The sequence below is a fragment of the Panthera uncia genome, chromosome C2 (assembly GCF_023721935.1).
Source record: "Panthera uncia isolate 11264 chromosome C2, Puncia_PCG_1.0, whole genome shotgun sequence".
Classification (NCBI taxonomy): Eukaryota; Metazoa; Chordata; class Mammalia; order Carnivora; family Felidae; genus Panthera; species Panthera uncia.
In genome coordinates this window covers 68,083,274-68,150,145 of record NC_064810.1, presented here as the reverse complement: position 1 = coordinate 68,150,145, position 66,872 = coordinate 68,083,274, and the positions used below count along the sequence as shown (strand labels likewise).

Genomic DNA, 66,872 nt, shown 5'->3' with positions numbered 1-66,872 from the left:
CTGGGAGTGGGGAATGAAGGGGAGCAGAGGGAATAGCCCCAATTTAAAAGGACCTAAGACAAGTTAAGGTCGTAGACGAAAGCAGAAGGGGCCATTGTATGTCTGAGAAAACGGACTGAAATTAGAAACTAAACGTCAGGAGCCCTGAGCATAATCCCTCAAGAGTGAGGCAATGTGACCCCAGCCATCAAAGTGAATACTGGACCCATATATGAAGTCACTGATGGTGCTGTAGCCATCCACTGAAACTGAGCACAGTCGGCAGTGCCACTAGTTCATCTTCTAAACTTGATGTCTGCCATTTTCCTCCTCTCCTGCCCTGGCTCACTGCGGCGATGCTTCCTCTAAGCCACTGATACCGCTAAGCCACAGATGCTCATTAGAGACAGCCTTTATAGCACGTCAGCCAAATCAACCTACTTCAGCAGTCACCCCAAAGGTGAAAAACAGCTGGCCTCGGCCTGTGCTGTGCTGTAGTAACAATATTATAAATACTATATCAGTGATAATTGCCAACATGTATTAAGCACTTACTATGGGTAGCCACTATGCACAACACTTTATATAAATTTTCTTTACAGCCTGACCTTGTAAAGTCAGTACTATTCTCCCCATTCTATAGATGAAGAAACAGCCTTAGAGAAATTAAATTGTTCACTGCCACTGGTGAGAAGGAATTTGCATCCAGGCCTGTCTGACTCCAACCTTGTGCTGTCTTGTTTGCTCAATGCTTTTGGTAGTATCTCCCCAGAAACAGCCTCTGAGATAAGAATTTAAGTGCAAAAAAAAAAATAATAATAATAATAAATAAATAAAAATAAATAAATAAAAAGAATTTAAGTGCAAATAGCTTATTTGGGAGGCGATTTCAGGAACAGTGGAAAGGGAGTAGGAAAAGTAATATAGTGAAGGAAAGAAAGCCAATAGACAGTGTGTTACCAGGCAGTTATCCCTAAAGTCCAGTTGTGCTGGAGGACTCTGGGAGACAGGGTGGAACACATGTAAGGATTATCCCAATCTGAGGGACGAGGAAGCTCTTTCTTCATCGTCGGCTACAGGCTGCTTCCTCACCCAGTTCTCCTCTGTCATTGAGGGCTGTTTCCAGGGGCATTAACTTACTTGCCTGGCTTAAGGCCTGAGCTCATTCCTTTTGCTGCAGAAAAAAAAAAATGCTCTCAGGTGGGAAGTCCTAGGTGTTTACAATAAGCAGCTTTTGAAGGCATTTGCATAGGGTACCACCAACAACTGCTGCAATACCTTACAGAGATTTCAGTAAAAAAAAAATTTTAGCATTTTAATCGCTATTGTTTCTCTCCTTGGGTTAGGCACAAGTCCGTAGGGGCAGCAGGGCAGTAAGTGACTGACAGTGTGTGTTAAAATCACACTTGACCCTCAAACCTGGCACATGGTCCCAAACCAATGGTTTCTTCCTTGTGATGAGATCATTCTAAGGGGGTTTTCTTGGTCCTTGATGCCAACAGACCCTTGTCAGATCCTTTCCATTAACCTTCCTATTATAACCAGAAATAACTGAATCCTAGCATGACCTCAGCCAAGCTGTCAAACTGAGACCCCTGTAACATATGGTTTATATTTCTCCTTAAAAAGAAAAACATTCAGGAAGCAATAAAATCAGGATTTTATAAAGAAAAAGAAGTGGGCTCTTTCCTTCCTAAATTAAGCTATTTTGATTAAAGTGAAGACTGCAGATACATTTAAAGCTTCAGTGGAAAATGCAAAGATTATGGCTCAATTCCATTTTCTCTGTGCTTCATGCCCTCTTTCCCCTTGACACTGTTTAATCAGACACCTCACCATCCCTAGTTAACCAACATCCAAGATCACCGGGGTCCTACAATAGAAAGAGCTGGACACTCACATGTGGAAAGTTGATTTTGAATTAGGTATGAATAGGATTCTTAACCTAAAATCCTTGGAGAGGCTCCTGAATGTTTCTGATAACTATATATATATATATATATATATATATATATACACACACATATATATATATGAAATGTGCACATTATATATATATGAGTACTATAAATATATATATATATATATATATGAAATGTGCACATTAGCATTTTTCTGGGGAAAAAATACAAAGCTTTTAGCAAATTTTCAAAATTGTATATGATCAAAAAAGGTTAAGAACCTTTGGGTAACAAATAATTCCACAAGGCACTAAATGGCTTGAGGAAAAGCAACAGGGTAGTCTCAGATTTTTCTAAGCAGAACCAAGCCATACTTCCAACATGTAATTTATAATCCAGTCCACAGCTTCTTACTTTTTGATTCTTATATCCTGGCTAGAAATCATAACTGTGTTTTTAGATTTTCATATATTTTGCAACTTTGCTTGTTTTCTATAAACTGAAATTGGGTTGACATGAACAGACACTTTCACACTTCAAAAGTGAGCCAGTTGGAAAAGCCATTGATCCAATGTTGTAAATTATAACACTGCCTAGACTAAGCAGAGTCACTAACCATGACACTAGAGGGACCTAAAGTTCCATAACAGGCTCAAAGGGCTGAGTCCTGAATAATCCTAATAACAGACCATCAAAATAGATAAAGCAAAACTGACAGAATGAAAGGAGAAATAAACAGCCATATAATAATAGTTGGAGACATGAATACCACCCTTTCAATAATGGATACAACAGCTAGACAGAAGATAAGGAAATACAGGACTTAAGTAACACAATAAACCAAGTAAATCTAACAGACATATATTGAACATTCCATCCAACAACGGCATACACATTCTTTTCAAATGCACATGGGACATTTTCTGAATAGACCAGATGTTAGACCCCAAATTAGGTCTCAATAGATTTAAAAAGATAGATTATCATACAAAGTCTCTTCTCCAATTATAACAGGATGAAGTTAGATATCAAAAATAAAACTGAGAAGGTCACAAATTTGTGGAAATTAAACAACATACTCTTAACCAATGGATCAAAAAAGAAATCACAAGAGAAATTAGAAAGTACTTTGAGCTCAATGAAAAAAACAGAACATGGCAAAACTTACAGGATACAGTAAAAGTAGTGCTAAGGGAAAAATTTACAAATGCTTACATTAAAAAGAAAGATCACAAATCAACTGCCTAACTTTACAACTTAAGGAGCCAAAAAAGAAAAACAAAAAAAACCCTGAACCTGAAGCTAGCTGAAGGTAAGAATAATGATTAAAGCAGAGATAGAGAACAGAAAAACATTAGAAAAAATCCATGAAACCAAAAGTTGATTTTTCAAAAGATCAACAAAATCGACAAAACTTTAGCTAGATGGACTAAGAAAAAAAGAGAAAAGACTGAAATTACTAAAATCAGAAATGAAGTAGTGACATTACTACTGATTCTACAGAAATAAATATAAGAGAGTACTTTGAACATATTGGATAACCTACACGAAATGGGACAAATTCCAGAAATCAAACCTACGAAGACTACCAATAGTGAAGAAATTGAAAATCTGAATAGACCTGTAATAAAGAGATTGAAGCTGCAATCAAAAATCTCCTGACAGGGGCGCCTGAGTGGCTCAGTTGGTCAAGCGGCCAACTTCAGCTCAGGTCATGATCTTGTGGTCTGTGAGTTCAAGCCCTGTGTTCAGCTCTGTGCTGACAGCTTGGAACATGGTGCCTGCTTCGGATTCTGTGTCTCCCTCTCTCTCTGCTCCTCCCCTGCTTGCTCTCTGTCTGTCTCTCTCTCAAAAATAATAAACATTAAAAATTATTTTTTTAATCTCCTAATAATGAAAAGTCCTGGACCTGAGGGCTTCCCTAGTGAATATTACCAAACACTTAAATAGGAATTAATATTAATCATTCTTAAGCTTTTCGAAAAACTGAAGAGGAGGGAACCCTTCAAAACACATTTCATAAAACCAGCATTATTCTCATATGAAAGCCAAAGACACTATAAGAAAACTACAGACCAATATCCCTTATGAATACTGATGTAAAAATCCTCAACAAAATACTTGCAAACTGATTTCATCACCATATTAAAAAAAGTATTATACACCATGATCAAGTGGGATTTATTCCTGGGATGCAAGGATGGCTCAACACATGAAAAATGATCAATATAATTTATCACATTAATAGAATGGAGGGGGAAAAACACATGATCATCTCAACTGATGCTGAAAAGCATTTGACAAAACTCAACATCCTTTTATGATAAATACATTCAACAAAATACAAGGAAACTACTTCAACATAATAAAAACCATATATGAAAACCTCACAGTGAACATCATATTTAATGGTAAGACTGAAAGATTTTCCTCTAAGATCAGGAACATGACAAGAATGCCCATTTTCACCACTTCTATTCAACATAGTACTGGAAGTTCAAGCCAGAGCAATTGAGCAAGAAAAAGAAATAAAACACATTCAAATTGGAAAGGAAGAAGTAAAATAATCTTTGTCCACAGAGTATGTGATCTTATATGTAGAACACCCTAAAGTTTCTACCAAAAAACTGTTAGAACTAATAAATGAATTCAATAAAGTAACAGAATACAAAGTCAACACACAAAAATTGGTTGCACTTATATACAACTAATGAACAATCTGAAAAGGAAGTTAAGAACACAATTACATTTACAATAGTCTTCAAAAAAGAATAAAATATCCAGGAATTAACTTAATCAAGGAGGTAAAAGACTTGTACAATAAAAACTTTAAAATTATGCTCAAAGAAATTTAAAAAATGCAAACACATCCTATGTTCATGGATTGAAATACCTAATATCGTTAAGATGTCAGTATTACCCAAAGAGATTTACAGCTTAATCCCTATCATACTCCCAGTGACAGTTTTAGCAGAAATAAAAAAACTCTTTCTAAAACTCATATGGAATCTCAAGAGACCCTGAATAACCAATACAATTTTGAAGCAGAACAAAAAGCTGGAGGATTCACACTTCCTGATTTCAAACTTGTTACAAAAACTGTAATAAAAACAGTGTGGTACAGGGGTAATGGCAGATATACAGACCAATGAGTAGATAGTCCGGAAATAACCCCTTACATACATTGTCAAAAGACCATTCAATGAAAAACGCATAATTTTCTAAACAAAGGATGCCAGGAAAAGTGGATAGCTACGTGTAAGAATGAAGTTGGACCCTTAGCTGATACTGTACACAAAAATTAACTAAAACTAGATCAAAGACCTACAAATAAGACTTTAAACTATAGAAATCTTAGAAAAAACATAAGGCAAATTTCATGATATTGGCTTTGCCATGGATATCTTGGATATGACACTAAAGACACAGGCAACAAAAGAAAAATGGATGAATTGAAAACTTCATGAAAATAAAGTTTGCACATCAAAAGACAATATCAAGAGAGTAAAAAGGCAACCCACAGAATAAGAGAAAATGGGCAAAGGACTTGAGCAGATATTTGTCCAAAGAAGATACATAAATAACCAATAATCACAAGAAAAGATGTTCAACATTACTAACCATTATGGAAATGCAAATCAAAATTACAATGAAATACCTCCTCACCCTCATTAGGGTGGCTACTACCAAAACCAAAAAATAAACAACAAAATAAATGGAAAACAAGTGGTGGGGAGAATGTGGAGAAATTAGAACCCTTATCACTGTTGGCGGGGATATAAAATGGTACAGCCATATAGAAAACAGTATAGCAGTTCCTCAAAAAGTTAAAAATAGAATTACCATATGATCCAGCAATTCTGAATATATACCCCCCCAAAATTGAAATCAGGGTCCAGCAGAGATATTGGTACACACATGTTCAGAGCAACAATATTTATGATAGCTAAAATATGGAAGCAACCCAAGTGTCCATCAACAGATAACTAAACAAAATGCGTTATATACGCACAATGAAATATTATTTAGCCTTAAAAAGGAACGGAATTTTGATATATGCTATAACATGGACAAACTTTTAAAGATAAGTGAAATAGGGGCGCCTGGGTTGCTCAGTCGGTTAAGCGTCGGACTTCGGCTCAGGTCATGATCTCGCGGTTCGTGAGTTCAAGCCCCATGTCGGGCCCTGTGCTGACAGCTCAGAACCTGGGGCCTGTTTCCGATTCTGTGTCTCCCTCTCTCTCTCTGACCCTCCCCCGTTCATGCTCTGTCTCTCTCTGTCTCAAAAATAAATAAACGTTAAAAAAAAAAATTAAAAAAAAAAAAAGATAAGTGAAATAAGCCAGTTACAAAAGGATCAATACTGTATAATCTTGTTCGTATGAGGTACTTAGTCAAAATCATAGAGACAGAAAGTACAATGGTGGTTTCCAGGGGCTTTTGGGGAGAGTAGAATGGGGTGTTGTTTAATGCATATAGAATTTCACTTTCACAAGATGAAAAAAGTTCTGGAGATGATGGTGGTGATGGTTGTACAATATTATAAATGTATTTAGTACCACTGAATTGTGCGCTTAAAGATGGTTAAGATGGTATATTTTATTATTTGTGTATTTTGCCACAATAAAAAAACATTTGAGAAAATAAAAACAAAAGACCCTGGAAGCGATTACCTCAAAAATTTAAAAAGGGAGAAAAAAAGAAAAACTCAAAAAAACACAAACAAAAAGGAGGGGAGAAGCATAAAATTCCAAACAGTAGAAAAATGGTACACCAGGCAGCCATTTTGTAATTGTAAATTACTGAGAAGCGATGTTGATGAGATATTAAAACACTCACAGTAATATGCATCATATCCTATTGTTGTAATATATTTATACATACATACACAGTTGGGAAAAGTCTAGAAGGGAATGTACCAAACTGCTAAGAGTGGTACTCTTTGGGATTATGGGTGATTTTGTATTTCTTATCTATATTTTCTAAAATAAGCATGTATTAAGAAAAATCCATGTAAGCTTCTAAAAAAAATCAAGTCAGCTTAAGGAAAAAACCCTGTAATCTCAAGTAAATATGTTAAACACTTATAGAACGATGAAGACGGGAGAGGTTTTCAAGTCTAATTCAATACAAAGCTAAATTTATTAAATACCCAGTTTCCCCAAATCAGTATGATTTTAGTTTCTGAGTTTTTATTTTAATTGTAATTAGGATTTTCAAAATCTAGCCCTTCTTATTAAAAAATGTAATTAGTTGGCTTATTTAATTTCTTCTCATATGATTTAAAACATTAACCCCAAACTCAGTGTCTTAAACACCAAAAACTAATTTCCATTAAAAATCGTGAAGCATGCTAATGTAAGAATACGGAGTCATTCTTCATTAACAGTAATTACCTCGACTGAAGAGCAAACAACTATGCATGGAAGTAAAACAAAATCCCAACTAATGAGCACCATTCTGAGATCAAGGGCCACAGTGAATAATTCTGAAATTGCAATCAGAATTACACAAAGCTAACCAGACCAAGGATTGACTTTTATTGACTATCAAAACCAAAATCATTCAAAATGGCACACAAAACACCGAGCCGAGCCAATTCTTTTTGAAACCTGTTGGTCCTCTCCCTCAGTCCCTTCCTCTGGCCCTTGAGAGTCCTTGTCGCCTCTTCCCTCAGCTCATTCAGGGTAGCGGTTCTTCAGAAGTTCTTTCAAGTGTTCAGGAGCCCGGCTCCTTTCGGCCCCGCCCCTCCCGGCTGACCCCGCCCCCTCCTGCCAACCTCGCCCCCCCCACCCCGGACCCCCCCCCCCCCGCCCCCCCCCGCCCCCCCCCCCCCCCCAACCCCGGCCTGCGGCGTTCTGTGGACTTCTCCCACTTTCTCTGCCAGTGTGTGACGAGCAAGGCGCCGGGAGGGGTCTATTGCGCAAGCTCAGGGTGCTGCGCTGGGAGTACTGGAGACGACCCGGCAGCACTCACGAGACTATGCGGCGCGACATTCGGCGGGCTCCTTCCCGGAAGCGGAAGCTCGGGGGGCGGGCCAAGGGGATCCGGGAGTCCACGGCGGTTAATTTCTTTTATCGTTTGGCTTTGCTTCCCTCCGTCTGGGCTTTTCTGAGGCTGCGAGAGATGGTCAGGTCCGGATCTCGATCGGGCCAGGTGAGGGCTGCGGACCTGAGGCGTCCACTATGGGGTTTAGAGGGACTGAGGGGGCAAGGGCCAGGAGAAGTGCAAAACTCTGAAAAAAATAAAAGCAAAGACAATGTGGCGGCGTTAAAAATGCTGGGAGAGGGGAGTTGGGGGGACACCCAATGTTAACATCCTAACACAGCCGCACTGTCCATAGATGTATGTTCTGTTTTAATTGTAGTCTTCCAGAGCGTTGGCTTTGGTGTAGGGCGCCGGTTCGAGGCCAGCCTCCGTCCTGGGTAGGGTGACTTAACCTCTCCAACGCTCAGTATATTGTTGCATCAAATACAGTTCCTTGGCTTTTCCACCAAGTGTTGCTATTAGCTGGTGTTCCGTCACAATTACTGGTATTTTACAACTACTTGTAAAAACTAAAGTCTCCCAGTTAGTGCCCCCACCGACAGCCTTACCCTTTCCAAAAGCACCCCCTCGTTGTCACTAAATGATTTATTTTCTGCTTTAAAATCTACACGAATCCTCTTTCAGGGTAAAATCTCAGTTCTTTGGCCTGTCAACACAGCTATTTTTTGATTCCCCTAGTGCATTCCTTACCAGACCCGCCCCCACTCCAAGTGTATCCAGCACTGTTCACTGATATGTTCTTCAGTGTCCTGGATGCCCCATGCCCTCTCATGCTTCCATGTCTTTGCACTTTCCTTTCTGTACTGCCTGGAATGCACCTCTGTTCCTGGTACCTCCACTTTCTATCTTTTCCCTCAGCTCAGGAGCCACTCAAGAGCCTTCCCTACCCCTCTCACTTTCCCATTGTTTGGGTGCTCCTTGCTTCCCCCTTTTGTGCTTTGTGCTGACCATTATTAAACTGCTTTTCATACTAGGGACCTTCCTAATCTATATACCTCCCTTACTGCACAATTTATCTCTATATCCTCAAGGCCTGGGATAGCACATAGCATATAGTAGATTTCTAGGTAATGAATCAACTATTTCTCACACAGACTCACTACCTGGAGTGATCTTATCCTCTTTAATATATCCCCGTCTCTCATTCTCTCACTTGATATCAACTCACCTATGATACTGTCTTCCCCATTAATATTAATCTTAATGCTTTTTAAAAAAATACCTGGCTCAGACTTTCTTCATGAGTACTTCCTGAGCATCCTCACCCTTATAGATCTTTCTCTTACATTGAATGAACTCAGAATATGTGCAGTCAGCAAGGGGAAAACGTGGTTTTTGTAATCATGGTCACCTTCAAGATTCACATTCCAATTCTGCCATTACTATGGTAGTGATATTAAGCAAAGTGCTTTCTACTTCTCTGAGCCTCCTTTCCCTTAGCCATAAAGTAGTTGTAAATAGGTATAAAATCCTGCCTCAAAGAATTGGGGAGAATTACATGAGAGAACCTGGTAAAACATCTATCTCACTCTTGGCATAAATGTGCAACAAAATTTGGTCCCCTTAAAAACAGTTTACGACCATCTTAATGGTAAGAATAGCTAACACTGGGGTGCCTGGGTGGCTCAGTCGTTAAGTGCCCGACTTTGGCTCAGGTCATGAACTCGTGGTCTGTGAGTTCAAGCCCCACATCGGCTCTGTGCTGACAGCTGAGTCTGGAGACTGCTTCGAATTCTGTGTGTGTCTCTCTCTCTGCCCCTCCCCTGCTCATGCTGTATCTCTCTCTGTCTCTCAAAAGTAAATAAACGTAAAAAAAAAAAAAAGAAAAATGGGGCACCTGGGTGGCTCAGTCGGTTGGGCCTCTGACTTCAGCTTAGGTCATGATCTCTCAGTCTGTGGGTTCAAGCCCCGCATCGGGCCCTATGCTGACCACTCAGAGCCTGGAGCCTGCTTCAGATTCTGTGTCTCCCTCTCTCTGTCCCTCCCATGCTCACACCTCTGTCTCTCTCATTCTTTCTCTCAAAAGTAAATAAACATTTTAAAAAATTAAAAAAAAAAAAAGAATAGCTAACACTGAGGTAGCACTTGTGTGGTAGATGTTACTCTTAAGTGTTTTTCCACAGTACTTCTAATTCATTTAATATTCATAATAGCCTTATGAAGTAGATACTATTATCATCTCCATATAGATGAGGAAATTGAGGGATGAAGACTTCGAATAATTTTCCTACAGTTACAAAACTGGTTAGCAGTGGAGCAGGATTCAGACCCACATAGTTGGTCCCAGAGTCCCTTCTTTTAAACATTATACTATAATTAGATGTATGACTTTGAACAAGCCTCCTTTCTGTAATTTAGGTTCCTAGCTCACAGAAATGATAAATCATAGGGTGTGGATTAAATTATTCTACAAATGTAATCTTACTTTGCACCTGTTAGTAGGAGATACAACTTGTAAGAAATGCATATATTTTTCTCAAATAGCAAAGAAAAAAAGTTTAATGATAATACCCAGTAGAAGTAAATGTGAGATAAAGAAAAATTATGGTCTCATGCATTGTGGTTTGGGGCACTCCTTTTTGAGAGTGTTTTTGTAAATTGTATCAAGAGTTATTAAATGAATTATAGCCTTTCACCAAATAAATAAGCTTTTAATCCTGAGTATGAAAATGCTTTTTTCTGTACATGGAAATGTTTACTTCAGGCTTGTTTTTCAATTGTGAAAAATAGAAGCAAACCAAGGATGTGTTACATTACTTCCACTCAAGAAAATATTATACAACCATTAAAAAATTTTGTGAAGTTATGTTAATATGGAAAAATATTTAAAAATAAAATCATAAGATTTACTTTTTTGCAACTAGCTAGTCATTATGACTAAGAAAATCCATATGGGAAAAGATTGGAAGACCCAGTAGCAAAATCTAGTGTCTAGATCTGGTTTCTAAATATCATTTGCTAAAAGGAACCATGACTTCTAGGAGGAATGGTCAACTCCACAGCTGGAACAGGAAAATTATAAGATGAGCCTGGATACATCAAAATAAAAAGCATCTGCAGAGTAAAGGAAACGACAGAGTGAAAAGGCAACTTATGGAATGGGAAAAAAGATTTGTAAACCCTCTGCCTACTAAAGGGTTAACACCTAAAATATATAAGGAACTCCTACAACCTAATAGCAAAAAACCAAAGGGCCTGAATAGACATTTCTCCAAAGAAGATACATAAAAGGCACATGAAAAAGCACATGAAAAGGTGCTCAACGTTACTAGTCATTAGGGAAATGCAAATCAAAACCACGGTGAGATAACACCTTACACCTCTTTAGATGGCTAGTCTCATGGGTGAGAATGTGGAGAAATTGGAATACTTGTACACTTTTTGCAGAAATGAAAAATGGTGCAGCTGCTATGGAAAACAGTATGACGGTTCCTCAAAAAATAAAAAATAGAGCTCTTGTATGGTCCAGAAGTTCTACTCCAGATTTTTTTCCCAAGAGAATTGAAAACATGATCTCAAAGAGATATTTGCACTTCTCTGTTCATTGCAGCATTATTCACATTATTAGTCAAGATGTGGAAACAATCTAAATGTCTATTGATAGTTAAATGGGTAAAGAAAATATGCTATATACACACAATAGAATATTTTTCAGCCTTAAAAAAAAAATCCTGCCATGTGCAACATGGATGAACCTTGAGGATATTATGCTAAGTGAAATAAGCCAGTCAAAAGGACAGACAGTGCATTATTCCACTTCCATAAGGGACCTAAGATAGTCACACTCAGAAGCAGAGAGCGGAATGGTAGATGCCAGGGGCTGGTCTGGAGGGAGGGGGAATCGGGGAGTTGCTATCCACTAGGTATAAAGTTTCAGTTATACAAGATAAATAAGTTCTAGAGATCTGCTGTACAATATCATACAAGTAATCACCTGTATAGTATTGTGCACTTAAAAATTTAAGAAAGTAGATTTTGTGTTATGTATTCTTACTACAATGAAAACAACAACAAAAGATGAGCCCAGAGCACCTTGTTGCAGAAAGTAAGGAATTGCTCAAAAAATAATGGGGCCATGTTAAAATGATACAGGAGCTAGTTTTAAGAGACTACCACTGATAGAATCTGGGACAATTGGAGCATCAAAGTATTTTAAATAATGATGATGATGGATCATAACCCATGGCATAACAGGAATCACTGATCCATACTAACAAACAACAAAGGAAAAGTGCTTACCTACAGTTGAATGCCAACTGATAACTATAGAAGGAAGATGGAAGTTACACAAATCACCATTTCACAAACAGTTGGGATTAAGGCAATCATCAAGGGATGCTACAACTACTGGGTGAATCTGATGAATAGAAGTCTGCATAATCTCAAAGTATCTCCCCATTAATTACTTAATACAATGTTGAAAATACTAACCTTAATACTAACAGTGAAAAACCTGGCAGATGCCATCTTAAATGATCAAAGTTTACATTACCAGTAATGGGACAAACTGGTACCATATGCCTACTTACATTAAGAAGGACAAAATTTCCCTTTTGTGGTATTCCTGCCAAAAATGCACAACCTGAATCTAATCATGGGGGAACATCAGACAAGTCTAAATGTCAAGAGGGACATTCTACAATGTAAGTGGCTTGTACTCTTTAAATATATGAAGGTTATGGAAGACAATGAGCGATAATCCAAGGAACTGTTCCAGATTAAAGGAGACTAATGAGGTATGACAATTAAATGCAACATATGATCCTGCATTGGGTATGGACCAGAATATTTTTTTTAATAAAGGACATTATTGGAATAATTGGCAAAATGTGAATAAAATCTGTAGTTTATAATACAGTGTCAATATTAATTTCCTGATTTTGATAATTATATCATAGTTATATAAGTGACCTCGTTCTTAGAAAATATTTAGGAGTAAATATTTACTATAAAGGGGTATCATATCTGTATCTTAGCCTGAAATAGTTCAGGAAAACCACTAATACTTAGTATTTTTCTATGTTTTTATTGTATATATTTTGTTTTTGCATATATTTTGAGAGAACATGGCAGATGTAGTAAAATGTCAACAGTTGGGGAATCTGGGTAAAGTGTATATAGAAATTCTTTGTACTGTTATTTCAGAATGAAAATTACAAAAGAGAGTTTTGATGAAAATGTGCCAATATGATAGTTACTTTTTTAGGGTGCTTTTATCCTGGGTAATTTTCATTACCTGACTTTCTGTTATATAAGCTCATGCATGTTTTTTGGAGAAAGATCACGTGTAATCTTACAATTATGCCATACATTTACCTCTGTATACTTTTTGTTTTTAATTTTGAAAGATAATAATTGCAGTAGCTGTTTTTGGACTTGGTCCAGTGTATTGAAATACCATGGTTTGGAATTTTATTACGGTTTTGGCCAGGACACCAACATATGTATATATAAAAGGGAAGGACCCTGAAGGTGTCATGCAGGGACCAGTGGAGCAGTACTACGTAGGATCTTATTTCCTATAAGGTTGGTTCTCTTTACTGGCTTCATGACTCTATCATATCCCAAGTTATCTCAAGAAGAAATATAACTCCATTAACCCAATTTTTAAAATGTATTCTCAGTAGCATATAACTCCAGATTAGTTTAATAATTACTGCTCAAAGCTATCTTGGGATGAAATATGTCAACATGTAAAGAAAAACCATAAATGTTAACTGCCAACAGTGACTACTTGTGAAGGGTGAAATGAGGGAGTGAGTAGGGAATTTAACTCATGTCTTTAAAAAATTTTTTTTTAACATTTATTCGATTTTGAGAAATAGAGCGTGAGTGGGGGAGGAGCAGAGAGAGGGGGAGAGACAGAATCTGAAGCAGCCTCCAGGCTCTGAGCTGTCAGTACAGAGCCCAATGCAGGGTTTGAATCCACTGACCATGAGATTATGACCTGAGCTGAAGTTGGACGCTCAACCGACTGAGCCACCCAGGCACCCCATTATGTCTTTTAAAAATTGTATTTTAATTAAAAAATTTTTGAATGTTTATTTTTGAGAGAGAGAGCGCGCGTGCAAGCTAGGGAAGGGCAGAGAGAGGGAGACACAAAATTCGAAGCAGTCTCCGGGCTCTGAGCTATCAGCACAGAGCCCAACTTGTGGCTCAGATTCATGACTGTGAAATCATGACCTGAACTGAAGTCAGATGCTTAACCGGCTGAGCCACCTAGGCACCCCTAAAAATTACATTTTAAATAGAGATTATATTTATTGATATAAGTTATTAAGATATAAAGAGGCATACCTTGGAAAATCTCCCTTGCTCTGTCCTCTAGATTCTCAGTTTCCCTCCCCAGAGGCAAACACAACGAACTGTTTGTTGCCTAACTTTCAAGATAACATGGATGCATGTAAAAGCAAGTGCGTTTTTTTTCTTCTACACAAAAATTAGCCCACTTATTTTACTTTTAAAATAAAATTGTTTTTTCAAAAACAATATTGTTATATGAGTTTGAAAAGAAAAAGTGAGGGAATGAGCTGTAGGTAAAGAAGAATGGTAGAGTTTCCATGGGCTGGTCTTGTCAGGCATTCTAAATAATGTGGATAACTATTGTTTAACACTGTTGGAAGTTCTAGCCTCAGTAGTCAAACAACAAAATGAAATAAAAGGCATCCACATTGGCAAAGAAGAAGTTAAACTTTCACTTTTCACAGATGACATGATACTTTACATGGAAAACCTGAAAGACCACCAAAAAGCTGCTAGAGCTGATACATGAATTCAGCAAAGTTGCAGGATACAAAATCAATGTACAGAAATTGGTTGCACTTCTGTACACCAATAAAGAAGGAACAGAAAGAGAAATCAAGAAATGGATCCCATTTACAATTGCCCCAAGAACCATAAAATACGTAGGAATAAGCCTAATCAAATATGTAAAAGATATGTATGCTGAAAACTATAGAAAACTTATGAAGGAAATTGAAGAAGACACAAAGAAATGGAAAAACATTCCATGCTCATGGGTTGGAAGAATAATTATTGTTAAAATGTCAATACTACCCAAAGCAAATCTACACATTTAATGCAATCCCAATCAAAATTGTGCCAGCATTTTTCTCAAAGCTAGAACAAACAATCCTAAAATTTGTATGGAACCACAAAAGACCCTGAATAGCCAAAATAATGTTGAGAAAGAAAACCAAAGTGGAAGGCATCACAATCCCAGACTTTAGCCTCTACTACAAAGCTGTAATCATCAAGACTGTATGGTATTGGCACCATACACCAATGGACACATACACCAATGGAATAGAATAGAGAACCCAGGGTTGGACCCACAAATGTATGGCCAACTAATTTTTGACAAAGCAGGAAAGAGTATTCAATGGAAAAAAGTCTTTTTAGCAAATGGTGCTGGGAGAACTGGACAGCAACATACAGAAGAATGAAACTAGACCACTTTCTTACACCATACACAAAAATGAACTCAAAATGCATGAAAAACCTAGGTCCCTTGTTGGGACCTCATCAAGATAAAAAGCTTCTGCGCTGCAGAGGAAACAACAAAACTAAAAGGTAACCAACAGAATGAGAAAAGATATTTGCGAATGACAAATCGGATAAAGGGTTAGTATCCAAAATCTATATGGAACTTACCAAACTCAACACCCAAAAAACAAATAACCCAATGAAGAAATGGGCAGAAGACATGAATAGACACTTTTCTGAAGAAGACATCCAGATGACCAATAGACACATGAAAAGATGCTCAGTGTCACTCATCATCAGGGAAATACAAATCAACACCACACTGAGATACCAGCTCACACTGGTCAGAGTGGCTAAAATGAACAACTCAGGAGACTACAGATGCTGGCGGGAATGTGGAGAAATGGAAACCCTCTTGCACTGTTGGTGGGAATGCAAACTGGTGCAGCCGCTCTGGAAAACAGTGTGGAGGCTCTTCAAAAAATTAAAAATAGAACTACCCTACAACCCAGCAATAGCACTACTAGGAATTTATCCAAAGATACAGGAATGCTGATGCATAGGGACACATGTACCCCAATGTTTATAGCAGTGCTTTTCAATAATAGCCAAATTATGGAAAGAGCCTAAATGTCCATCAACTGATGAATGGATAAAGAAGATGTGGTTTATGTATACAATGGGATACTACCTGGCAATGAGAAAGAATGAAATCCTGCCATTTGTAGCAATGTGGATGGAACTGGAGGGTATTATGCTAAGTGAAATAAGTCAGAGAGAGACAGATATAATGTTTTCACTCATAGGTGCAACTTGAGAAACTTAACTGAAGACCATGGGGGAAGGGAAGGGGAAAAAATAGTTATAAACAGGGAGGGAGGCAAACATAAGAGACTCTTAAATACAGAGAACAAACTGAAGGTTGATGCGGGGGTGGGGGTGGGAGAGAGGGGAAAATGGGTGATGGGCATTGAGGAGGGCACTTGTTGGGATGAGCACTGGGTATTGTATATAAGCAATGAATCACGGGAATCTACCCCCAAAACCAAGAGCACACTGTATACTCTGTATGGTAGCCAACTTGACAATAAATTTTATAAATTAAATAAATAAATAAATAAATAAATAAATAAATAAATGTAGATAAGTAGAATCAGAGTTATGAACTCTGTGCTCTCTTTAACTTACATGTTTTGAAGACTGGGGAATATAGAACATGTTCAGAGATTGAGTTTAGTCCAAATTTACTGTAGTAGATACTTCTGGTTAAAATAATATCTCTACCTTATTTTCAGCTTAAACTTAAGGAACAAATATGTCTTGTATGTCTTGTTTGCTTGACATTTTACTTAGAACAAATAATTTATTGATTTCAATTGTAATTGTGGATTTGTATGATATATCACCTTTAAAAAAATTAATAACATGATATATACATCAAATGGAATATTATTCAGCCTTAAAAAGGAAGGGAATTTTGACACTTACTACAAGACATTAGATTAAGTGAAATAAGTCAGTCACAAAAGGAGAAACACTGTATGATTCCACTTATATGAGCTTCCTAGAGTAGTCAAATTCATAGAGACTCTAAGTAGAAGCGTGTTGCCAGGGGCTGAGGGAAGGAGTGGATGGGAAGTTAATGTGTAATGGATACAGAATTTCATTTTGGCAAGATGAGAAGGTTCTGGAGATGGATGTTAGGTACAGCAGTGTGAATATATTTAATGTCACTGAATATATTTAATGCCACAGAACTGTGCAATAAAAAGTGGCCACACTGGCAAATTTCATGTTATATTTTTATCACAAAAAGAAAGGAAACAACATTTCAGGTTTTGTCAAGACAACCTACTGAGAATATAATAGAAAAATATGTGTATATTTACTATAATTTAATGCATTATACCATAGGTGATATCTTCAGTGAAACACACTGGGCCTGCTAAATTAACAAATGGAAAGAAAGGGTAAGTACTTAAAGAAGTTTACCACTTGAGAAAATGTCAAGAGAGTTTTTCATGAGTTTTTGGGCTGGACTAAATTTTGCCTATCCCAGAAAACTAGATAGGTATCTACCTTCACAGACTCGGGGGAGGAACCTTCCATATCTACCCATGTTGGTCATCTTAGTGTTTAATAATCTTTATAATCATTATAAAATCTTATATAAATCCCATCTTATGGACAAGCTTCCTTATTCATCCTTTACTGGGAAGAAAATGACTACTACTTATATTTTAGAAACAAATTTTGTAGTATGTGAAAACATTAATGAACTTGTTTTCTAGGACACATTTAAGAAAGATATCACGTTTTAATGCAGATTCTGGCTATCCTATCCATTCTGACTCAGAAAGTCAGGTAAGATTAAACTGAATAGATAAAATATATACTATCTTTTTAAAAATGTTTATTTATTTTTGAGGGAGGAAGAGAAAGAGCAAGAGTGGGAGAGGGACAGAGAGATAGGGAAAGAGAGAATCTCAAGGAGACTCCGTGCTATCAGTGTAGAGCCTGATGTGGGGCTCCATCTCACCAACTATGAGTTCATGACCTGAGCCAAAATCAAGAGTCAGAGGATTGACTGACTGAGCCACTCAGATGCCCCTACAATACGCAGTATCTTAATTAGTCTTCAGGTAAAAGCTAAAAAGTAGGAATAAAAGTGCAGAGGTTAAGTATTAATTGCCTTAAGGACATATGAAGGCTTTTTGCTTTAAAACATGTTTTCTACCAATAATAAATTGCTTCTAAAAATTTTTTTAAAACTATATAATTTGTTGTTGTTTTCTGTGCCAAAATTTTATATATGAATTTCTAAATGAGTTTCTCCTTACAGACTGAAACTGTGCAAGGGCTTGATGGTTGTGCTTCTTTGCTGCGGGACATTTTAAGAAATGAAGATTCAGGTATTTTAATTTTTTAAACGCCCTTTGCTAACCACCTTTTCTAAATTAATAATTCTCTTAATACAAATGAAGTTTTGTTTTAATTATTAATAGGTTCAGAAATAGCATATTCAGAAAATAGATATAATCCCAGATCTTTAGAAGGCAAAAGATTTGGATCCAAAAAGAAAGGACATGAAAAACATGTTTCTTCAGGAGTCCGGAAAGAAATTTGTAAGTATTTTCTCTGTTTTGTTTTTTGGGTTTTTTTTTTTTTTGATGTTTATTTATTTGTTTTGAGACAGAGAACGTGCACATGAGCACGCACAAGTCGGGGAGGGGCAGAAGGAGAGAATCCCAGCAGGCTCCACACTTTCAGTGCAGAGCCCAACTCAGGACTTGATCCCACAAACTATGAGATTATGACCCAAGCCCAAATCAAGAATCAGATACTTAACTGACTGAGCCACCCAGGCGCCCCTTTTTTTGTTTAAATATAAGCTTTGGGGTACCTGGCTGGCTCAGTCAGTGGAATATGAGATCGTGGGGTTGGATCTTGATCGTGGGGTTGAGTGACCCCCATGTTGGATACAGAGATTACTTAAAGAATAAATAAAATCTTTAATATATATATATATAATCTTTAATTATGAGGGTTTTGATAAACTATTGGGATTATGCAGTTGGTCTTTCATTTTAATAATATGTGGTTATTAAGGTGTATGTGTGTGCTTATGCTTCTCTTTCTCTATTCAGCTTCTAATTACTGGGTAGTTACTTTGTTTACTATCACTTTCCCAAGAAGAAAAGTAGAAAAAGTGACTGACTGGGTTTTGTAGAAGAAAAGGTTCAAACTCAGAATGACATTTGGGAGGTATATAGAGTTATCTTTGTTCTCCTTACCACTTCTTTCTATAGATAACCACAAATTGGTTTTGTTTCATGTGCATACTTACAGATACTAATTGATTTAAAATCATTTTATGTGTATATATCCTACATAGGTTTAGCAACTCAACTTGTTGAGCTGCACAGTTAGAATACATGGTACCTAAGAAGGTAAAATTCCAAGTTGGGTAGGTAAGTAAGGAAAGACAGCTTTCCACTGCTTAATGGTGAATGTAGCCAAGAATATTTTACATCCTCCCTGTTAACTTTGCTAACTTTATAAAGTGTAATAATTCAGCAAACAATAATTCAGTTTAGAACAAACAAGTTTTGATTATGTTGCCCCCTGGAGGCCTGTAGAACAAGATAGCCCAAAAAGGAGATGAAAATATCCACAATGGGAATTCAGATAGACAAGAATGAGACTAGCTAGTTCTGTGGTTCAGGCAGGCCAAAAATATCAGCGCAGCAGTGCATGATTAGAATCAGCTTAGGCAAGAGGTAAAGTCTAGAAAGTTATCCACAGCAACAGCCCTGAATATTAAGAGATCTGGATCCAGGCAAACAGGCTGAGAAAATGAGAGTAGAGCATTTATAGGAGTAGAGGTTGATGTTCAGAATGTCATGAGTTGGAGAATAAGGCAGAGAACTGAACAACTTACTAATCCATCTTGGAGGGTAGTCATTTTTAGCTTCATATTACCTTGACTTGCACTGTTCAAGAAGGTATTTAGGTGCATGTGGCCATTGAGCACTTGAAGTATGGCTAGTACAACCAAGGAGCTGAATTGCAAATGTTATTTACTTTAATTAACTTAAATTTGAAAACAGATACTTGACCCAGTTATTAGAAAACTTTTAAGCATGTTTGGAATAACTTGGATATATGAATCTACTTTTTCAACTATCAATTTTATTAAATCTAAATTCAGATCAGATATTTCTGATGAAAATTTTGCATCCAAGTTGAGATGTGCTTTGTGCTAGGTTTAAAAGATTTAATACAAAAATATCTAAAAATTTTATATTAATTACATGTTGAAATGTTAATGTTTCGGATATATTGATTTCAATAAAATGTTGAAATTTTACCTATTTTTACTTTTTTAATATAGCTACTGGAAAATTTTTAATTGCATACATGGTTTACATTATATTTCTATTGGGCAACACTGATCTAAACTAGGGACAAGCAGAGTATAGCTTGGTTTATTTATAAGTAATGTTTTGTTATTTATTTTGTAAATAAAGGTTTATTGGAGTGCAGCCATGCTAGTTCATTTATGTATTTTCTATGACTACTTTTGTGCTGCAACAATAGAGTTGAGTGTTGTGACAGAGACCATCTTGTCTGCTAAGCCTGAAATATTTATTCTCTAGCCTTTTAAGGAAAAGTGTGCAAACCCCTGGTCCAAATTCTTAAAGCCAAGGTCTATTTACTGGGGCCCAATGGACAAATAAAGGAATGGTAGCACCAATTGCTCATTCCTCTAATCTCCTCTTTTTTTTCTCAAGGCAGGCTATTTCTTGTCCAGGGCATTCCTCTTTAGGGAACTCTCATTTGGAATGTATGTTGCTGACAATGGTGCCATGGTAGCAACTTTCTGGATCCCAGCTTAACTGCTTACTAGTCACAGTTGCAACAGAAAAGAGATGGCAACACTCTAAGATAATTGAAGGAGGGTTTATTTACAGAGGAACTCATTACAAAGGAATGAGTGGGGTATAGGGAAACCACAAGGGATTATGCTAGCCCAGTGCAAGCAGCAGCAGCAGAGGCCTTAAGAGATGAGGTTAGGGAGAGGTTACTAGGACCCAGACACTGTTATTTAGAGTAGACTGCCATGAGAAGAGCGGTGAGCTTCATTTAAGGAACAAAGTTGACCCAAGTTTCTTCAAAGAGAGGGGTTTGGGAATAAATACTCTGACTTCATGCTTCTTCTTTCTTTGGTACTTGCAAGACTCCCAGTGGGTCAGATCCAATTGGACCCCTTTTGATGTATATCAAGTCTGGGACTTGATTTTTATTCTTACAGGCTAATAAGTTAGCCTTACTGTGTCATGGATGCTGGCAGGAGACACAAGATTCCTGGGTCAGAGACAAAGGACTTTATTACTCACACAGTAAATAAAGTAAGCAACATGTATGTTAGCGTATTTCCCCCTCACTCCCAATTCCTGTGGGGGTAATGTGATGGACCCAGATGGATGCTGCTCATCCTGTAGGTTTCTTTCAGCTGAGGAACACTGAGCTTGGGAAATCCATTGTGTTGGTAGTGAGCACTTGTCTCAGGGAAACATTACCTTATCCTTTGAGGTTATTCACTACAAACACAACCAAGAGAAATGGCCCAGATAAAGAGCTTAGGTCAAGGCCTTACTTTCTTAGTATACTGAGCAAGACACGTAGGAGCACAAGAGGCCCATGAGGACTGTCTCTTAACAGTGTAATCCATATGGATTAGCATCCCAGGAAGAGCAGTGTGGAGACAAGTAGAGGATGGATTTGGAGGAGCAGATGAGAGATACCTGGCTTTCTAGATCCTCAGACTCTAGAATTTTAAGGAATTTATTACAGCATGTTAACTAGTATCTTATGTATTATTTCAGTTTTAAGATACATTATCTTACTATTTTATGTTAACTGTCTCCTGGGGTGTGATCTTATGTATTTTCTGTCTGGAACCTGCCTGATCATTGAGTGTCTGTGGGGTCAAGCTCACCCACCTTATGCAGACTGGGAGTAAGGAGGCAGAAAGGCAGTTCCAGAAATGCATGGAGCTTCTTGAGAGTGCTCCCGACATTTAAAGAAAAAACATTTTTTTAATAAGCAACTTTTTACATTTGATAGCTGTTGAATGCTATGGGCACATGGCTCTGCTTTCAGTAACATACATCTATTGCTGCCCTCACCTTGGGGAAATAAACTGCTACAGGGAGAGCATTGATTGCCCCCTTCAAGTCTAGGTGTTCTTTTACATATTTCAAATTATAATAGGCATCCAGCAGCTCTTCTCTGTAGTGGTTATTTGTTCTATATGAGTGGCAGAAATTATCTTACCACTGGACAATGCTTGTACATCCAAGCAGTAGTGCTTGTATAGAAGCTAGGATTCAAGGACTAAAGAAGTTTTGTGGACTGAATAATGAGTACATTCCTTTCATGAGTTCTAGTTATCAACTGACACCAATTAGACATATCATCATCCTAATGTGTTAGGTAACATTTTCATGTAGGGTGGTTTGGTGTAATGAACAAGAGCAAGAAAATATATCTTATTTGTGTTTGTGTATTAACAGGCTCATTTTGTTGGTGGTGGTTTGGCTGTTTTTTTTTTTTTTTTTAATTTTAAAATTAGTAGTAATTTAAATGCAGTCTTTTATTTATTTATTTATTTTTAAAAATTTTAAGTTTATTTTTTTTGAGGGGGGGGGGTCAGGGGAGGGGCAGAGAGAGAGGGAAAGAGAGAGTATCCCAAGCCGGATCCACATTGTCAGCAAGGAGCCCGAAGGGGGCTTAAACTCACAAACCATGATATCATGACTTGAGCTGAAATCAAAAGTTGACCACTTAACCAACAGAGCCACCCAGGTGCCCCTAAATGCAATCTTTTATATGAATTTATGGTTTTTACCTTGTCTTGAATAATTTGCTTTAAGATTTGCCTCTTAAATACAAATCTTTAGCATTATCAATAGAGTTTTGTATAGACTAAGTTAATAAAGGAATAGATTGAGTCATTTTAATTCTAAGGCTTTGATTTTTTAAGAGATATGTTTGAAGTTTATTAATTTATGTTGCATGATGACATCTTCTAGCAGATGTAGAGGCATAATAGTGTAGCTCGGCTTTATCAGAGATTGTGAAAACTACTCCTTGAAAAGAAGGTGAATGAGAGCCAATGCTTGGGACCCCTAACTGTAAAATCTAGAATTCATCAAACCAGGCAATTCTGTCTTATAGGACCAAAGAAAATACAAGTGCAGAAGAGAGACCAGGAATCAGGAGGAAAGGAAGACCAGTGTGCAGGATAGCCATGGGCTGCCTGTGATCTCATCCTCCACCATTTTAGGTTTCAAAGCTAAAAATATTTTAGAGATACTTTTCTACTTGATTTATTATAAAATTGTATTTCCAATAAGAAATAATTTTTTTGCAGAAATGTTCATTAACCAGTTTGTTGCTCATCTATTCAGATAATGAAGAATAACTTCTTTTTCGTTTTAATCACCTCAGAGGGCACATGTTTAGAGGTATAGTGTTGATATCGGATGGGAATATTTGTGAATATGAAATATTTACTTGTCTGAGTTAAGACTTTGTAGCAATTTGGTAATAGATCTAACATTAAGTTCTTACTGTGTGCTAGAAGTAGGTGATACTTTTATTATCATTTTTATGATGAGGAAGAAGAGGCCAAGAGAGGTTAAGTTAATTTGCCAAAAGTTACTCAGCTAGTAACTGTTAGAACTTGTACTCAAGTCTGGGAAATATGTTCACAGGAATAGATCACCTCAAAAGGAAGCATACCCCAAGTCTAAATAGAAGCATCTACTATCTCATCCATTTTCATTGTCAAATAATAATTTAGTAGTTTTTTTCTTTAGATTTTTTTTTCAATCTTCATTGGTTATATTAGTTAATCTGCCTTTAACTTTTTGCTTTTACATGTAAGTTGTATGCTTTGGCAATGTTTTTATTTTTAGTAAGCTATATATATTTGGAGAATTCCATACCATTTTTTAAAACTTCATTTTTTGAACAATGAGTAACTTGCATAAATCAGTTGCACAAATTGACAAATTTTTGCATATGTATACACTCATGTAGCTTCCACCCAGATGAAGATACAGAACATTTTTAGCACCCTACCATGCTTCTGCCCCATCATCATCCTTACCACCTACCCTCATCCTTAAGTAACTAGTTTTCTGACTTCTATCTGCACTGGAGAATTTTACCTATTCTGCATTGGAGAATTTTACCTATATTTGAACTTCATATAAATATACTTATATACTATGTAGTCTGTGTCTGACATCTTTCATACATTATGTCTGTCAGATTCATAGAGGCAGTTGAAAAATGAGTAATTTGTTCTTTTCCATTGCTGCATAGTGTTCCATTGTATGAGTATACCACAGTTTATCCATTTCTACTATTCATGGCTATTTGGAAGTTAACATTTTTGGCTACTGCAAATAAAGCTGTTGTGAATACCCTTGTACAGATCTTTTGGTAACCATGAACACTTACACCTGGGAATACATTTGCTGTATCTAGAATATATATTTAGCTACTACCAAAATCTAGATATTTTCTGAATTTATTTTGCACCCTGATAACCAATGATCTACCAAGAACACTCTCATTTCTGTTAATAATCTTATAGAAAAAGTTTGTGAAGGGGATCTCATTAGGGAAATAGATCTTGATACTTTTCTCTCTAGATCTCTAGAGTAGTGCTATGTAGAAAACATTGCTTTTCATGTATTAGTTTATTAATTCCAGGTTTCTCCCTTGTACTACTTTGTAGGTAGACTAATAATGAGACTCTATGGGGGCAAATAATGAAGCACAAGATACAGCCCTGCCTAAAGAAGCTTACAGTTTAGTCAGATAGACAAGAGAATGAAAGATAAGCAATATAGTGTAATGTGCAGGTGACATATAACTCATATAGACACTATGTGCTCTGGGATGGTGAAGAGCGGTCATTGGAGTAGAATGATTGGAAAAGGCTTCATGGAAGAGGGAAGCCTTCAGATGAGCCTTGGTGCGTGGGTAGAATTGAGTTGGAAGAATGGTTCATCACAAGTAATGTTATAGGAAGGTGAGAGAAGCTTTTTGTGTGTCTAAATTGACTTGACTGGAATGAAAATTTGAGTTGGAAAAAGTTGGTGGGAAAAGTTGGTTGTGGTCAGGCTTTGGAAACTTTAAATGCCAGGTTAAGATTTTCTTTGAGGGCCCATTGTCTAGATTAAGTACACTTTTATTCTTGGTCTTGGAGCTCTGATTTTTTAAAAAAAATGATCCAAGCATTCAAATTTTTACAGACTATTCTGTCTCTCCTATTCCGTTTTCCCCTGAGAGCATGAACTGGACAAGGAGCAAGGTGAAAGAGTTTTACTGGATTTTTAAAATAACACCCTTAAAGAGGGGTCTTATAATTGAAGGAGAGATTTCACAAATACCATTTAATAGAGACTTTAAAGATGTAGTATAGATAATTTTTGACTGGAGAGCTTACACAATTCATTAACTACTTTTAAAAGAGAATTTGAGGTGATTTTCTTTAGGGGGTGATAGTGGTAAAGCCCTTCTGTTAAGTATATGGTGAATTGAGCTATTTCTGAGAGTCTTTTTCTTCCCTTGTATTTTATGATAAAAGTTTTTGAAGAATCCTATTTCAAGAATTTTTTTTCCTTCTTCCACACTAGTATCTTCAGATAATAAGAAATATGTACCTAATGAAACTTCTGCTGGAAGTGAGAGAGACTCATCAGATATACCACAGAATTGGTCATTTCAAGATCATTATAGAATGTATTCACCGATAATATACCAAGCCCTCTGTGAGCATGTGCAGACCCAAATGTCACTGATGAATAACTTGGCTTCAAAGAACAACCCTGATGGAATTCCTGCTATACCCTACCATACCATGTCTGGTTCTGGTTAGTATGAATGATGTTTTAAAATGCATGAATATAAACTCTAATTAAGTTTCCTACTTTTTGTAAAAGCAGTATGAGATGTGATAACTTTTCCCCCTCTTACCTTTTAGAGTCTCAGGCAACTCCACATTCTAGTTATGGCTTACCAACCTCCACCCCAGTCCAGTTACTTCAGCCTCCATCCTGCCCTCCTATGGTTCATTCTGTGGGTACATTTTATACATTCTACAAATAATTATTTGCCTTTAGAAATTGTCACCTTGAGAGAGAAATTTGAATTTACTGATTGTAGTAATGCCCTAGGATGTAAATACTAATTATTCAAATTACTTTTTACTAGAAATATTTTACCCATTCATTAAGGACAATGTGGGAGGGGGAGGGAAAGAGATCAGTAGAAAAAAGAAATCACCCATACCTACCACTTAAGCACAATTGCTGTTAACATATTGATAGAACACTTTCTAATCACTTAATTCTCTGATTTTGTTTTCTGGTTTTTATTTAAGTTTACCTTCTTTTAAGAATATGGTCATAATTAAATTTTATAAGTTTTATATACTACTTTTTTTATTTAGCATTTTACTGTGAACGTGTTTCTGTATTAATATATACCTTTTGTAAATTTTTAATAAGTGAATGAATACTCTAGTTAGTGGATATTCTGTGTTCTATGTAATTGCTCCCCTATGGTTAGACATTTAAGTAATAGCTTTTTACTACCATAACAGTTCTGTAAACATGTTTGTGCAAAAGCTTTTTGTATGTTTGAGCTTATTTTCTTGCAATGCAATTTCCCAAAGTGGAAGTTTGTTTCAGTCCCAAGGTGGACTGATTTTTGATGCCTTTAAACCATATGTGATATTTGTAAACAATTTATTGTAGTCATGGCTTTATAATGTTCCCATATTGCAGGGGGAACTAATTAATAAGCTTGAAAAAACTAGAATATTGTGCTGAGGGGAAATCTGGCTTCCTCACTGGTGATCTATAACTCCATTCTGCAGAAGTCATTTTCTAATATTTCTGGTTTGAGTTGATTATAGTTAATGCCTACAAGTCATTGCTCACATTTTTGAAGGCTTACCTTGTTTTTTTCTGTCTTTAGGAAGTTCAGACTGATGGTGACAACCAGTTTGCATCACAAGGTAAAACTGCTTCTATGAACTGTACAAATGTTCTACAGAATTCCTTCAGTACTGGTCTTGGAGTTCCACGCAGCCTGCCCAAAAGTGACAGGCCACCTCTTCCACCATTCCAGCAGCTGGGTCTTGTCAGTGGGATTCTGCCACAACACGAAGTTCCTAAGGAACCAGACCTACTAAAATGTTTTCAAACATATATGAATCTATTGCATTCTCGTCAGCACAGTCAGACACACCAAAGCCCCACTCTGTTTCCACCAGCTTTCCTGTCCAGTAATGAAGATAGATGTGCCAAAGAACACATTGGAGAAGTCCCAAGTGAAAGAAAGGATTTAAACATACACATGCAAGATTCAAGAATAAAGGATGTGCAGAAAGCAAAAAATGTGAACCAGAGTGCTGAAAAAGTCAGAACTATAAAGTATTTGTTGGGAGAGCTCAAGGCCCTGGTAGCAGAGCAAGGTATATGAGCACTTTTAAAATGAATTTCTGTGGTGGTAATGCTAAATAGCAGTATCATATTATTTAGTCACCATTTAAATTTAGAAAAATCAACAGAGTTTGTGATATTTTCCATAGGAATATGTCTTGAGCTAATAAGGAAGTGAGTTCTGCCTATTTTATTGTTTAGATTTTGATCCCTCATGTTTCCTATGGGTTTGAAATGTACAAGAAAGAATCAAAACAGTCTTTTACTTGCAAGCATGTATTCATTCTACTTGATTCCGAAGGACCTTGGAAAGATTCAATCAAAGAGAATTTATAGCCATAAACTTTTAGGGGTTAGAAGACCCCTAAAGATGATTAACTCCCTAGCATAGACTGGTAATTTTTCCTATTTTAAAAAGATGCAGAGATTTTCTTCCTATAATTTCTTTAATAACCAACTGTTGCAAAGGTTTAACAAATCTGACTCGGAGGAGTAATCCAAACTTTTTAATGCCCTTTTCAATTTACTTGTGGGTTTTTTAATTAAATCAAGACAAATGTCTCAGATGGAATTATGAGATATTTGAGCCAAGTTGTATTCATTTGTTTTCATTCTGTGTATATGCTAAATAATGGCTTTCACTTGGAGTGAGTTACAGTTTTGGCATCTTAGAAAACACAGTAATTGATTGTGGAAGCACTGACTGAATACCTAATATTTTCAGACAAAAAGAAATTCCAAATCTTAAAATGTCTTATAGGAAGAACATAGCACTATTAATTTGAAGGCTCAATATATTAAAATCTCTGTGTTTTCAGACTTTCAATTTATCACTATTCTCTTGACCAAATACTGAATCATAACAGTAATAATAAGAGTAATAATGTTAGGTATCATTTATTGGATACTTACATGTGCCTGGCACTGTGCTATTTTATATGCATTATCTCATTTAATCCTCACAGCAATCCTATGAGGTATTGTTGTTATCTCCAGGTAACTATGGAGAAGAAATCTAGGCTCAAGAGTTAAGAAGTTTGACTAAAACTCTATTGCTAGAAAATGGCAGAGCTCAGGTCTCTGCCTCTAATGCTTATGATCAAAACCATTCTACAAAGGATTGGTAGGGAACTTCTCAGTAATTGTTTACTATGTGTTCAGATGTTTACTATGTACATATACTTTACATTAGGGGGCTAAAATACCCGTGGGATTGGGGCACCTGGGTGGCTCAGTGGTTAAGTGTCCGACTTCAGCTCAGGTCATGATCTCACAGTTTGTGAGTTCAAGCCCCGAGTTGGGCCCTGTGCTGACAGCTCAGATCTTGGAACCTGCTGCGGATTCTGGGTCTCCCTCTCGCTGCCCCTCCTCCACTCATGCTCTGTCTCTCTCTGTCTCTCAAGAATAAATAATAAAACATTAAAACACCCATGGGATTGAGTCACATTTTATAATTTAAAATATACTTTCTACTTCTTTAGGGTATAAGAGAGTTAATATTATAATTATTAAATGTTTTTAGTCGACAGAAAATTTGAATGGAAATGAAGGGGCAAATATAAAAGGACAAAAGATCTAAAATCCACCTACCTGTCTGTTTGCCACCTCTAAAACCATGCACTCTCCACAATTAATAGCAGAAATGGTACTGCTTTTGATGCAACACCAAATAAGGTGTGACTGGTTGTTTTAAATCTACTTTATAATATTAAATACTAAAACCTTATCAGAGAAGATCCTCCCTCAATATTTTGCCAAATTGAATCACCTAAAGAGAATTATTTGCTCATGCCAGGATCAAAGGTTGTGTTGTAAACGTTAATACTGTAATCAATTCTAGGAATCCCTTCAGCAATGATAAGGAATCCAGTAGTCCTTTGGGAATATGAATATGAACTGGGAAACATAGTTATCTTCTTACTAGACTCTTTAACTGGAAAAAAAACCAAAACACTAATAATCCTGTGATTGAAGATTAATCTTTAGTTTACTGAATTTTTTTAGAATTCTTTTGAGTAAGCAAATTCAGGCAGCAGAAAAGAGGAAAATAAAATTTATATATCAAATTTATAAGTAATCAAGTTGTTTATAGCAAGTATGTACATATCTGGGAAATTTTCTTTTTTAGTAATATACATAAATAATCTTATCCAAAAGCAACTAATGGTATTGTTTTTATTATTTCTTTGCCCGTACATAGAGGATTCAGAAATTCAGAGATTGATTACAGAATTGGAGATGTGTATATCTCTGCTTCCAGCAATAAGTGGAAACACAAATATTCAAGTTGAAATAGCACTGGCTATGCAACCACTAAGAAGTGAAAATGCCCAGTTACGCAGGTAAGCATTGTTCTTTGCATATTTTTGTCATTTGCAGAGATGTCCCATGGCCAGAACAAAGGTGCGAAATGAGATATCTAGGACTCTGTGTGAAAAATAGATTTAGTATTTTATTGTGTTTCTACTTTTACCTCTCCATTTCTGAACATTGCCAGCATTCTCTAACTTCTCTTCTGTTGCTTCTGCTCACTGGTACGTCTTTCCTCCCACCTCCTTTACCTCCATCGTCACTTGGTCATAGGGTACAGAGGAAAAATGAAGTTCCTCAAGGTATTTGTCAGGCTAGTCTAGGCTCTGCTGCAATATGAAACTTAAGAATCTCAGTGGTATAGCACGGTGAAAGTTTCTTTCTCCCTCATGCCGAGACCAGCATGGGCCGTCATCCTAGGACGCAGGATTTAGATTCCCTCTATCTTCTGAGGCCACTGTCTCATGAGATAATGTTTTTCAGGGAAAAGAGAACATGGATCTGGCACACCGTCTCTGTACCTCCCAGCCCAGAAGTGACAGTCTCACTTCCACTTCTATTTTGTGGGCTAAAATGGGGCAATGACACATATGGTCGTGCCTAATGTAAAGGTCTGGGACATAACATTTTCCCATACTGCCCGTGCACCCCGGAAGGAAAGGAGAACCTGATCGGGGTGAGCACCAGTAGCTCCACCACACTCAGTCACAGAAAACACTCAGTTAAATTCTTAGATATTTTGTCTTTTGGCTATCATAACTTATGTTGGAAACCATTTACATATTATTAGCAATATCCTAACTTTGCGTGTTTCAGCGATGACCACCAAGGCCACTACTCCAGGGTTTATACTTTGCAGAGAATTAGAATCCATTTTCAGTGCTTCTGCAGCACTGCAGTGTGAGTGCGTCCTGAGAAGGTATTAAGAGTTGTATGAGCTGTAGACATTGTATTGGGTAGGACCTGCAAGGACCTGCACAAACATTTTTAAGAAATCAGAAAGCAGTAAAATAGGACTCCTAGTTGGGAGAGCAGCTTAAATTTATAGATCTGGAGCCTGCAAAGGCATGACACCTAGTGAGATTTGCTTGCTTAGGATTATTTCTCTAATGGTCATTAGTCTCTAAGATACTATGATATAAGATGAGGTTGCTGGTTTTAAATTTTAATAATAACGTCTTCAGTTCTGACCTAGGCGATAGCATTAATTTTTCAAAATAAAAAACAAGTATGAATAATAGTAATGGTAATAGCCAGGAGTACTACTAATATTTATTGAATGTTTCTGATGTGCCAGGTTATGTCCTTTATATATGTCATCTCTTTAAATTCTCAGAATGGCTCTGTTGTGTTATTCTCATTTACACATGAGGAAACCAATGCACAGAGAGGTTATATAACTTATCCAATGTCATGTATATAAGAAGATTCAAACCAGGCAGTTTGCTTTTAGAGGCCAAATTATCTTAATTTGTACACTTCTGCATTGCTTTTGCTAGGAAGTAGAATCTAACTTACTTATCCTTCAGTACTTCAATATTTAAGTGTATTTTGTGGAACAAAACTGTACTGTAAGCTGTTTGAAAGAAATATGTTTTTAAAGGTATGACTGTCAAGTAATTTTTTTTTTCTTAAATAAACATACCAGAACTTAGTCTCAGACTATTGTCTGTTTTAACATGTGCCGATGGGAAGTATCAGGAGTTCTTATTTATTTTCCTTCTTTAGAACATTTTAGAATTGTTTTAGGAGCTAATTTACAAGCCACTCAGGAAAATGAGACATACTACTTTATTGGTCACTGCTTGTGTTTAATTTTTTAAAAAGGTATTAGTTTGATGTTCAACCACTTTCTTCAGACATGGCACCAGATCTTTTTGGTTCTGTGTCCTTAGAGGACAAAGATTATATAGCATACTATTCCCACTGTTTACTTGACCTTCTAAAGATGAAAATATTGAAAAATAAAGAATTTGTCTGTTTGTCTTTTTAGTGGAATGAGGTTTCCAGCAGAGGTATAGGAAATTTTGTGCCTCTTTGGTAACTTTATTTGGAAAGAGTCATCTGTAATTTCCATTATACATAGGTTTATTAAAAAGTGTTTTTCAGCATTTTCAATCAAAAACATTTTTTTTTCTGTCCGGACATTTAGAAACTACATGTTTCTATTTAGCCAGAAAAGTGATCTTTCAGGACTTCTCTTGGAGTTTATTGCCATCTTGTGGCTTAAAAAAAATAGCCAGGTGCAATGATTCTATGGTATTTGGGCATGGCAATTTGGGCTGCACAATTTTTATTTGGAACTTCTGATAAAATGCTCAACATTTAGCCTTCCTCGTCCCTTCCCATGAAATATCTATAGTGCCCAATTCATTGTGACCCCCAAAAGCCCTGGCACATTCCCAGATTTCCTGCATGAGGTTTTGCAGGGTTACTACTTCCAGTTAAGAACCATTGAGCTAGAGAGTTCCTTAATATTTATAGGGTAGGTTAGAATTCATGACCACTTCCTGACTTTAGACTCAAGTCTGAGACCACTATGTACTCACAATAGAACAACAACAACAACAAAAATGAAATAGAAGTGAGTGGGAGGAGACATGGGTGGCATTTGGTCTTTGGGCTTAGTCATTTGACAGATGGTACATAATTCTCTCAGATGGAAGCCACTGGAGGAAGAATATATTGTTTATTTGTTTATTCATGTTATTTTTGAGTTCGAAGATAGGGAAAAGCCTGTGAGTTAAGATTTAGATATGCAGAGTTTGTCATTTAGACCATCTGGAGATCTATACGGTAATAAGTAGAGCACAGGAACAAGATCCAGGATAGAAATGCAGACTTGGGAGTTACTCCCTGAACACATTTTTGTTGAGTTATAGATTTGGCACTGTTGTAGGCACTGGAGAAAACGGTGATTAAGAACAAGTGATTTGTTAAAAAAAAATGAACAAAAAAGCCTAAGTGATTTGTGAAGTGATGTGACCTAGGATGGAGCTAGAGTGATGCTAAGCAAAATTAGTCAGGGAAAGACAGATACAATATAATTTCACCCACGTAGAATTTGAGAAACATAACAGATAACATAGGGGAAGGGAAAGAAAAATAAGATAAAAACACAGAGGGAGGCAAACCATGAGACTCTTAAATACAAAGAACAAACTGAAGGTTGCTGGAGGGGAAGTAATTGGGGGAATGGGCTAAATGCGTGATGGGCTTAAGGAGGCCACTCCTTGGGATGAGCACTGGGTGTTACATTGTAAGTGATGAATCACTGGGTTCAACTCCTGAAATTTATACTACACTGTATGTTAACTAACTTAAATTTAAATAGATTAATTAAAAAAAAAAAGAACAAGTGATTTGTTATCAGCGTGTAAGTGGTAAATTCATCAGGAAGGTATAGAGTACGAATGTAGGCAAGGGTGAACTGGTGGGAATAACAGCTTTTTAGGGAAAGGACACAGGAGGAGGAGACTGTGAGAGAAACCCAAGAAGGAGCAAGTCAGGATATGGCAGGAAAGCTGGGAGAGGGATGTCACAAAAGCCATGGGAAGGAAGACTTTATAGGAAAGATCTTTGCATAGCATTCAGACTAAACAGACTGACAAAAGAGATAAAAGAGGGTCGAGAATAAACATCACCAGATGAATTGCTCAAAGAAAACCCAAGAAAACCTGAAACAGTATTCCATAGTTTTAAGGAAATTAAGGATAATAGAATCCTTCTTAAAGGCAGAAAAAGAGAGAATGTTTAAAGGAGAAAAGACAGGAAAAGGAGAAGAAAAGTGAATTAGATGAGGTCAGGAAAATGAAGCAAAAAATCTCACAAAAATGAAAACAAAATAAACAAATATGAAGTCAGGGACCTTATATTCCATTAGGATATTTTTTATATTCCATTAGAACCTAAGTAATATGAACGCTCATTTTTGTTGTTTTTTTAGGTTTTGCTCTTTTCCCCCCAAATCTTTTGGTTTCTTTTTTTTTTTTTTTTTTTTTCAACATTTTTTATTTATTTTTGGGACAGAGAGCGACAGAGCATGAACGGGGGAGGGGCAGGGAGAGAGGGAGACACAGAATCGGAAACAGGCTCCAGGCTCCGAGCCATCAGCCCAGAGCCTGACGCGGGCTCGAACTCACGGACCGCGAGATCGTGACCTGGCTGAAGTCGGACGCTTAACCGACTGCGCCACCCAGGCGCCCCAAATCTTTTGGTTTCAATTACTACTAAATTCATAGTTCAGTGGCTCCAACCAGCCTTCACTTATTCTTCTTCCCAAACCCTTTTTCAAAAAAAGTATTGATATATACATATATATATATATATATAAATATAATTGATATATACCTATATATATAATTGATATATATATGATTTTGTGGTAAGCAAACATATATATAATTTTGTGGTAAAATATATATGACATATTTGTCTTTTTAACCATTTTGTAAGTATACATTTCAGGGTCATTAAATACATTCACAATGCTGTGTTCCCACAACCACTATCTGTTTCCCCCAATTTTTTTCATCCCCAACATAAACTTTGTACCCATTAAACAGTAATTGCCTTTCTTCCTTCCCCTTAGCCTCTGGTAATGTCTGTTATCTTTTCCATGTGAATTTGAGAAGGCTGAATGTTTGTCCCTTTTATTTGCTGCTGTATTTCTAGTGCTGAGAATTGTGCCTAACACTCTGATAAATGTTTGTTAAATGACTGAAGGCATGGTGGATAAGCTTGAAGAAACAAAACAAAATAGAGAATAATTAAAAATTATTGTAAAGAAGATACATATGGAAGAGAAACAAAGAATGCAAAATTTGGCATAATTAGCGTTCCTGATAAAGAGAACAGAACAAATGGATTAAAGATAAAAGATATGTAAGGGTGACTGGATGGCTCAGTCGGTTGAGCGTCCGACTTTGGCTCAGGTCATGATCTCACAATCCGTGAGTTCGGGCCCCGCGTCAGGCTCTGTGCTGACAGCTCAGAACCTGGAACCTGTTTCAAATTCTGGGTCTCCCTCTCTCTTTGCCCCTCCCCCACTCATGCTCTGTCTCTGTCTCTCTCTCTCTCTCTCTGTCAAAAATAAATAAACATTTATAAAAAAAATTTTTTTTAAAGATAAGTAAATAATGGGAAATTTAGTAATCTAAAGATCTGTGTCAGAGGATCAGCAGGGCATTCAGGATCCCAGGAAAACTATTATAATGATCCACACCAACACATAAGCTAATAAAGTCACTATATCATAAGGATAAAATAAAATTAACTTTTATAGACACTCAAAATAAAAGCAAATATATAAAAAGAAAAATATCAGGCTGGCCTCAGCCTTTTCATAGGAATATTCATTGCCTGAAGATCTTAGAACATTATTTACAAAGAGCTAAGGGAAAGTAAGGATGCCCCAAGAATCCCATATGTGACCCAGCAGTCCTTTCCATGTAAAGTCAGCAGTCATAATCTCAGGAGTGCAAGAACTTAGAAAATACGGCACTCTTGGACTCCTTTAAAACGAACAAAAAAATCATTGAATGGCAAATTCCAGTCAACCAAGAAATGAATTCAAATAAAGGAGTGGATTAGAGATGAACATTGAATCTATGCATAGAACTAAGACAACTATGGGAATTAAGGTTACAGAGTAGAATGTGTTAGTAATCTTCACAATATAGATTCCAAAATTAATGTTTTTATATCCTATTTCCTTTATTTAAAGTTATCTAGGAATAATATTTCATGAGGTAGAGAAATATTTGTCTAAAGTTCATTAGTTCTAATTTTACTTGTTACTTTTTCCTTCAGATAAAATCATGTAATCCTAAATTCAATACATAATATTTTAAAATAGTATTTTTTTAATGTTTATTTATTTTTAAGAGAGAAGAGAGACAGAGTGCAAGTAGGAGAGGGACAGAGAGAGAGAGGGAGACACAGAATCTGAAGCAGGCTCCAGACTCTGAGCTGTCAACACAGAGCCCGTCGTGGGGCTTGAACTCACAAACCGTGAGATCCTGACCTGGACCGAAGTCGGCCACTTAATTGACTGAGCCACCCAGGCACCTATAAAATAGTATTTGTAATATTATCCTATTATTTAAAAATTCTGTTTGGCTAATTTTTTTCCTCTTTCTATAGGCTTAAAAAATGTCTAAATGATATCCAACAAGTAGTGATTATTATTTCTGCTTAGAATTGTGCTAGAGGTTCTAACTAGTAAAATAAGGCAAAAAAAGGAAATAAAAGTCTTTTATTTATTTAATTTTTTTAATGTTTTTGTAATGTTTATTTTTGAGAGAGAGAGACAAAGCATGAGTGGGGGAGGGGCAGAGAGAGATGGAAACACAGAATTGGAAGTAGACTCCAGGATCTGAGCTGTCCACAACAGAGTCCCATGCGAGGCTCAAACTCATGAGCTGTGATATCCTGACCTGACTTAAGGATCCTCAAGTCCAACATTTACCCAACTGGGCCACCCAGGTGCCCCTATAAAAGCCTTTTAAAGTACAGGCTGTATTATTCACAGGTGACATGATAGTCTTTGTAGAAAATACTACAGAACCTACAAAAAAGCAACTAAAATTAATAAATGGGTCTAGCAAGGTTGTAGGATATGAGATCAATATACCGTAGGCAATTATATTTCTATATACTGGCAATGAACAATTTGAAATGAAATTTAAAAACAATACTTTTAAGAGTATTGTCAAAAAATATGATCAATTTAGGGGTAAGTTTGATTAAAAACGTGTGAGACCTGTATACTGAACATTATAAAACATTGCTGAGAGAAATTAAAGAAGACCTATATAAGTGAGAAATAAACCAGATGCATAGATTAAAAGACTTATTATTGTTAAGATGTTAGTTCTCCCCAAATTGATCTATAGATTCTATGTAATTGTGGTCAAAATCCCAAGAGGTTTTTCTGTAGAAAGGTGATTCGAAAATTTATATGGAAATTCAAAGAATCTAAAATAACCAAACCAAAGCAACTTAAGGAAAGGAGAATAAAATTGGTACTATACTATTTCAAGACATAAAGTTATAGTAATCAAGACATTGTGGCATTGGTGTAAGGAGAGACATGTATAATTGAAACAGAATGGAGTCCAGAAATAAACTCACACACAAAGGTAACCAATTCTTGACAAAGATGCCAGGGAAATTCAATGGGGAAAGAAAGAATAACCTTTTCAATAAACAGTGCTGGAACAATTGGAGAGCCATATACAAAACAAAAACAAAAACAAAAAAAGGAAAGAAAAAAAAACCTCTTCAAACTTTACCTTACACCACATATAAAAATTAACTTGAAATAAATCACGTCTAAATGTATAACTAAAATATACAGAACTTATAGAAAAGATAAAAAAAATCTTAGTCATTCTGGGTTAGAAAAGATTTCTTAAATATAACGAAAAATATAAGTAGAAAAAATTTATAAGTTGGACTTCATCAAAATATAAAATTTGCTCTTCAAAAGACACTATTACTAAAAGTGAAGAGGCAAACAACAGAGAATATTTGCAATACATTTAATGAAGGACTTATACATATAGGACATATGAAGAACTGTTACAACTCAAAAAGCTGGCAAAGTATTATAATGGACACTACATCAAAGAAGATAGATGGATATCAAATAAGCATATGAAAGTATCTCATCATTAATCATTAGGAAAACGCAAACTAAAACCATGATGAGATAACACTACATATCCATTAGAATGGCTAAAAATTCAAAAGACTATACCAGATGTGAGTAAGGATGTGGAAGAACTGGCACTTGCATAATTTACTGGTGGGAATATAAAATGGTACAAATACTTTGGAAAATAGTTTGGTAGTTTCTTAGAAATTAAACATAAACCATATGATCCAGTCATTTTGTTCTTAGGTATGTATTCAGAGAAGTAAAAGCATATGTCCACATAAACACTTACTTGTGAATGTCCATAACATTCAAGCTAATGTCTGTTAGCAGGTGAATGGATAAACAGATGGTGGTATGTTCACACAATAGAATACCATTCAGTAGTGGAAAGGAAAGAACTATTGATATGTGCAACAGCATGGATGAGTCTCAAAATCATTATGCTGAATGAAAGAAGGTGGGATAAGTATGTATCATATGATTCCATTTACAATATAATTGTAGGGGTGCCTGGGTGGCTTAGTTGGTTAAGCATCCAACTCGATGTCAGTTCAGGTCATGATCTCACAGTCATGGAATCGAGCCCCACATGGGGCTCCATGCTGGGCATGGAGCCTGCTTGAGATCCTCTCTCTCCCTGTTTCTCTGTTCCTCCCCTGCTCATGCTCTTTCTCTCTCTCTCAAAAAAACAAAACAAAACAAAACAAAAACTAATATAATTGTATACTATATAAATATATAGTATAAAATTCCAGAAAATGCAAACTAATTTATAAATTAGTGGTTGTTTGGGAAGGGGATATTATGAAATGGAGCATGTGGAAATTTTGGGGTGTGATGAATATAGTAATTGTGGTGATGGTTCCACCACATCATATGTTAAAAACTAATCAAATTATATACTTCAAATATGTGCAGTTTAATATGTTTTATTTTAATAAAGCTATATTTAAAAACAATAAGTACACTGAAAAAAGAAATATTTGCCTAAATGTCAGCAGTTCTTTTCCTTTGTTTAAATCAAGTATATGAAAATATAATACATAATATTTGCTAAAAACATGTGCAACTATTTAAAAAGATTTTTTGTCATATCATTTTTTATAGAATAGTCATGTTTTATTTTTTTTAATGTTTGTTTATTTTTGAGAGAGACAGAGTGTGAGTGGGGGAGGGGAGGAGAGAGATGGAGACAGAATCCGAAACAGGCTCCAGGCTCTGAGCTGTTAGCACAGAGCCCGATGTAGGGCTTGACCTCACAAACTGTGAGATCATGACCTGAGCTGAAGTCGGACACCCAACCGAGTGAGCCACTCCAGGTGCCCCTAGATCAATTATGTTTTAAAAGTCTGGCTTTGAAAACTGGGAATGAGAGGGAAGGAGAATAGGTAACTGTACAGTTGGGTTGGAGGGAATATCTTCTTAAATATGGGGGCTGTTTTGTTAATCTTCTCAGCTGAGGCACATGAGCCAGTAAAGAGTGAGAAGCTGTAGGTGCAGAAGAGAAAAGGCGTGGAATAGGAGCAGAGTCCTTTAAGGTAGAGGAAGAAATGGGATCGAGGAAGTTGATGAGGTTCCCCTTCTCTAAGACTAGAAGAAAGAGGTGAGGATTAGTGTATATATATGGATACATTTGTACACCCTGGGCAGAAGGATAACAGTTTGTCCCCAAGCCATATTATTTTTAGTGAAAACAGGAAAGTATCCTACTGAGAGTTGGAGGATAGGAATGACAGGCTTACAGTGAGGGATGAGAGTTTAGGCTGGTCATATAAGGGAAGAAGAGAAGAAATTAACCATGGATGTACAAAAAGATTGTCAAGCAAAGCTTCTGTCACATACTTGATGTGTAAGAGGACCTCAGTACCTTCTGTTTTCCTAGAAAATACCAAAAGCAGCATTCTAGTTGGAGTTGCAGATTGCCAGTCTCTGTTGCCTTTTCTAGATTCTCACTCTTTATTATAAAGGGGAAATTTCAGAAAAGTAGAATTGTACTGAAACAAACATGGGATTGTATAATACTGTTGTACTTCTGTAGCTTGCTTTTTTTCATTTTATAATGTGTCTGGAAGATATTTCCATGTCAGTACATGTAGATATCTCTTTTTAAAAACAACACCTGTGTATTAGTATTTCTTATTATGGATGTACCATAATTTATGTGGCATTTTAAGTTATTTCTAACTTCTCGCTATTAAATATTGCTATTGTGAACATCTTTGTATATATCTAAAGATTGTAGATGCTTTTGCACATGTACTACCGTTGACCCTTGAGCAATGCAAGAGTTAGGGGTCCTTACACCCTACAAAGTAAAAAATCTGTGTGTAACTTTTGATTCCCCCAAAACTTAACTACTAATAGCCTACTATTGACCAGAAGCCTTATCAATAACATTGAATGTATTGTTGACTAACATATATTTTGTATGTTATATGTATTATGTACTATATTTTTGCAATAAAGTAAGCTAGAAAAAAGAAAATATTAAGAAAATCATAAGGAAGAGAAAATACATTAACAGTACTGCACTGTGTTTATCAAAAATCTGTGGATAAGTAGACCTGCACAGTTGAAACCCATGTTATTCAAGGCTCAATTATATTTCTAGGCTAGATAACTTAGAGTTAGAATTATTTTGTTAAAGATAATAAACATTTCACATTTCACATTAACATTTCACATTAAAGATAATACATTTTCACAGTATCACATTGGATACTGTCAAATTGCCGTTCAATTGGTTATATCAGTAGGCTCTCACCAGTCGAGAGAATTCATTTGCCTCACCAACAAATAATGTTATTTCTTTTCATTTTTGTCAATCCTGTGGCCATAAAATATCTCTTGTTTTAAATTTGCATTCCTTCATATTAGTGAAGCTGAGCATTTTTCATATGATTATAAGCCATTTCTATTTCTTATGTGAATTGCCCGTTTTTATTGCCTTTCTTACCGATTTGCAGGAGCTCTTTAAGTGTTACGGATCTTTTGTCTTTTATATATGTGGCAGGTATTGTCTTCCAGAATGTTAATTCTAGAACACGTTTTAAATTTTGATACAGTTAAATCTTTTATTCTTTTCCTTGATGGTTGCTGGGTTTCGAATCTTGCTTAGAAATGCCTTCCCCACCTCAAGATTGTGTAGATTTCTACCTAAAGCTTGTATAGATGCTCTTGTTTGTTTGTATATTTTCTGTATACCTCTTTCATCTATCTGGAATTAATACATGCAAGTGATGTGAGGTAGAGCACTATCATTTTAGATTCAGTAACAAAAATAAATATTTTAGTACAGAATATGTTCAGGTAATTAATTTTGGAAGGATAATAGAGACAACTTTTTTTCAGCATTAACTTCCTAGAAGTAAACATTTTTGTAGTTCCTTTTGTATGTTCCAATTTGTGAGGGGACTACACATTGTGAAGTTCACTGTAGGGCAAAGTTGCTGCTTCCTAGCATTCTGTCTTTTAAAATAAGGCCATTACATTTTCCATCTAATAAAGAAAATTATTAGAAACATAGATTTGCATTTCCCAATTTTTTCAATGTATGACAGACCAAGCAAATACATGTCTGATAACAGTCAGTCCCTGTAGGTGTTCTAGTTCATAGGTAGATCTTTTAAAGAGTACATTGTTACTACAGTAATGAAAATACAGAGAAGGAAGACAGAAGAAGAAAATAGCAAGAGGAGATAGGAAACGGAAAAAAAAAAAGACAAAGAAATCATTGAGAGAACAAAAAAAGGAAAAAAGAAGAATAAGAGAAATGTCAGCCTTTTTCTTGTGAGGGGAGAGTTTAATGTTGTCCCAGGCAATCTTTTCAAAAATATCACATTTAAAAAAAAAAAAAAAAAAAAAAGCTCTATACATAGTAGCAGTGATGTGGTTTTGTTGTTTTGTTTATTTGGTTTTTGTCTTTTGTTCTGGGGATGAGATGGACTTCTGCTATCCTAAGTGGGTACCGTCTTTCATGCTCTTTTTTATTTTTTATTGTTTTAATCTTTTTTTTTCAACATCAGTGTACTCTTTAATCCCCACCCCCTGAGCGAAATAAGTCAGTCAGAGGAAGACAAATACCATATGATCTCACTCATGTGGAATTTAAGAAACAAATGAGCAAAGAGAGAAAAAGAGACAAATCAAAAAACAGACTCTCAATTACAGAGAAGAAACTGATGGTTAGGAGAGGGGAGGTGTTATCCTTTTTAACAGGCTGTTAGATGTACACTGTTAAATGAGTTTGGGAATCATGTTTATTTATTATTTCGTTTAGGCAACTGAGAATTTTGAACCGACAACTTAGAGAACAAGAAAAAACTCAAAAGGCGCCTGGTTCTCTGGAATGCAACCTTGAATGTAGGTAAAAGAACTTTAAGAACTGATGATAAATTCTTTGTGGTTCTGGAAATACTGATAAAGAATTGAGCTTTCTTAATTATTTTGTCATAAGAGGACTTTCTTTCAATCTACATTTGAAAAAATAGGAATAATACCCTTATTAAAAATTAAAATAGCACAGAAACAAAAATAAAAGATCTGTGCTATTATGTCCCAATAATACACCCCTATTTCTTTTTTAAAAGGCTGTACTTCCTTTCACATGTCTTCTGTTCATATAGAATTAATGTGTTTCATAAATACTGAGTTCCTGCTGTATGCCAGGCACTAATAGAACTATATATGTATTTTATTTTTTCTTTTTTAAAAATGAGATTACACTCATTATGCTCTTCTGTAGCTTGCATTTATTCACTTAACATGTAGGGAGCATTTTTTCTTTTTTTTCCTTTCTTGTTCAGGTTTTTATTTAAATTCCAGTTTGTTAGTGTACAGTGTATTGTTAGTTTCAGATATAGAATTTAGTGATTCATCACTTACATACAATACCCAGTGCCCTCCTGAATACCCATCACCAATTTAACCCATTCTCCCACCTGCCTCTCCTCCAGTAACCCTTAGTTTGTTCTCTATTGTTAAGAGTCTGTTTCCTGGTTTGCCTCCCTTTTTTTCCTATGTTCATCTGTTTTGTTTATTAAATTCCACATATGAGTGAAATCATATGGTATTTTCTTTTTCTGACTGATTTACTTTGTTTATCATTGATACTCTCTGGCTCCATCCACGTCATTGCAAATGCAAGATTTTATTCTTTTTTATGGCTGAGTAATATTCCATTGTGTATACATACACACACACCGCATCTTCTTTATCCATTCATCAGTAGATGGCCATTTGGGCTTTTTCCATAATTTGGCTGTTGTTGATAAGGCTGCTGTAAACAACAGAGTGCATGTATCTCTTTGAATCGGTATTTTTGTATCTTTTGGGTTAATACATAGTAGTGCAGTTGCTGGGTCATAGGATAGTTTTATTTTATATATTTATATTTTTTTTAATGTTTATTTTTATTTTTGAGAGAAAGACAGAGTGCAAGTGGGGGAAGGGCAAAGAAAGAGGGAGACACAGAATCGGAAGCAGGCTCCAGGCTCCGAACTGTCAGCACAGAGCCTGATGCGGGGTTCAAACCCATGAACCGTGAGATCATGACCTGAGCCGAAGTGGGTGCTTAACGAACTGAGCCACCCATCCACTCCTGGTTTTATTTTTAACTCGTTGAAGAACCTCCATACTGTTTTCCAGATAGGCTGCACCTGTTTGCATTCCCACCAACAGTGTAAGAGTGTTCCCCTTTCTCTGCAACCTCACCAACACCTGTTTCCTGTGTGGTTCATTTTAGCCATTCTGACAGGTGTGAGGTGATACCTCATTGGGTGTTTTAAATTTATTTTGAGAGAGAGAAAGAGAGTGTGCATGTGTGAGCAGGGGAGGGGCAGAGAAAGAGGGAGAGAGAGAGAATCCCAAACAGACTCTGCACTCTCAGCATGGGGCCCCATGTGGGGCTCGAACTCACAAAACATTGAGAGAACAACCTGAGCTGAAATCAAGAGTCAGAAGCTTAACTGACCAGGCACCCCTCTCATTATAGTTTTGATTTGTATTTTCCTGATGATGAGTGATGTTGAGCATCTTTTCTGTTAGCCATCTGTATGTCATCCTTGGAAAAATGTCTACTCATTTCTTCTGCCCATTTTTTAAGTGGATTATTTGTTTTTTGGGTGTTCAATTTTGTGAGTTCTTTATGTATTTTGGATACTAATTCTTTAACCAATATGTCATTTGCAGATATCTTCTCCCACTGTGTAAGTTGCTTTTTAGTTTTGTTGATTGTTCCTTCACTGTACTATTTTGAAGTAGTCCCAATGGTTTATTTTTGCTTTTGTTTCACTTGCCTCAGAAGACATATATAGTAAGAAGTTGCCATGGCTGATGTTAAAGAGGTTACTGCCTATGTTCTCCTCTAGGATTTTGATGGTTTCCTGTCTCACATTTAGGCCTTTCATCCATTTTGAATTTATTTTTGTGTATGATGTAAGAAAGCAGTCCAGTTCCATTCTTTTGCATGTTGCTGTCCAGTTTTGCCAACACCATTTGTTGAAGAGACTTTTTTTCATTGGATATTCTTTCCTGCTTTGTTGAAGATTAGTTGACCATACAGTTGTGGGTTTATTCCTGGGTTTTTTATTCTGTTCCATCGATCTTTGTGTTGTTTTTCTGCCAGTATCATACTGTTTTGATCACTACAGCTTTGTAATATAACTTGAAGTCTGAAGTTGTGATGCCTCCTCTTTGCTTTGCTTTGCTTTGCTTTGCTTTGCTTTGCTTGGGCTATTCGGGGTCTTTTGTGGTTCCATACAAATTTTAGGATTTTTTGTTCTAGCTCTGTGAAAAATGCTGGTGGTATTTTGATAGGCATTGCATTAAATGTGTAGATTGCTTTGGGTAGTATAGACATTTTAACAATATTTATTCTTCCAATCCATGAACATGGAATGTTTTTCCATTGCTTTGTGTTGTCTTGAATTTCCTTCGTTAGTGTTTTATAGTTTTCAGAATACAAATCTTTAACCTCTTTGGTTAGGTTTATTCCTAGGTATCTTATGGTTTTTGGTGCAATTATAAATGGGATCGAGTCCTTGATTTCTCTTTTGGCTGTTTCATTGTTGGTGTGTAGAAGTACAACAGATTACTGTACATTGATTTTGTATCCTGAGACTTTACTGAATTCATGTATCAGTTCTAGCAATTTTTTTGGTGGTCTTTTGGGTTTTCTACATAGAGTATCACGTCATCTACAAATAGTGAGAGTTTGACTTCTTCCTTGCTGATTTGGATGCCTTTATTTTTTTGTGTTGTCTGATTGCTGAGGCTAGGACTTCTAGTATTATGTTAAATAACAGGGTGAGAGTGGACTTGTTCCTGTCTTGTTCCTGACTATATAGAGGAAAAGCTTGCAGTTTTTCCTCATTGAGGATGATATCAGCTGTGGGTTTTTTTGTATATGGCCTTTATTATGTTGAGGTATGTTCCCTCCATCTATACTTTGTTGAGGGTTTTTATTATGAATGGATATTGTACTTTGTCTAATGCTTTCTCTGCATCTATTGAGAGGATCATATGGTTCTTATCCTTTCTCTTCTTAATGTGATGTATCACATTGGTTGATTTGCAAATATTGAGCCATTATTGCATCCCAGGAATAAATCCCACTTGATGATGGTGAATGATTCTTTTAATGTACTGTTGGATTTGATTTGCTAGCAATGTGTTGAGAATTTTTGCAGCCATCTTCATCAGGGATACTGGCCTGTAGTTCTTTGTTTTAGTGGAGTCTTTGTCTGGTTTTGGAATCAGAGTAATGCTGGCCCCATAGAATGAGTTTGGAAGTTTTCTTTCCTTTTCTATTTTTTTTTTTTTTTTAATTTTTTTTTTCAACGTTTTTTATTTATTTTTGGGACAGAGAGAGACAGAGCATGAACGGGGGAGGGGCAGAGAGAGAGGGAGACACAGAATCGGAAACAGGCTCCAGGCTCCGAGCCATCAGCCCAGAGCCTGATGCGGGGCTCGAACTCACGGACCGCGAGATCGTGACCTGGCTGAAGTCGGACGCTTAACCGACTGCGCCACCCAGGCGCCCCCCTTTTCTATTTTTTAAAATAGTTTAAGAAGAATAGGTATTAACTCTTTTTATAAATTTAAATTTATATTTATAGTTATATTATATATATTTATATTATAACTATTAAATTTATAACTTTAAATGTTTGCTAGAATTTGCCTATGAAGCCATCTTGCCCTGGACTTTTGCTTTTTGGGAGATTTTTGATTACTGATCCAGTTTCTTTGCTGGTATCGGTCTGTTCTAGTTTTCTATTTCTTCCTGTTTCAGTTTTGGTAGTTTATATGTTTCCAGGAACTTATCATTTCTTCCAGATTGTCTAATTTGTTGGCATATAGTTTTTCATAATATTCTTTTATAATTATTTGTATTTCTGTGATATTGGTTGTTATTTCTCTTCTCTCATTTATGATTTTGTTTATTTGGGTCCTTTCTCTTTTGTTTTGATAAGTCTGGCTAGGGATTTATCAAGTTTATTAATTTTTTCAAAGAACCAGCTCCTGGTTTCATTGATTTGTTCTGGTTTTGGGTTTTTTTTTTCTCAGTTTCTTTATCACTTACTTCTACTCTATTCTTTATTATTTCCCTTCTTTTGCTGGCTTTAGGATTCATTTTTTGTTGTTGTTGTTGTTGTTTTTAGCTCCTTTAGGTGTAAGGTTAGGTTGTTTATTTGAGAATTTTCTTGCTTCTTGAGGTAGGCCTGTATTGCTATATACTTCCCTCTTATGACCACTTTTGCTGCGTCCCAAAGGTTTTAGACCATCATGTTTTCATTTTCATTTGTTTCCATGTATTTTTTTATTTCTTCTTTAATTTCCTGCTTGACCCATTCATTCTTTAGTAGCATGTTGTTTAACCTCCTTATATTTGTGGTCTTCCCAAATTTTTTCTTGTGGTTGACTTCAAGTTTCATAGCATTGTGGTCAGAAAATATGCATGGTATGATCTCAATCTTTTTGTACTCGTTGAAGCCTGATTTGTGACCTAGTATGTGATCTATTGTGGAGACTATCCCATGTGCACTCAAAAAGAATGTGTATTCTGCTGCTTTAGGATGAAATATTCTGAATATATCTGTTAAATCAGTCTGGTCTGGTGTCTTTCAAAGCCATTGTTTCCTTGTTGATTTTCTTCTTAGATGATCTGTTCATTGGTGTAAGTGGGGTGTTAAAGTCCCTTACTATTATTGTATTACTATCAATGAGTTCCTTTATGTTTGTTATTAATTGTTTTATATGTTTGGGTTCTCTCAATTTGGGGGCATAAATATTTATAATTGTTAGATCTTGTTGGATAGTCCCCTTTATCATGATATAGTGCCCTTCTTCATCTCTTGTTACAGTCTTTGTTTTAAAATCTAGTTGGTCTGGTAGAAGTATTGCTACTCCAAACTGGTGCAGCCACTCTGGAAAACAGTGTGGAGGTTCCTCAGAAAATTAAAAATAGACCTACCCTATGACCCAGCAATAGCACTGCTAGGAATTTACCCAAGGGTTACAGGAGTACTGATGCATAGAGGCACTTGTACTCCAATGTTTATAGCAGCACTCTCAACAATAGCCAAATTATGGAAAGAGCCTAAATGTCCATCAACTGATGAATGGATAAAGAAATTGTGGTTTATATACACAATGGAGTACTACATGGCAATGAGAAAGAACGAAATATGGCCCTTTGTAGCAACTTGGATGGAACTGGAGAGTGTGATGCTAAGTGAAATAAGCCATACAGAGAAAGACAGATACCATATGTTTTCACTCTTATGTGGATCCTGAGAAACTTAACAGAAACCCATGGGGGAGGGGAAGGGAAAAAAAAAAAAAAAAAAGAGGTTAGAGTGGGAGAGAGCCAAAGCATAAGAGACTGTTAAAAACTGAGAACAAACTGAGGGTTGATGGGGGGTGGGAGGGAGGGGAGGGTGGGTGATGGGTATTGAGGAGGGCACCTTTTGGGATGAGCACTGGGTGTTGTATGGAAACCAATTTGACAATAAACTTCGTATATTGAAAAAAAAAAAAAGAAATATTGCTACTCCAGCTTATTTTAATGTCCATTTGCATGATAGATCTTTCTCCATCCCCTAACTTTCAATCTGCAGGTGTCTTTAGGTCTAAAATGAGTCTCTTGTAGGCAGCATATAGATGTGTCTTTTTTTTTTTTTAGTCCATTCTGACACTCTATGTCTTGATTAGAACATTTAGTCTATTTACATTCAGAGTAATTTTTGATAGATATGTATTTAGTGCCATTTTATTACTTGTTTTATCATTGTTTCTAGAGATTTTTCTGGTCTTTTCTAGTCTTTGTCACTTTTGATCTGTCCTTCCCACTCAAAGAAGCCCCTTCAATATTTTTGCAGGACTGGTTTAGTGTTCATGAACTCCTTTAGTTTTTGTTTGTCTGGGAAACTCATTCTATTCTGAATGACAACCTTGCTGGATAGAGTATTCTTGGCTGCAGATTTTTCCCATTCAGCATGTAGAATATATCATGCCACTCCCTTCTGGCTTGCCAAGGGAGTGATCTGTGGAGAGATCTACAGCTAACCTTATGGGTCTTCCCTTGTAAGTTAGGGACTTTTTTGTCTTACTGGTTTTAGATTTTTTTCTTTATCACTATTTTTGCAAATTTAAATATAATATGTCTTGGTGTTGGCCTGCTTTTGTTGATTTTTTTTTAAATTTTTTTTTTTCAATGTTTTTTATTTATTTTTGGGACAGAGAGAGACAGAGCATGAACGGGGGAGGGGCAGAGAGAGAGGGAGACACAGAATCGGAAACAGGCTCCAGGCTCCGAGCCATCGGCCCAGAGCCCGACGCGGGGCTCGAACTCACGGTCCGCGAGATCGTGACCTGGCTGAAGTCGGACGCTTAACCGACTGCGCCACCCAGGCGCCCCTGCTTTTGTTGATTTTGATAGCAGTTCTCTCTAACTCCTGGATTTGGATGTCTGTTCCCTTCCTCAGATTAGGGAAGTTTTCAGCTATTATTTCCTCAAATAAACTTTCTTTCCCCTTTTCTCTCTCTTTTTCTTCTGGGACTCCTACGATGCAAATGTTACTACATTTAATGGAGTCACTGAGTTCCCCAAGTCTACTCTCATGATTCATCATTCTTCGTTCTTTTGTTCAGCTTCATTGTTTTCCATAATTCTTTTTTTTTTTAAGTTTTTATTTATTTATTTTGAGGGAGAACGTGGGTGTGCAAGCAGGAGAGGGGCAGAGAAAGGAAGAGACAGAATCTCAAGCTGACAGCATGGAGCCTGATGTGGGGCTCAAACTCACGAACCATGAGATCGTGACCTGAGCCCAGATCAAGAGTCGGATGCTTAACTGACTGAGCCACCCAGGCAGCCCAATTATTTTCCATAATTCTTTCTTCTGTATCACTTATTCATCCTTCCATCCTTGTGGTCATTACATCCAGGTTGTTTCGAATCTCAGTTATTGCATTTTTCATATCTGTCTGATTGGTTTTTAACTCTTATTTCTGTAGTAAGGGTTTCCCTGATATCTTCCATGCTATTCTCAAGCCCAAGGAGTATCCTTATGACTGTTATTTTAAAATCTCCATCAGTCTTATTACTTATATCTGTTTCAATTAGATTTCTAGCCATGACCATTTCTTGTTATTTCTTTTGGGATGAATTCCTCTATCTTGGCATTTTGTCTAGGTCTCTGTCTTCTTCTGTGTGTTAGAAAAGCCTGTTGTGTTTCCTGCTCCTGAGAGTAATGACTTTATGAAGAGGTTATATAGTATGTAGGGCCTGGTGCTTCAGGGAGTGTCTCTGATGTGTGCTACATGCACTCCACTAATGTGTTTTGGCTCCTCTGTCCCTTAGGTCAGTCCTCTGCAGAGGTTCTCCTTACCTGCAGTGGGCAGTGCTTGGACCTTGGCTAGAGTGTGGTCAGTTTTATCTAGGTGTCTGGCCTCCTTCTTAAATGAGACTTGATTCTACTTCCACTAGAACTGATGCTTTGCAGAACTCTATGGTCAGTAGACCTGATGTGTGCAGGGGTTTGTGCTGGTGTTCTTGGGGAAGGGCCTACTGCACTGGTTCTTAAACTTGCCTGAGAAAAGCAGTACAAACAGAGCACAGGAGGACAGGTCTTCGTGTAAGCAGATTAAGCAGCCAGTGTTGGTGCGGTGCTTTTTTTTTTTTTTTTTTTTTTTTTTTTTAAGTTGGTTTATGCCTATGGGTAGAGGAAGGAAGTGGCTCCAGCCAGCTCCTTTGTCCTGGAGAGGGTGCTCGGTGCTTGGTGCTCTCAGAGAAGCACTCCCAGAAGAGTGAGTGATTTCCCCTTGTACCTCTCAGGTGTTTTTCAGGTCACTGTTTTCACACTGCTTGTCTGTAGTTTGCTTGACTGTCTGGGGCAGCACAGTGCACTTTGGTCTCTATCCCAGCCAAACCTGCTGACTCTTAAAATTCCAAACTTCAAGGAAGTGCTGTGGAGGGGGCCCTGCACTGGTCTTCAGGGTGAGAGTCTTGCCTCGCTGGGGGTGATGCAGATTTGACTGAGAAGGGCAGTTGTGCCAGAGCTCAGGGGCATGGGATTTGGAGCAGGCTAAACAGCCGGTATCAAGGTTAGCTTCCCTCAGCAGGTGTCTGTACCTGTGCTGAGGGCAAGGGAGAGAAATGGCACCCACCAGCTCTTTTGTCCCGGGAGAAGCAACGTCACCTCTCACAGATGTGCTCCAAGAAGTAGGAACCGTCTCTCCCAATGCGCCTTAGGCGATCCTCAGATCATGCCATTTGCCCCAGGGTTGCTTGCCTGCCTTCTTTCCAGGAGTAGGGCAGCTCCCTCAGGTCTCTCTTCCCAGCCAAGCTGGTAGACCTCTAAAACTCCAGTCTTTGTGCCCCACTGATTGCAAAAACTCATGAAAATCAGCCCGTCTCGTTTTCCCAGCCAATGGGTTTGTGAAAGTGTTCTCCTTGTATGTAAGGGCTCCTTTGCCTCCATAGCACTCGTGATCTGTTTCTCCCCCAAACCATGTCTCTGCACTTCTTACCTTCCTCCATGTGGCCTCTTTTCTCCCTCCAGTTGTACAGTTTGTTCTGTCAGTCCTCAGGTCAATTTCTTGTGTATTCGGAATGATTTGATAGTTACTCAGCTATGTTCGAGGGATAAGGCAGGCCTGGGGTCCTCCTGCTATCCTGCCATCTTAGCTCCCCCTTCCAGTAAAACCTGTAGTGCGCATTTTTCTGTATCAAAATACATAGATTCTGTTTAAGAACTATTTGAATATTCTGCTTATGTTGCTTCTCGCATTATGCATTTGAAGTCCTCTGATGATAGCTATCTAGGTATTTTCCCAGTGCAAACAGTGGTACAGTGAAAATCTTGTACGTGTGTCTTTGTGCACATGTGTGAGCATTTTGTAGATAATAGCTATAGAATTAATGAGTCAGTCAAATTTTGACAGATATTGCCAAATTGTGCTTATGGATCCTAAAGCTTAAAATATTAGGAAAAAGAAAAAAACTACTATTAACAAGGAAAAGATTAGAACAATTTGTTTCTTTGTTTTTTTATTCTTGGGATCTTTTCCTAAGCTTGACAAAACTCAGATGACACAAAGGAAAAGACTGATAAGATTTGTTCTCAGAATTTTTTGTCATTTTCTGCATGGCAATATTGTAAACACATTCAAAGTGCATTAATAAAATGGAGGCAATTTTTTCATAATACATGATATAACAAAGGCTTAATTTTCTTAATATATAAATAGCTCTTACAAAGCAATAAGAAAAATACGAGTACCCAACAGAACACACACTTCATAAAAGTGTTCATTTTACCAGAGTAATCTTGGAAAAAGTCACTCTGATTCCACTATGAATAAACAGTGGGGGTGGAGATATGTGGGAGAGAGGGGCAAAGAGGGAAATGAGGAGATTGGTAGTTGCCATTCTAAATAGCTTATATCTTTTTAGTCTCTGACCATTTGCCTTATTGTTTTCTTGAAAGCATTTATCGCTATTTATGATTACTTGTTTGTTATCAGCTCTTTGAGAGCACCAGCTATGTCTCTGCTATTCACTACTGTATGTCCAAGTTCTAATTCCGTGCCTCACACATAGTAAATCTTCACTCAAGGCTGTATTTATTAAATGAATGGTGCTGTATACTTTTACAGACATTAAAAAGAATGTGATAGATCTATATGCTAATTACATATTAATCTTATGGGAGAAAAAGTGTTATTCATCTCTGTTTAAATATATATGTTATATGCACAAGTGTTTTTCCAGAAAGATACCAAAGTTAATTGTGGTTGCCTTTGGGAGGAGAGTGGAGGTGGGGTGGGGAGGGAGATTCTTCACTGAGAATAATTTGGTAATTGGTATTTTGTCGTGTTTGAATTCTTTTTACTTTGTGCATGTATTATTCTTTCATTAACAAAGTTAAAAAAAAAAAATCTTAATGCCCAAAATATCAGTTGGAGAAGAAAGGTATGATCTCTGCATCAAATTTTAGAAATATATTTAATATTTATGTGGAACTGCTCAAACATATAATGGTTAAACAAATCAATAAGTTCCAGATCTTTTCCTTTTTATACACAGATCTTTTTCAGGTTTGTGCTTTTTAAATTAGGGAAACAATGATTTGATCTGTTTTGTCTTGCAGTGTTTTCTCTTCAGTCATTGAACAAGTCCCTGCAAAACCAATTACAGGAGTCACTGAAGAGCCAGGAATTACTACAGAATAAAAATGAAGAACTTTTAAAAGTGATTGAAAATCAGAAAGATGAAAACAAAAAATTTGCTGGTATATTTAAAGAGAAAGAGCAAACTTTACTTGAAAATAAACAGCAATTTGACATTGAGACAACAAGAATAAAAATTGGTATGTATTTGAACTATAGTTGTGGTCACATTTTTTAAAAAGGAAAAGGAAACTGAAATTTTATTGTGGTTTCAGAATTGGAAGAAGCCTTAGTCAATGTGAAAAGCTCCCGGTTTAAGTTAGAAGCTGCTGAAAAGGAAAATCAAATATTGGGAATAACATTACGTCAGCGTGACGCTGAGGTGACCCGACTGAGAGAATTAACAAGGTAATGTTGATTTCATTTGAATAACATGCCTCTTGTCAGATTACTTATGACTTCAAAAATGATTTTAGGTCTGCTCTCTTTCCCCTTTCTCTTTTTTTTAATTTTTTAACGTTTATTTATTTTTGAGACAGAGAATGAACGGGGGAGGGTCAGAGAGAGGTAGACACAGAATCTGAAACAGGCTCCAGGCTCTGAGCTGTCAGCACAGAGCCCGACGCGGGGCTCGAACTCACGGACCGTGAGATCATGACCTGAGCCGAAGTCGGCCGCTTAACCGACTGAGCCACCCAGGTGCCCCATGTTTTATTTATTTTTGACTGAGAGAGAGAGAGACAGAGCATGAGCGGGGGAGGGGCAGAGAGAGAGGGAGACACAGAATCTGAAACAGGCTCCAGGCTTTGAGCTGACAGCACAGAGCCTGATGCGGGGCTCGAACTCACAGACCGCAAGATCATGACCTGAGCCAAAGTCGGACACTCAACCGACTGAGCCACCCAGGCGCCCCATATACAGCCTTTTTTAAGAATAAACTTGACTGAAGAGGCGCCTGGGTGGCCCAGTCGGTAAAGCATCCCACCTCAGCTCAGGTCATGATCTCTCAGTTCAGGAGTTCGAGCCCCGCATCGGGCTGTGTGCTGACAGCTTGGAGCCTGGAGCCTGCTTTGGATTCTGTGTCTCCCTCTCTCTCTGCCTGCCCCTCTCTCTCTCTCTCTCAAAAATAAACATTAAAAAAAAATTTTTTTTAACTTGACTACTATTTAATTTTTTTTAATTTTTACATTTATTTATTTTTGAGAGACAGAGCACAAGTGGGGAAGGGGCAGAGAGAGAGGGAGACACAGAATCAGAAGTAGGCTCCAGGCTCCAAGCTGTCAGCACAGAGCCCATATGGGGCTCGAACCCACGAGAACTGTGAGATCATGACCTGAGCCGAAGTCGGACGCTTAACTGACTGAGCTACCCAGGCACCCTGACTGAATACTATTTAACATAGTGGTCCATTTGTGGAGAAAATTGATAAAAAAGATGTAAGGGCAATTTTCAGAGTAAGTAATAGTTTAATTATTAGAGAAATTAGCATAAATGGAAGCGCAAAGAAATGAAAGGACTTGCCTGCCTTTCACAGCTAGTTGGGGCCCAACCTGGGACCTGAGCCAAGATGTTAGTTTCCCTCTTGAGCCTTGCTTTCTCTTTTGGAAAGGACAGCTTCTCTCTGAGAAAAGAGGATGTGTTTTTGAGAGATTCTTCTAACTTTGTACCTGCTCATTCTTTCAAAATAACACAGTCTGCCTTTTCACTAGGAATGAAAAAGGATTTGTTTGCAAGTAGAGCCTTTTCTTAACACTCACCCTAACATAGAAGCATAGGAAATGAAAAAGGTTATTACTTCTTGTATATTATCTGCTTTTAGAAGACTGTGTCTGAAATGTTAGGTGTAAATGTTTTACACTCTTAAGACTCCAAGATTTTTCCTGTCAGTTTTTTCCATTGTCGTCAAGGACGTTTTCTTCTTACTCTGGGCATAAATCCTGTGTCTTGACTACTAGCTCACCTGTTAGATTAGCGGGTCTCTTTAAATGATTATAGAAACATGGTGGGCAAGCTTAAATTAGCACAATGTCTTACAGAGTTTAGTACTACCCCTACATTTTCTGAAGATTCAGTAAGAACTTCAAAATGCCAAGTATACCCATGGATGGTAATTTTTGTTTTGTCAAAACAAAAAGTTGGTAGTTGAGCTTAATTATATCAAAATTCACCCACGTTGGTGATTTACACTATGTTTGGTGATACCCTGTGCAATTCAGTTAATTAGGAACGTCTCCAATACTATAGCTGGGCTACTGTGACCACTTTAGTTTTACTTTTGCCAGAGGGTAAAGCGGCACCATCTGACAGCACAGCTAAATCTTCACGTTCAGCTCCCCTCCATCTTCCCTGTAGTCGTACACTGCAGTAAGAAGGATGGATGTTTTTTTGCACGTTTTAAGTAACCTCTTAACGATTTCAAAAAATTCCTAAATGCCTTTTTCAGAATGTTGGAGAAGGATAGTGGGACTAGAAGGTACACATAGGAGTTTTAAACAAACACCCTAAACCGTCTCTCTCTCTCCTTTCTGAAACCTTGAATAATTTTGAAATATATCCTTATCACTTTTTCAAAAATTCACTACAACACATGTTACAAAACCATTAAAATGTGAGGAAATTAATAGATTTTCAGTAAATAAGTAGTAAATATTCTAATAGCTTCTAAGAGCACTCTTAGTGCTGATAGTTATTTAAATTAGTATATTTTTATAAGTAGCTGAGAACCTTGAATTTCTTATAAAAATGTGTCCATTTTCTAAGCATTAAAAATCAGTGTATTTAAATAGTGTATCCCAGGGGCGCCTGGGTGGCTCAGTCGGTTAAGCGTCCGACTTCAGCTCAGGTCACGATCTCGCGGTCCATGAGTTCGAGCCCCACGTTGGGCCCTGGGCTGATGGCTCGGAGCCTGGAGCCTGCTTCCGATTCTGTGTCTCCCTCTCTCTCTGCCCCTCCCCTGTTCATGCTCTGTCTCTATCTGTCTCAAAAATAAATAAAACCTTAAAAAAAAATTAAATAGTGTATCCCATATAATAGAAACAGAAATATATCTACTTTGTAGCTATTCAGGTGCTCGTATTGCTTCCTTTAAATTTTTGACATACTGTCATGTCTTTACTTACAGAGATTTTTCTTTTAGTTTCAGAGATAATGGTGAGTCACATTTTGTTTATAAATCGGATGCTTAATGATTGCTATTAATTTCCAGAGATTCAACTCTTATTAATGTTATTGTCCCTTTCTCCCTTTCTTCATCACTGATTTTGTTCACAGTGAAGATAATACTTTTATTTAAGTCTGGAAAGAAACCTCAACATAAGTATTCCTTTTCTAAAAACAAGTAAAAATGAAAGTTCCAGTATGTAGTCTGATCGAATTAATTAGTGGATCATTTCAGAATTTTTTTAAAGATATGTTCATACAACATATTTTTTCTTTTAATAATAGCTCATTGGCTTTTTGAAAAGGCATGAAGAAAAGTGGTAAGAACCATAACCATTTGAAGAGCAGTCAGAACTCATAGTATGTTTAAGATGACAGTGTAATAAGTAAGCCAGGTTAGAAAAAAATTTATTTTTCCTTCTGTAGGAAAAAACCCATTCATTCTATATCCAGAGATATAATCACTGCTGTTTAATATAGATTTCCTCTTAGTATTTTATTTGGCCGTGTGTGACTGTTTTTACAAAAAAATAGTATTGTATCCATGTTATTTATGGACTGCTCTTTTAAATTTAACCTTATATAATGGACCCAACAAATATTCCTTACAACACAACTATAAATAGCTATGGTACAATTAGAGCATAATTTACCTAAATCATTCTACTCTATTTGAAGATAAAGATACTAAATCCACCTATTTTCTATTACAAATTATATCTTTGCAAGTATATCTTGGGTACAGCCTCTTGGTATATATATATATATATATAGGATGAATTCCTAGAAGTGCAAATTAGTGGATCCAAAAATGTGAGATATACAAATATTTAAGTCTTCTGATGGATTGCCAGTTTGCTCTCGGGAAGGGTTATACCAGTGTACGTGTCCCACTGATAGTACCTGCTTCTTCAAGCTTCTCTGACAGTGGGTATTATTCTTATTTTACTATGTTAATTTGATAGGCCTCCTCCAAAATAATCACATTTTCAAAATTTGAATTTCTCTACTTAAAAGTTGAACTTTTAAGATATGCTTACTGGCTACTTTTAATCTTTCAAAATTTCCTGTTAATGTCCTTTGTATCTTTTAAAAAATTGATGTATTTCTTTTTTTATCGATACGTAAGAATATATATATGATTCAATTCAAAAAGTCCAAAAGCTTGATAGAAAATGGCTTTAATAGGTCTGCTAATAAAAGCTGCCATCAAATGAACACCCATATAGCCTGAAGCTGTGCTAATGATAATAAGCACATAACCCTCATATTTTATCTTATTTGATGTTCGTTGTAATTCTGAAGTGGATACCTTCACTTTGCAATTGAGGAACTTGAGATTCAGAAAGGTTGAGTGACTTACCCAAGATCACAGCTAGCGATGATAGTATGTGACCCTGAGTGGTTTTTCGTATGCCACACTTCTGGTACCTAGCTGCTGGTCATACCTAATTATACCAGAATTTATCTCTAACTATCCTTTTTTCCCAGTATTGTTCCAGTGTCCTTTGCATATATCTTTTGAATGGAGAGAAATAGCTTAATTACTAACAGAATTCACACCATTTTACAATGTTGCTCAAAAATAAAGCATTTGATACACTAAGAGAAAAAAATACTGAGCCTCTATTTCTAAATATCATAATATTAGATTTGATACAGACTGAGATCTTTGATTGATTTTATTGTAATGTACTCATTCCAGAGTTCATTCCTTGAATTTTGCTTTTAGTTACTTTTTTTCAATGTTATGAACCAGGGGCTTGCCTCAGATCCTTTCTTTTAAAGAAGCTGTATAAAGAAATAAATGAAAGAAACCGGTAAAAAGAATAATTAGTGTACTGAATTCTTCTTAACAGAACTTTACAGAGCAGTATGGCAAAGCTTCTCTCAGATCTTAGTATGGACAGTGCTCGCTGCAAGTCTGGAAATAATCTTACCAAATCACTTTTGAACATTTATGAAAAACAACCCAAGTGTGACCCAATCCCAGCTCACACTTCCATAATGAGCTACCTAAATAAGTTAGAAACAGATCACGCTTTCATAGATTCACAGCCACTTTCTACAGTTAACAATGAGGAGAACATAGAACCAGGTAGACCTTACGAAAATGTTCTGCCCTCCAAAAGCCCTCAGCATGGTAACACAAGGAACAAGGAGGAAGTATCAGCCCCTGGGATCATTCCTACCCTTTCAAAACAGGATTCTGATGAGAGTGAAGTCACAACTTTAATAGACGATGAGTGTAATTTGGATAATACAATTTACATTCCATTTGCTAGAAGCACTTCTAAAAAGAAATCACCATTATCTAAGAGATTATCCCCCCAGCCACAGATCACTGTGGCTTCACCGCAGCTGGTCAGCAACAGTGGACTTGTCTCTGAAAAAGAAACTAAATCGTGTGCACCCGGAGTTGGTTCCTCTTCCAAAAAGGAAGCAGAAGATACCCCTGAGAAACTTTCCAGAACACCTGATATGGAAGACAAGCAGCTCCTCAAGAAAATAAAGGAAGCCATCTGCAAGATACCTGCCGCCCCTGAGGAGCCACCAGAACTGGCGGCTTGTCATGGCCCCTCTGCTTGTCAGAGCGGCAGCATTCAAGTGAAAAGTAGTGCTGTCTCCGATGGTAGCTTTTTAAATTCTGACTTGACGTCTGACTGGAGCATCTCCTCTTTCTCAACGTTCACTTCTCGAGATGAACAAGACTTCCGAAATGGCCTTGCAGCGCTGGATGCCAATATCGCTCGACTCCAGAAGTCCTTAAGGACTGGTCTTCTGGAGAAATGAACTCACAAGAAAAGGGATTGAGTACCTCTTTTTAAGAATAGAACTTGGCTACAATTGAATGTATATTTTAAATTTCTTTAGCGAAATGGATATTAATTATGTATTATAATTAATTGTATGAATAATAAAATTTATTGTTAGAATATATTGACAGTCTGGAGCTTATACAAACAAGTCATCTTAAGAAATTGACATTTGTTAAGAGAAGACAATTACAGATAATTGGGAAAGTATCACAAGTAATATTTTTAGTACTTAGCAGTTTGAGGTCTTTTCTTACCCAGCTGGGCTAAGGGTCCAGGTCAGGATTCTCTGGTTGTTCTAAAGAATAATGGGAAGGGAGTCTCTGGGTACAATTTATTGTATTCAAATTAGGCTTTCTTTTCTCTTTCAGGATTCCTGTTTGTTTTTTAATGGCATCGTGTTTTTCTGTGGGATGCTCTGTGCTACAGGCTAGTGTTACGTATAAACATTTCTTTTAAGAGAAAAATGCCAATATCTCCACCTCTTAAAAAACATTGATTGGGCCAAGAAAATATAGATAACATCCTCAGTTAGCGTATGGTTTCTTAAAACTTTGGCACTTTTATTTGTTTTATTCTGAATAGGTGTTTAAGACCTTTTAAAAATAAAGTCAGACTGATAAATGCTAATAGATAAGTCATAGCTTGGGAAATTTGTGTTTTTAAATAAATGAGAAATGTTTATTTGGGTTTTTTTGTCCTTATTATATTTGAACATAAAGGAGTTTTGAAATCTTTCACTGGTTATAATCCTGAGTTTCTGCACTAATAACTCTTTTTCAGCCCATTAGCTGAGAACATTCTCTATTTGTAAATAATATGAATTAAGTTAGTTTCTGCTTCTCTCTACTAGCAGTTCTTAACTATTCAGTATCACCACCATCTGTGTGAGCAGCACATTTGAGCAATTAGAAGGCTGAGGGTTGTCCTGTCACTAATACTTCCTACAGGTCCACTGCCTGGTACCTTTCTGCAGAGTGCTTGGGCAGGCTTTAGCATTAAAGTGTTCTGCTGACTGCAGGATCTCTCCCTATTAGTTTTTAAGTGTTGGTGCTGCATCTTCTGGTGGACCCAGATATAATCTCTTTGGCATGTCCAGATTTTATAGAGATTTAAGTCTAAAAATATTAAATGAATCTTCAGTTATTTTCACAGGATTGTCCATGACTATTTTTAACTTTTCTTCCAGTATTCATAAATTAATCAATTGATGTATTTGGAGGCAATAGGCCACAACTCTTTAACATATAAGTTCAGAAGTACAGTTCAGAAACATAAAATACAGGAAGGAGGAAAATTGTGTCATCTGCCCACGCCCAAATATTCAATTGTTATTCCTATGCAGAAGTAAATTCTTAAGATTATTATATGATAATGCAAGAAGAGCATCGAATTTTCCCCTTAAAACAGAATGGGCATTCTTATGTGCAAAGAAAATTATTAAATGCTTCCATAAGTTTCACTTAATTAGGGTTAGCAATGTGATTGAAAAAGAAGAGACTGGAAAATCCTCTAGAAGCCTTACCAGGAGCTTACTCTTTATTTAATATAAGACACACATATGGCACAGAAACATGAAAAATTGGGTTAAATTTCAAGGTGGAATAAGATTCTAGCAAAAAGGATGAGATAGACAGTGAGCTTCATAGAAGTTTAGAATACAAGGAAGCCAACAAATGGTCGAGGAAGGCCTAGAAGAAAAGAAACTTCACTTGGATGTTTAAGAACATATAGGATCTGAATAATCGTGTGGGTATCCTCAAAATGTTTACCCATAAAGTACCATCAAAACATGGAGTTGAGTAGTATATTAAAAACATGATAGGTATACCAACCTGACTATAAAATAGAGGGACTAAGATTACTACAGTTAACTCTTGAACAACACAAGGGTTAGGGGCACCAACCCCCCTCTGCAGTCAAAAATCCATGTATAACTTGGACTCCTCAAAAACTCTACTACTTACAGCTTGCTGTTAGCCAGAAGCCTTACTGATAACATAAGCAATCGATTAACATATTTTTTGTATGTTATCATGTATTAATATACTGTATCTTTAGAATAAGCTAGAAAAAATGTTAAAATCACAAGGAAGAGAAAATACATTCACAGTGCTATATTTATCGGGAAAAAAAATCCACATATAAGGTGACCTGCATAGTTCAAACCTGTGTTCAAGGGTCAAATGTATATGATAATGGTAACAGTAGATGATGATAGCACAATTAGAATAGTTAGGGTCAGACTAGAATGTCTTGAGCTCCAGGCTGAGGAATAATCACTAACCATGAAGTCATTGGGTATTTGGGAATATTTGGTGGTGGTGGTTTTTATGTCGTTGTTAACTGAGGATCACCAGATAAAACTGGGTGTTCTCAAAATTGCATTGAGTGGTCATACACAAAGATTAGAGGAAGAGGAGGCTGGAAACCACCTAGAAAGCTGTGGCAGTAGTCCAGACAAATCAATAAACAGAAATAAAAGTGGCAATAAAAGTGAAAAAGGAGAGAGAAATTGAAAGATTTTCAGTTGGCTTGGTGATTTGATAGAAAATGAAGGAGAAATCAAAGATGACTCCCAAATTTTCCGGTTTGATCAGTTTGAGTCCACTGAGCAATGTCTCAAGTGAAAAATAAAATTCTTGGTCAAGTTCTAAATTAAGTCTTGATAACAATACTGATAATGGAGAGTGGGATAAAAAGGAGAGACAGCATGCCTGTTCTCAGTAGTCCTCTTTAGAAATCTTCACATAAGAAGTCAGTGTAAGTCTCAGAAGGGTCAGTCTGGCCCCAAATCCCAGCACCCCCACACACAGCCTTTTCATATGTCCCAGAATGTGAAAAGCAGATTAGTGAGGTTTCCACAGCCTCTGAGAAGGTGAACTCAGTGTAGAATGGGAAAGAACCATCCTCCAACATTTTGTCACTGTTCTGTCCTGTCTTGGATCTGTGGAGATAATGTGCAAATGTCAACATGGATTTAGTATTTGTGAATACTACTGAAGAGCATCTGGTTCTGTCTGACCAAGTGTAGAGATCCTAAGGGCCAAAGAAGCCAAAGAAGTACTTTGTACACATTCTGCCTTTATTCCTGCCGCTCTTGGAGTTTAGCAAGTCTTGCAAAAATCTTTTCACTAATGGTGGCATTTATGTCAAGTGCCTTAAAAGTTATAAAGGCCTGCTTCAACCACATGGAGAGGAGGGCAGAATTGCAAAGTGTAATTAGAGAGAAAGGGCATCAGCCAAATCACAACTTAGTATTTACTGCTCACATCGTGGGGTGATCTCCTCAGCTAAGGATTTCTTCATTAAATGAATACATGAAATGAAAGCTCTAATATTTGCCAGCAACTATTCTGGGCTCTGAGAATACAATAAATGAGACATTTTCTCTGCCCTCAAGGAGGTTACATTACAGTGGGGCACAAGCAAAGGAACAGAAGTTCTAAGTGCTGGAAGAAAAATGGGAAGGGGACAAAGATGATAGAATTGGTTTAATTTTCCATTATTAGGGTAAGAAGCCCCTTCTCAAGACTTCTGTTTAGGAATCTAGAATTTAAGCATACCACCAGAGAAAGCTGGATTTGATTTGTGAGCTAACACTCCCTTAATCATTTTTTAGATCTGTTAATTTTTGGTTTCCTCCTGCTCACAATTGCTTGAATGTGCCTCATATTTTGACGTTTTAGTACAATATTTGTAGAGAATTTGGCACTCTTATTTAAAGCAGCTGGCCTGAGTAGGACCTCCCTGAGAATTATAATCAGAGAGAGCAAGATGTTAAGGACTTCTGAGGGGCTTAAAGATGGGTTTTTGAAAGAACTTTAAAAGTCCTCTATATCACACTTACACCCAAAGAAGGAATCTTTTCTACAGGGATACCTGCTACTGGTAAGATCCCAAGCATACCACATATATTCCTTTTGCCTGGACCACCCTTTTGTCCAGGCTCCTCCTGACAAATTCTTCCTCATTCTTCAAACCCCTGGTACTACCTTGGGGTAGTACCTGTACCTTGTATATGCCTCCAATGATGCATGTATCAGTTTACATATCAACCTTTCCTACCCTGCATGCTTCTCAAGGGTAGGGACCAGGATTTATTCATTTTTGACACCCCTCATGGCACTTGGTGCCTGTCATATAGTAAGCAGTTCATAACAATTGTTGGACTTAACTAAATCCCTGACAAATGGTCATCTCGGCTTCACTTGATTTTCTCTTGATGTCGGCAAGTTCATGCAACAGTTGATAGCTTTATTACACACATCTAAGCCCCTGGCATTAACCTCCCTGTATTTTTTATTCTTTATTCCCTTTATTCACTTCTGAAGCAAAATTCATTTGTTTAGCAAACATCTGCACACTGCTTGTGCTGTGGAGAAGCCACAGATTTTTTTAATATTTAGAAGGGGAGATAGGGTGAAACGTTTATTTAACTCTGTCACCATTGCAGGGATAATTTATCCTACCAGCCTACTTTACCACCTTGTGGGAGGGATAAATGTAGGCAAAGCACTTTGAAAACTGGAGGGCACTGTATAACCTGATTTACAACAACATTTAGAGAGCCCTTGCCATCCTGCTTGCCTTGTCTTGATGTCCTCTAGTTTGTCAATATCTTAAAACTTAAATCCAGCAATGAGCAGATGAACTCCAGATGTGATGTTATCAAGCAGAATGCAATTAGATTATCACTTCCTAAAATCTTGTTAAAGTTGTTTTAGCCATTATATTCTACTACAGATCATATTAGGGCTATAGTTCATTTCCAAATAGTATTCACATGGTCGTTCTTGGTGTTGAGTAGCATCGTATTAGGACAGGTCAGGGGGACCCAGCTCCTGTCCAGCTGGTGAGCAGTTCTTCAAAGCTGAGGTTCTGACCAACCAAGTGGTCTCAGCTGCCCCACAGTTCACATTTACCACAAACTCACTTGTCCTTGAAGCCAGGACTGTTCATAGAGGCCGTAAAGGACCATGAAAAGAGGCAGACTGGGCATCAGGAGACCTAGATTCAGGTTCTGCTACTGTTTCTCTGTGTGAACTTTGTTCTCCAGTTATAAAATGTGAGGATTTGACTAAAAGTTCTTTGGTCATTCCATGATTTGACGTTCTTTTTAATATTGTATTCTAGCATTTTGACTAGACATCTTTCAATTAGTCAGCTGTGGAGGTTATGCTCAGGGTATGTAGAACTTCAGATGAAGTGAAAAGGCCATTTCCCTATCAATGGGATGGCCCTGTCAACTCTAGAGAAGATTTATAGAAAGGAGGTCATTATTTGTCACCTATGATTCAAAAATTCTGATATTGGGGCGCCTGGGTGGCTCAGTTGGTTGAGCGTCCAACTTCAGCTCAGGTCACGATCTTGTGGTCCGTGAGTTCGAGCCCCGCGTCAGGCTCTGGGCTGATGGCCCAGAGCCTGGAGCCTGCTTCCGATTCTGTGTCTCCCTCTCTCTCTGCCCCTCCCCCGTTCATGCTCTGTCTCTCTCTGTCTCAAAAAAAAAAAAAAAAAAAAAAAATTCTGATATTACTGTTCTATTAATTCTATCACAGGACTAATTTTTGAACATCACCATTTCTATTAGCATTCTATACTTAGAAGTTTGAAATACTCCTGGTATAAAAAAGATTGTGGATAATTTTTGCTTTATTTTTTACAGTGACTTTTATAGATAAAAGGGACCTTATGATTCTCTATTCCAATCTCATTTTTAGAAATATGGAAACTGAAACCAAAAAAATATTTTAAAGACCCTTGCTCAAAGCCACACAACTAAATCCTTGAACAGATATTGCGATTTTCAGTCTACTTTTGTCAAAATTTCCCTGATATCAGCTAACTCTCATGACCATTTGAGTCCCAGGGCCCCAAATCTGTCACCAGAATCTAGCTATATGGCATTCTTTCTCTACTAGTATGGTCTAATATGGAATGAATGAATGAATGAATGAATAAATAAATAAATAAAAATTGCTCCTGGAATTTATCATAAGGATTAAGTAAAAACCACTTTGTGAATTATGAACACTAAATAGATGATAATGATCACTATATATAGTTGATCTATGTACCTGTGTATATACTGTACTAGATACTTAAGGTTTTACTTTTGCTTTCTGAAAGGCACACAATGTTTTTAAAATCTCTGTTTTGCATTTGGCATAATACTGGTAAGACAATCCTCCAACCAATAACTTGGCTAATTTCAACAGAAGTCACTATTTAAACTTGTTTTTAAAGTAGGTGGAGAAAGTTACATGAGTTTTTCTCCTATCAACACTGGCATTCACAGTGAATTCTGACATTTCCAGGACCCCAGTACTACCATCTACTCAGCCTAAAGGATTAAAGTGTTCATTTCTCCATGAACACTTCAAAAAGATATGCAGAGGCATCACAAACTATCCGGGAGGAAATTTTGGTGCCCTTTGGAGCTGTAGGAGTACACATTTGTTAAGATCTACAACAAGAAATGTCCACTGCTCAGTAGGGAACACACAGCCAAGGTACATATTTACCCCACCATCCTTTCCAGATTATTCTGTACTTGGCTGTGAGCTCTAGGCCTAGAATGGGGTAGGCTAGGAGAATCAAATATTTCAAACTAAGCAGCTCCAAAACAAGCAGAACAGACCTTCTCAGAGGGTAGTAATTTGTTTGTGGTTTGGTGATAAGAAAGAAGTAAAGGGAAAATAAAGTTTCAAATCCAGAGACTAACTGGATGGAGAGAAAATTAATTTTTTTTTTTTTAGGTCAGTATCATCAGACTTGCTGTCTTAGGGTAGGGAGATTGGTGGAAGATGAGACACTACTAGAACAAGTTAATACATAAATATGTGAGTAAGTAGGTCTTCACTATTTAGAGCAGTGACCTATATGCCACCTCTCCATTCTTCCCACACCACAATGCTAATGATCATTTTTTCACCAGAGAACTGAGCCCTCTGTCATCATCTCTTCCCTCTCCCCATCCCAACTGTATTAAAAATCCATCTGATCAGATTTCTGTAATAATGGATGACTAATGCATAAAGCAACTCCTTCAACCCCTAACTTACCCAGAAAGCATATGAGAATTTAAATTGTAGTTTTGTATCTTTGGCCAAAGATTGAGGAAAGGTCAGGAGAGATCATTGATGAATATAAGACACTTAGCAGTGATATTTCATGGGATAACATGGATATTTCAGTGGATAACGTCATTTTAATAACAATGCATTAGAAGAGCAAGAGCTCTGCATCATGAGTCAGATGATCAAGTGACTCTTCATATTCTATGTGACCTTCATTTATTTATAACTTATTATATCTCTACTGTGTTCTACACATTGAGCACAAAGTGCACACAAAGTGTGCCTCTGAGGAACCTTGGGCCCCAGAAACTGCCAAATGAGGAGATGAGATCTTGAAGACTCTCCAGCTCAAAATGCTGTATTTTCCGAGCAGAGGGCTCCCAATACCAAAGGAATTTCCAAGGAAGTAGGCATGTAGCTCTGATAGACACTCAAACCGTGTTGGCGTCATATCGAAGTTTAGCTTTGCATTGCTGTCCTATATTTATTTTTCTTCTGGATGATGTCACTTTCAAAGAGTATCTTTGTGTGGTGACTTTCTAATGACTGAATATCTTAATTTCACCCTCACATTTAAACAAGAGTTTCCATTGGATTTCAGTGTGAAGATGGTAGTGTAAAGTTGTCCTTTTCCCTTCTTTTGTAGAAATCAAAATGAACAAGAGGAGTACAAATACCATTTGTGGGGGAAAACAGGAGACAGATCTAAAACCAGGCCACAGATTAGAAGTGTTGCCAAAAGTAATAGTCTTCAAGCAGGGTTCATATGAGAGGGAATAGAGGGAAGATGCTATGACTCCAGATAGAAGAAGAAAGAGCTAGTAAAGCATACTTCTCAACGATGAACAACTCACCCAAAAGAGAGAAATTTTAAATCCTTAGTTTATGACACAAGAAGAAGATTCATAGGCTTTATGTTAGGGGAAAACACACAGATGCCTATTAACGATATAGAGAAGAAACACTTAACAAATCACTGCACAGAACTCTGAACATTAAGGAAAATTCTAACCCTTCTTACACACAAGCATTCTGCAGATAGCTGATCCAGGGAAAACTTCCTTATGTGCTTCAAAAAATGAGTCATCAAAAAGAACTAGCAGAGAATCTATACTAAAATATTTTGAGAGAAGAAAATGAAAGAAATAGGAAAATCAAATTATAAACCGAAAACCACCAGAAAAATGTTGCCATAGAATAGATACAAGTTGTGACTAAATAGTTGACCATGAATTTTTAAAACTGACTTAATAGCTATTAAGTTATTATATTATATAGTATTATATAGTATTATATAGTATTATATAAGCTATTATATTATATAGTAAATAACTACTCAAATCAAGATCATTGAGCAGAGAAGCAAGAGTTTAAGGACAAGATGAGACAATAGCTGATGAAGCAGATGCTAGCAGAGCTTAGGAAAGAAAAGAAAGACAAAAATTAAGCCATCTCAGAAATGAAGGGAAAATCAATAAAATTAAAACATGATAGTTTTGTTATAAAATCCTAGGTTCAAATTTGTTTTCCTTCAGCACTTTGCATATTACACTACACCGTTGTCTTCTGGCTCCCAGTGTGGCTAGCAAGAAGCCTGTCATAGATCCTTATTGCTTTGAAGGTGATATAATTTGTCTCTCTGGAAGCCTTTAGAATTTTCTCTGGATTTGATCTTCAATTTCACTCTAATGAATATGACAGTATAGTGTGTGTCTGTGTGGGTTTTT

At 36.8% G+C, this 66,872-nt stretch overlaps 1 protein-coding gene across 3 annotated transcripts; it reads left to right on the top strand.

Moving 5' to 3' along the window:
* Positions 1–7,893: 7,893 nt before the first annotated feature.
* On the top strand, positions 7,894–58,755 carry CCDC14 (coiled-coil domain containing 14). Of its 3 annotated transcripts, XM_049628317.1 has the most exons (14): positions 7,917–8,036; positions 17,328–17,383; positions 17,705–17,777; positions 18,256–18,325; positions 18,419–18,538; positions 25,634–25,870; positions 25,981–26,075; positions 26,979–27,018; positions 27,277–27,477; positions 29,646–29,787; positions 41,698–41,780; positions 52,073–52,291; positions 52,367–52,499; positions 57,110–58,755. In XM_049628317.1, the coding sequence occupies exons 1-14, from the start codon at positions 8,007–8,009 to the stop codon at positions 58,041–58,043; spliced, it is 2,433 nt and encodes an 810-aa protein (XP_049484274.1). In that variant the 5' UTR covers positions 7,917–8,006; the 3' UTR covers positions 58,044–58,755. The 3 variants fall into 3 exon arrangements, with proteins under 3 accessions (XP_049484273.1, XP_049484274.1, XP_049484275.1); XM_049628316.1 differs by having other exon boundaries at positions 7,894–8,036; positions 26,979–27,477; XM_049628318.1 differs by lacking the exon at positions 27,277–27,477.
* Positions 58,756–66,872: the final 8,117 nt, after the last annotated feature.

Coding starts and splice junctions, on each gene's coding strand:
- CCDC14 (XM_049628316.1), top strand. CDS start 8,007: ATGGTCAGGTCCGGATCTCGATCGGGCCAG. Junction 8,037..17,327: donor CCGGATCTCGATCGGGCCAG/GTGAGGGCTGCG, acceptor ATTATACCATAG/GTGATATCTTCAGTGAAACA. Junction 17,778..18,255: donor ATTCTGACTCAGAAAGTCAG/GTAAGATTAAAC, acceptor TTCTCCTTACAG/ACTGAAACTGTGCAAGGGCT.